General features: G+C 46.5%; 1 protein-coding gene and 1 long non-coding RNA gene across 2 annotated transcripts; both read left to right on the top strand.

Annotated features, from left to right (window-relative positions):
• The first annotated feature begins 1,747 nt into the window (after nt 1–1,747).
• Nucleotides 1,748–6,222, top strand: LOC117701315 (uncharacterized). The gene is made up of 3 exons (XR_013070149.1): nt 1,748–1,896; nt 3,994–4,164; nt 5,324–6,222. It is a non-coding gene; the product is annotated as an uncharacterized LOC117701315 (long non-coding RNA).
• Nucleotides 6,223–24,553: 18,331 nt separating this feature from the next.
• On the top strand, nt 24,554–27,689 carry LOC117701332 (testis-specific Y-encoded protein 1). The gene is made up of 6 exons (XM_034493108.2): nt 24,554–25,290; nt 26,203–26,280; nt 26,423–26,531; nt 26,615–26,760; nt 26,855–26,940; nt 27,604–27,689. The coding sequence occupies exons 1-5, from the start codon at nt 24,685–24,687 to the stop codon at nt 26,915–26,917; spliced, it is 1,002 nt and encodes a 333-aa protein (XP_034348999.1). The 5' UTR covers nt 24,554–24,684; the 3' UTR covers nt 26,918–26,940; nt 27,604–27,689.
• Nucleotides 27,690–70,036: the final 42,347 nt, after the last annotated feature.

Here is a 70,036-nt window from a genome sequence, read left to right on the forward strand (position 1 = left end):
ATCTGCTGCATACGTGCAGAGCCTAGGTGTAGCCTGTGCTTGCTCTTTGGTTGGTGGTTTGGTCTCTGGGTCTAGGTTAGTTGACATTGTTGGTCCTTCTATAGAGTCCCTCTGCCTTCTAGGTCCCTCAGTCCTTCCCCCAACTCTTCCACAAGACTTCCTCAACTCTGTCTAATGTTTGGTTGTGGGTATCTGCATCTATTTTGGCCAGCTGTTGGGTAGAACTTCTCATAAGACAGTAATGCTAGGCTCCTGTCTGCAATTATTACAGAATATCACTCATTCATAGGATCAGTGGTTGTTTCTTGCCTATGGGTTGGGTCTCAAGTTGGGCCAGTCGTTGGTTGCCTGTGCCCTCATTCTCTCTGCACCATCTTTGTTCCTGAACTTCTTATTGGCAGGACATATTCTGGGTTGATAGTTTTGATAGGTTGGTGTCCTTATCCCTCCACTGGGAGTCCTGCCTGGCTACAAGAGGTAGCTACTTCAGACTCCATATGCCCCACAGCTAGGAGTCTGACCTAGTCACTCTCATAGACTACCTGCCTACCCCCACCACACCCTCACCTGTGTGCACACTCATCCACCTGCTGCCCACTGCCATATTATTTTCCTTTATTGTATTATTACCAGCCTGGTGCCTGTTAAAGCAGAGAGAGGGGTAGGTTTTCTTTTCCACCAGAAGTACAGATGATTTGAGCTGCCATGCTGGTGCTGGGAACAGAACGAAGGTGCTCTACAGTGCTTTTAGTTGCTGATCCATCTCCCTAGCACCCCACAGTTATTTTATCTTTATTTTATTTCACTTTATTTTATTTTTGTGTGTATAGGTAATTTGCCCTGCATGTGTATCTTTGGCCACATGTGAACAGTGCCCTTAGTGGCCTGAAATGGCCATGGCCTCTCCTGATACTAGAGTTCCAAATGGTTGTACGCTTCCATGTGTGTACTGGGAATCGAACTTGGGTCCTTGGAAGAGCAGCCAGTTTTTTTTAACTGATCCATTTTTAAAGTCCCTGTTTCAGAGATCTAGTGGCATATTTATAATTTTTAATTTCTCTGACCCACTCATACTTGAGTAGCAGTTAGATCTCCATAAATTTTTGTAGGTACTGAAGCATTTTTATGTATAGATCAGATAGTCTACATGAAAGTATTCTTTTTCTTTTTCATTTTTAAAGTTTGTTTAGTGTTTCAGAATGAGCTCTGTTTTAGAGAAGAGGTTTCCATGGCCTGCTGAGAAGAATGTATATTCTTTGATTCTTGAGTAAAATGTTCTGTAGGTATCTGTTAAGTCCATTTATTGTAGCATGTCATTTAATTCTGAAGTTTCTCTATTTTTCTTTTTTTTGTAAATGGCCGAAAGATGCGGGTATTGTTTTGTAATCCTTTCAGCTAGCCTGATTAGCTATTACTATCTAAAGTCCGTATTGAAATGCGTGTTAATTGCCTGTACTTTATTTTTCAGATGCTGGTAGAGGGAGTGGGGCCACTAGGCACTAAGGACATATGTTGTAGCCTCAGGCCTTGGGGTTAGAGATGGCATAAAGCTCCCCAGACCTTGGACTCTGGATGTGAGACTAGGGATAAGATTGAGAATTTGAAAGAATGCAAGTTCGGTACCATTATGAAGACTTACACAGATGGGCCTGAGCCCAGGATGTTTGGCCAGGCTAGACCTGAGAGGTTGGATTATGGTGCAGGGGGCAGAGGAAGCTAGGTTCTTAATATTCAGTGTTTAATTTCTCTTTAAAATTCTCCCATTATAGATACTGTCTCCTCAAGATTCTAAAGCAGTGTCAGGCTTTGAGAGAAGCTCTTGTTGCCGCAGGGAAAGAGGTTTTGTGGCATGGGAGGATAAAGGATGAACCAGCTCCTTACTGTAGCATCTGTGAGGTAAGTATCCTTTCTTACTGGAGGTTGATCTGGATTCTGTAGAGTTGTAAGTTCATTGGTTTATCTGGATCTTGAAATATGATCTCATGTAGCCAACAGTAGTTTTGAACCCCAGAACTTCTTGTCTCCACCTTATATCTAATGGGATACTGGGTATATAATAGCATATCAGGGTCAGTTTCTCTTGTTTGTAAATGCCAAGTCTTATTTATTTACTTACATGCCAAACACTGTTCCCTTCCCATTTGTTCCCCCCATCCCCTGCCTTAGTAGAGTCCCTTCACCCATCCACCTCCCCTTCTCCTGAGAGAGGGTGGGTCTGTGGTTGTCCCCACCCCCTACAACCCCATCCCTCCACCCTGGAACATCAAGTCTCTTGTGGTTAGGTGCATCCTCTCTTACTGAAGCCAGACAAGGCAGCCCTTGTTGGGGAACATATTTCACGGTTAGGCCTCAGCTTCAGTTTATCTATATGTTTATGTTATGCTTTTTACAAAACTCACATATTATAATTACTTTAAATTCTTACCTGAAAATGAAATATTATACTGTATATTGGCCTAGAATCATCTGCTAGGCATACATGTAATAACTCCTTGCCAAATGACAATTATCTCAGACTTTGAAGATATCAAAAGCACAGATGGTGACAGACTAGATTTAGTGTAGTGCAAGTCCAGTCAGGTAATTACTAATTCTTTGTCTTAGGGTTTTACTGCTGTGAACAGACACCAGGACCAAGACAACTCTTAGAAGGACATTTAATTGTGGCTGGCTTACAGGTTGCAAGGTTCAGTCCATTGTCATGAAGGTGGGAGTATGACAGCATTCAGGCAGGCATGGTGCAGGAGGAGCTGAGAGTTCTTAATCTTCATCTGAAGACTGCTAGTGGAAGGTTGACTTTCAGGCAGCTAGGACTAGGGTATTAAAGTCCACACTCACAATGACACATCTACTCCAACAAGGCCACACCTCTAATAGTGCCACTCCGTGGGCCAAGCACATTCAAACCATCACAGCCCTTTACAGTATTTGTTATAGTAGATGAGCATTCTAGAATTTTTTAGTTCCAATAGGAAGAAAGATGAGTAAATCCACACCTGAACTCATATGAAAGGTTTTAGTCACAACAGCAGCACATGGGTAGAAATGTGGCATAAGTGACAGCATTTACGTACACAGCATGAGTAATTATTGGGATTTGATTTTTAGCTCTAGAGAGAAAAGAGCTTGCCTTTTTTGTTTGTTTGTTTAGCTTTCATTTTATTAGAAGACAAATTACAAACAACCAACTATGGCACTCATATGTATGATTGAATATGAAACTGGCAAAATAAACAAATTATTCAATACTTAGAAGTGCTGTTTCTGATTCACATAGATGGGCATACAGGCCTTGGAGCATTCAACTTTCTTTGAGGGTTGAGTTCAATTTCACCAGCCAAAGTGGATTATTATAGAATATTTTAGGCTTTGTGAACATTCAAAGGATGAGGAAAGGGGTACAGATAAGCAGTGAGTGAAAATAGTTTCTTGTCCAGGGTAGGGGAAGAATGTTTGTGATAGAATGGCTTATATATGGCAACTGGCATACTCGTGAGATATGTCTCTGGGTCAAGATAGACTTCAAATTCTTAAATATCAACATTAGCGGATATATCTAAAATGTACTCATGATACTGAAATAACTAAAGTGTTTGATGATCAGAGACAGTATAGACAGAAATGTCATTAATTTGCACGCTGTTGGAATTACCTTCAGACATACTTGCTATAGAAGGGACAACAAAATGGTTCATCAAGCAAAAAAAAGGACACTTTCCACATGTGGAAGTCTGATAATGAGAGACTCAACTTTCCAGAGTTGTCCTGTGACCAGCATGCATGTGTACATAAAGGCACATACACATTTTTTTAAAAATGAACTTTATGACAACTAAAGCCAACAAGGTACTCAACAATTTCCAGGTTTTTTTTTTATGTCTGTGTTAAATATACATTAAAATATCATTGGATTTAATGATTGTTTCTTTGTATTTTCCTCTAGCCAAATGTTTAAATTCAAAATATTTTGTTCTTTCTCTTGTGTAAAAATAGGTGGAAGTTTTTAATTTGCTTTTTGTCACTAACGAAAGCAATTCTCAAAAGACATATATAGTACATTGTCAGAACTGTGCACGAAAATCAAGTGGAAATTTGGAAAATTTTGTGGTGCTAGAACAGTACAAAATGGAGGACCTGATTCAAGTCTATGACCAATTTACATTAGTAAGTGATTTAAAATGACACTATATACTTAACTGGGTTGCAAAGGAGCAGTTTGACTTTTGAGTACCAATATGTTAAAATCCCCTTTGGTCCAGTAGATACATTGTACTTTATAAACTTGACATAGGGGTGTGTGTGTGTGTGTGTGTGTGTGTGTGTGTGCGTGCACACACACACATAGACACATACACACATATATATTCACTTTTTAAAAATGAGAATGTTGTCACAGCTAAATTTTAAAAATCTTTTCCTGCTTTTTACAATAATTTATATATATATATATATATATATATATATATATATATATATATATATATATCCTAGTTGATAGTTAATTTGTTTTTCTGTAGTAATTACCAGGATGGACATAGTATTTTTAATCTCATTATATTTATTTAAAATGTAATACTTCCTACTGCTATTACCTTCATAGAAATAGACTGTGGCTCACAGTAAATATGAAGTTCTTGTCCACATTCAGTGTTTGATAACTTGCACAGTTTTTTTGGTTTTTTTTTTTTTTTTTTTAAGATTTCTTTAGTTTTATATTATATTTGGGTGTTTTGCCTACATGTATGTCTATATACCATGTGCAAAATTGCTGTTTTTAATTTCAAAAAAATATTGTTTGAGATGGTATTTACTCCTACTCCAGAAGTTGTGTCTTTAGAAATACAGTTTGAGTTATAGATATTATTTTAGGAGTTTTATTTGTACATTAGAAATTTATTTTCAGATTTTTGTTGTTGATAGTCATGTTGCTTGAGGAAATTAAAGAACAACATGGAGTGTTTAAAATAAATAACAGAATAGAAACACAGATTATGTTTCTATATAATCATGCCACTAACTAGCTGATGGAATGTTTATTACATTTTTCATTGTACATTTAGAATTTTTAAAAATCAACTCAATAATACTTCAAATTTTTTTTGATTAAGTGGTAAACTACAGAAAAAACGATGGAGATTTTTGGTAGCAGAATCTTGGGAACTGGATTCGGTATGAATTCTCACTTAGCTGACTATTAAGATTTTGCTTCTTTCTAACCCAAGCATAAACAAGTCGTTAGTGTTCACTTATAGCTCTGAGCTACAGAATACTTACAGGCTTATGTAACAAAACAATAATTAATATACTTTTCTTTTATTTGTAGGCTCCTTCGTTATCTTCTGCATCTTAATATTGTTCCAGAAATACTGAGGCCGTTGTTCTTCATGAAATATACTACTTATTTTATTGTTATTTCTTAAGACTGCTATCTCAAAGCTAAGTCTATGCAACCTTTTAAGTGTAGGGAATCAGGAGACTAAACAGAGAGCATTACTTCTATTCTAAGATTTACAAGGTTGACCCAGATGTATTTCATAATTAAAAATTAAAAGTAGTAGTCACATGATTTGTATATGTCTGCCAGAAATACCATTCTACACAGACTAATGGCTTGAAAACAACCCTTTTTATGTGTATGCATTTCTGGGCTGACAGATTTCTTTATGCTCATAAGTTACCCCAAATTTTTTCTTCAGAATCAAATAACATCTTACTTGGCTACTTCTTTTTAAGACAACTAACAAATTGGAAAAAAAAATTTTTACCAATTTTTTTCAAAAGTCAAAATAATATGAAAAAGGCTTGTATTGCTCTGTCGCTGTTGTTTTGAAGTCTTGATTTCATGTGATTATGAAATAAAAATATTAACAGACAAGGTAAAAAGACTATAGGTTGCATATAAATAATTTCAAATTTCAAACTATTTATAAATATACATGTATATATGTGTATATTGCTTGAAAATACTTGTGATGAATGTTGTTATTTTTCTAGATTCACTTGCCATTAAATACTAAGGAGTTGTGTAATTTTAAATGCCAAAATTAAATTTTGTATGTGTAAATAAAGCTACTTAGCATTGTACATAAACTTTTATTAAAATTGTTTAGTGTTTAAAGATTAAAATTTAAAGTTTGAGTTGTGAAGACTATATAGTTCCATTCGATGTTCTTTTTCAAAGTTAATAAATATATATGTATTTTATGTGTCTATAAACACATATATGTAGAAATCTCAATATTTCCCTCTACAAGGAAATCACATTTTTCAATTTTTTATGTCCGATAGTTTTGAAGCTATTTGCTTACAAAATATGTATGCTTATTTTTAAAAACCATCAGTGTCTTTTAGTTTGATTAGGTGGCAGCTTATGCAATGACAACTCGTAAGTAGTAGTCACTGTCAGAAATATATTTTAAGGGCAGAAAACAAAGGTAAATTAAGATAGAGAGTTGACAAATGCTTATCATTTAGAGTTTTGCTTTAATGGAAAAGTTAATTGCAATGATGACCTTCTATTTTAGAATATGAATACACTTAGGAACATTTTTTAAAAGTTAGATAATTTTGAAATTCCATGTATTCATTCTTGTTCAACCTGGTGTGTGTTGGGAGACAAAGGCATTCGAATTTATTATTAGTAAATCTTAACAAGGTCTATGAAGACTTTATTTCATATTTTAAAAGCTTACTTTTTTACTTAAAAGCTTAGTTTTACGGTATAACAAAGACATCCCTATTTTCTTCTGTTTTTTTTTTTTTTTTTTTTTGGTACTTGCCTGCATTATCATTTTATTATTTGTTCTTTCCAAAGTGTTTTTCTAAGAGCTTTGGTGAAGAATTGATGAAGCATTCTAAATGAAGTCATACAAATTACAAAACAAAATTTTTATTTCTTGGTAGTAAACTAGCTTGATTGCATTATGAGTTTTTGTATGGTTTGAAATATGTCATCACAGAAACAATAAAGTCATAAATATATGTATTATTAGGCAATTTGGAAATATTTGTGGCTAGTGATTACCTATATAAGAACGAAATTGATACAATTTTTTTGTTAAAACCTACATAGTAAGAAAGTGGTGAGGTGGCTTAGTGCATAAAGCAGTTGCTTTGAAATCCTACCAACTTAATTAAGATTGGTCCCTGGATCCCATGTTCAAGTAGGAGAGAACTGACTCCAATGAGCTCTCCTCTTGAGTTCACACGTATGCCACACATACAAATATAAACAGTATAAAGTACTAAATATAAAGTATTCTTAAATTCTTCAAAGCTAAATCATTTCCAAGATCCACATAAATTTAACTTAGTGGATTTACGTAGAATTCAGAAATGAGTTAGTTCTTATTGATTACAGGTATATGATGCATAACAGATGAAAAGGGAGAGACTACAGCAGACACCAAGAAAATTCAGAAAATAATAAGGATATACTTGAAAATTTTTGTGCTCCACTAAACTGAAAAACTTTAAATTTGTATTGGAAATTTATTTTAAATATATACTTATAGGAGTATAGATTCCTAGATACCTAGATAAAAAACTAGGTGTGGTGTTGCATACTTTTAACATTTGTCCAAGAGAAACTAAGACTCATTTTTGAAGTCTAGATTAACCCACTAAGTTAACTTTATGTTGATCTTGGAAATGACTTAGCTTTGAAATTTTTAACACAACAATAAATTAAGTAACACAAATCAGAACAAATAACAAAAATTTTTGTATACAAAATACTAAAGTCATTATTTTCTGTCGGCCGATGTGCAGTTTGTTTGAAAATAAGGATTTTCTTACTAAAACGTTTGAACTGGATTTCTGGGATTTGCTTGATAGCTATTCTGGCCAGTTTGGCAAACAAGGTGATGTCTCCAGCAGAATACCAGGGTTGACCTCTGGCCTCTACAAGCAGTCATGTACAAGTGCACATTCATTATTAAAATTACACAAAGCATACATGTAAACACTCAAGCACAAAAGGAAATGCCTTGAGAAGATGAAAAGTATCACTGAATCTAACCCCAGAATGTACATACTTGTAAAGAATGCATTCTACTTAATTTGTATTCTTCATCAGACCATTAATCTCAGTTGAATAATACCTCAGAGACTGTCTTTAAGTTTAAATTGGATATTGTACCTCCCATTACAAAGAATATGTGGGCATAACTTAAAACTTTTTTAAAGATTTATTTATTCTTTATACAGTATTCTGCCTGCATGTATGCTTGTACACCAGAAGAAGGCACCAGATCTCATTATAGATGGTTGTGAACCACCATATTGTTGCTGGGAATTGAATTCAGGACCTTTGGAAGAGCAGTCAGTGCTCTTAACCTCTAAGCCACCTCTTTAGCATCTTTCCTCAACCCCCCACCCCCTACTCCCCTCCCCAAGACAGGGTTTCTCTGTAGTCCTGGCTGTCCTGGAACTCACTCTGTAGACCAGGCTGGCCTCAAACTCAGAAATCCACCTGCCTCTGCCTCCCAAGTGCTGGGATTACAGGCGTGCTCCATCACTGCCCGGCTCCTCTTTAGCATCTTAAAACATTTTTTAAACATATCACAGAACAATATGTTTGCTACAACTAAGATTAGATATGATTTAATAGATATTAGACTTTCAGACATTTTTTGCTATGAGAATTATTACTGTTGACTGTTTTTAAACAAGAACGTATGATGGAATATGTCAAAAATACATAGAATATATAGCATACTTTGTGCTGTATATGTTTTAGAAAAAAGATTTCTATATACAGAAATTCAAGACAGAAATGTGTCTGCACAAATTTGCATAGAATTTTAAGTAATAGCACAACTGTTCTTGTATTGAGTTTGTATTTTGTTAAGAATTGTACATCTATGTTCATAAGGAATAGTGGCTTCTGATTTGTGTGTGTGTGTGTGTGTGTGTGTGTGTGTCTGTCTTCTGTCTGTCTGTCTGTCTGTCTGTCTGTCTGTCTGTCTTCTGTCTGTCTTTGCATGGTAATATGGCTTCAGAAAACAAATTAGTCTATGTTTTCTGGGGTAATTTGAGGAGTGTTGGAATTAGTTTTTCTTTGAGGGTCTGGCTCTGAGCTTTTTTGGTTGGAAGGTTTTTACTTAGTGTTTGTATTTCATTAGGGATTATGAGTCTGTTTAAATTCTTGCCTTGATCTTGATTTAACTTTGTTAAGCTGTATATATCAACAAATTTACCCTTTTCTTTTAGTTCTTTAGTTCAGTGGAGTACAAAATTTTGAAGTATATCTTTATACTTTTCTGATTTTTTTTAATTTCATCTCTAATTTTAATAATTTGAATCCTCTGTCTCTTTGTTTTGGTTAGCTTGCTAAAAATTGTCACCCTTGGTGTTGTTTTTTGTTTTTTGCTTTTCAGGAGCAACTCTTTATCTCTTTATTTCATTAATTCTTTGTGGGGTTTTTGTTTGCCTGTATTTTAATTCTTTCAGTCCTAAGTTTATTTTCCCTGTGTACCCTTTGTATTCATTGTCATTATTCTGCCATTTATTCATAACCTCACTTAACTCCTCAATCAGCATTATTGCTGTTATTTTTCAAATCTTAAGTCACTTTTTTCAGTTGACATGTCTATGAGTATACTGATTTCTTGTGAGGTCTTGCTTTTGGTTATTTAGGTTTTTATGTATGTGTTGGGAGTTAGGCATCTTGTCCCTCTTTAAATAGGTCTCAGAAATTGTTTCCTCTTACTCTAACATGTCACATGGTTTTCTTGATGCACGCTGAAGACCATAATTACCTGTGGGTATGAAAACAAATGTTTCTAGCTATGCTGGTTTAGTAAATTAGTGGTTCTCTTTCAACAACCATGACTTCATTGCACTAGGTTTCTAGTACCAGGCATAATATTCCTTTTGTTGAGTGAATCTTAAGTCCAATTACAGATATTACCAAGATATGTATGCCACCTTGAACATATGTGGTTCATACATTTCATAGGTTGGTAAATATGTTGGTTGCTTCCCTCATTTGTAAACTTCTGTGGCACTGTGGTTCCATGAAAACTAGTCCTCAGTGAGGACACATTCAACTTAATTTCAGCATGGTATCTTCACCAAAAAGGACTTAGCTTCCACCTCTTGGGGTACACCAGGAGTAACTACAATAGGCTGTATGCTTGGGCCCTAGCTGTCACCTCAGAAGAGGGCTTCTCATGTCCTGTATCAAGAATGTTTATTAAGTGATCTTTTACACTTGGAGATAGCACTATCAGCATAGATCAGAAAATTTCATTAAAATATGTAAGTTTTTATACAGTGAATAAGGAATTACTTGGATTTTAGATTTTTGGGGTTTTTTTCTAAGTAACTAGTTAATGATGTGACTGACTCTTTGTGTATTTTTCAAACATCAATATTGTTTGGTTTTTTTTTTTAAACCCAGTTCTATTCCCTATATTTATTTATCTCTCCTTCTCTCTCACTCTCCCTCTCCCTCTCGCTCTCACTCTCTCTTTTTTTGAATGCCCCAATTCCTATTTCCCCTGTCATATCGTTTGTTTCCTACGTTTCTCTCCTTTCCCAACTGCTCTACCCTGTCAATTTTCCTAGTTTTACTTAGCTGGGTTTTTTTAATTTATGAAATCCTGTGCTCTCACCTCTGTAGATTTGGAGCTAGTAGACTCCAACAAAGAGAACATACTATATTTGTCTTTCAAGGTCATATATCAAAATACTATCTTTCCTAGGTCTGTCCATTTACTTGCAAAGTTTATGGTTTCCTTGTTATTGACAGCTGAATAGTATCCCATAGTGTCTGTGTCTTACATTTTCACTATTAATTGGCTGTGAGTCCTTAGGTTGTTTCTATTATTTATTATGAATCGAGTAGCAATGAACATAGCTGAGCAAGTGTCTGTGGAGTACAATATTGAGTCCTTTGACATGTACCAAGGAGATATGGTAGATTTATTTTTAGCTTTTTGAGAAATCTCCACACTGATTTTCAAGTGCACGTACTAATTTGGAGTTCCAGCTATGTTGAATGAGTGTCTCTGTTCCCTGCATTTGACCCTTTTTATAATTGTTTTGTTGTTGTCTTTATTAATCACTCCATTTGTTTACATGTCAAATGATATCCCACTTCCCAGTTACCCTTCCACAAGCCCCCCGTATCACAACCTCTCTTTTTTCCCTCCTCTTTACCTCTATGAGGGTGCTTCTCCACCCACTCATGCCTCACCTCTCCAGCATCCCCCTACGATGGGGCATCAAGCCTCCACAGGACCAAGGGCCTCCCCTCCAGTTGATGTCAGACGAGGCCATCCTCTGCTAAGTAAGTGTCTGGAGCCATAGATCACTCCCTGTACACTCCTTGGTTAGTGGTCTAGTCCCTGGGGGGGACTGGCTGGTCCAGCCAGCTGACATTCTTCCATTCTTCCGATGGGGTTGCAATCTCCCTCCATTCCTCCAGTCTTTCCATCCGCTCCCTTACCAGGGTCCCTGAGCTCAGTCCGATGGTTGGTTCCAAGCATCCAATGACATCTACATTTGTCAGTTGCTGGCTGAACCTCCCAAGGAGCAGCTACACCAGGTTCCTGTCAGCAGCAAGTGCCTCTTGGCAGCAGCAACAGTGTCAGGTTTGGTGGCAGACAGAATGGATCCCCAGGTGGGGCAGTCCCTGGACGTCCCTTTCTTCAGTCTCTGCTCCATTTTTGTCCCTGTTCTTCCTTTGGACAGGAACATTTCTGGATTAAAAGCTTTGAGATGGGTGTGTGGCCCCATCTCTCCACCAGGCTGTGCCTGTCTACTGGAGATGGTCTTTACAGGTTCTATCTTCTCTTCTCTGCTAAAGTCATCCCCATTGGGACCTAAGAGCCTCTCATTTCCCTGGTGTCCAGGGCTGTCCAGTGGCTATTCCCTTTTCCCCATCCCCAGCTGCTACATACTTTTATTGATTTCTTGACTTTCTGTATATCTCTCCTGTCCATTCCAGTACCTGATACTGCCCCCGTTATTTCCTCCCCCCTCCTCTGTCCCTCCAAGATCCCCCACTCCCTCCACCACCACCCCACACCCCCTCCCCCTTTCCCCCCCGCCCTCCCCCCCCCCCCCCCCGTGATCATTCTGTTCCCTCCTCAATACAGAACTATCCACATCCTGGTCTTAGCTTTCTCCTAAGCTCCATACGGTCTGTGTGTTGTACCTTGGGCATTTTGAGTTTTGGGGCTAATATCCACTTACCAGTGAGTACATACCATGTGAGTTTTTTGTGACTGGGTTACCTCACTCAGAATGATATTTTCTAGTTCCATCCACTTGCCTTCGAATTTCACGAAGTCATTGCTTTTAACAGCGAAGTAGTACTCCACTGTGTAAATGCACCATATTTTTTGTATCCATTCCTCTGTTGAGGGACATCTGGGTTGTTTCCAGCTTCTGGCTATTATAAATAAAGCTGCTATGAACATAGTGGAGCATGTGTGCTTGTTATATGTTGGAGCATCTTTTGGGTATATGCCCAGGAGTTACCGGTATGTATGCCAACATAAAACTATTTCCAGTTTTCTGAGGAACCACCAGACGGATTTCCAGAGTGGTTGTACCAGGTTGCAATCCCACCAACAATGGAGGAGTGTTCCTCTTTCTCCACATCCTTGCTGTCACCTGAGGTTTTGATCTTAGCCATTCTGTGACTGGTGTGAGGTGGAGAGTGGTTTTGATTTGCATTTCTGTGAACTAAAGATGTTGGACATTTCTTTAAGTGCTTTTCAGCCATACAAGATTCCTCAGTTGAGAATTCCATTTAGCTCAGTACCCCATTTTTTTTTTTAACAGTTATTTGGTTCTATGAAGTCTACCTTCTTGAGTTCTTTATATATTTTGGATATTAGCCCTCTATTGGATTTAGGATTGGTAAAGATCTTTTTCCAATCTGTGAGTTGCCGTTTTGTCCTATTGACAGTGTCCCTTGCCTTATAGAAGCTTTGTAATTTTATGAGATCTCATTTGTCAGTTGTTGATCTTAGAGCATAAGCCATCTGTGTTCTGTTCAGGAAAATTTCCCCTGTGCCCATATGTTCGAGGCTCTTCCCCACTTTGTCTCCTACTAGATTCATTGTATCTGGTTTTATGTGGCAGTCCCTGATGCATTTGGACTTGAGCTTTGTACAAGGAAATAAGAATGGATCCATTTGCATCCTTCTGCATGCAGACTACCAGACGAACCAGCACTGTTTTTGAAAATGCTGTCCTTTTTCCCCTGGATGGTTTTAGCTCCTTTGTCAAAGATCAAGTGACCACAGGTGTGTTGGTTCATTTCTGGATCTTCAATTCTATTCTAGTGATCTTCCTGCCTGTCTCTGTACCAATACCTTGCAGGTTGTTTTGGTGGTTTTTGTTTGTTTGATTGTTTTTTGTTGTTGTTTTTTGTTTTTTTGTTTTTTATCACAGTTGTTCTGTAATACAACTTGAGGTCAGGGATAGTGATTCCCCCAGAAGTTCTCTTATTGTTGAGAATAGTTTTTGCTATCCTGGGTTTTTTGTTACTCCAAATGAATTTGAGAATTGCTCTTTCTAAGGCTACGAAGAACTGATTTGGAAGTTTGATGGGGATTGCTTCGAATCCGTAGATTGCTTTTTGTAAGATGAACGTTCTCACTGTGTTAATCCTGCTGACCCATGAGCATGGGAAATCCTTCCATCTTCTGAGGTCTTTATTTTATTTCTTCAGATACTTCAAGTTCTTGACATAGAGATCTTTCACTTGGTTAGATTCACATCGACATATTTTATAGTATCTGTGACCCTTGTGAAGGGTGTCATTTCCCTAATTTCCTTCTCAGCCTGTTTTTCCTTTGAGTAGAGGAAGGCTGCTGATTTGTTAGAGTTAATTTTACATCCAGCCACTTTGCTGAAGGTGTTTATCAGCTGTAGGTGCTCTATGGTAGAGTTTTTGGGGTCGCTTACGTATACTATCATATCCTCTGCAAATAGTAATATCTTGACTTCTTTTCTCCCAATTTGTATCCCTTTGACTTCCTTTTGCTGTCTAATTGCTCTGGCTAGAACTTCAGTACTATATTGAATAGTTAGGGAGAGAATGGGCAGCCTTGTCTAGCCCCTGAGTTTAGAGGGATTGCTTCGAGTTTCTCTCCATTTAGTTTGATGTTGGCTACTGGCTTGCTGTATATTGCTTTTACTATGTTTAGATATGGGCCTTGTATTCCTGATCTTTCCAAGACTTTTAACATGAAGGGATGTTGAATTTTGTCATATGCTTTCTCAGCATCTAGTGAGATGATCATATGTTTTTTTTTTCTTTGAGTTTGTCTATATCTCTATATTGAAGGATTTCCGTATATTGAGCCAACCCTACATTCCTGGGATAAAGCCTACTTGATCGTAGTGGATTTTTGCATCGGCATTCATAAGGGAGATTGGTCTGAAGTTCTCTTTCTTCGTTGTGTCTTTGTGTGGTTTAGGTATGAGCATAATTCTGGCTCCATAGAACAAATTGGGTAGTGTTCCTTCTGTTTCTATTTTGTGGAATGTTTTATAGAGAACTGGTGTTAGGTCTTCTTTGAAGGTCTGATAGAATTCTGCACTAAAACCATCTGATCCTGGGGCTTTTTTGGTGGGTAGACTTTTAATGGCTGCTGCTATTTCTTTAGGGATTATGGGACTGTTTAGATGATTTTATCTGCTCCGGATTTAACTTTGGTACCTGGTATCTGTCTAGGAAATTGTCCATTTCATCCAGATTTTCCAGTTTTGTTGAGTATAGGCCTTTGTAGTAGGATCTGATGATTTTTTTTGAACTTCCTCAGCTTCTGTTGTTATGCCTCTCTTTTTCACTTCTGATTTTACTCATTTGGATACTGTCTCTGTGCCCTCTGTTTAGTCTGCGTAAGGGTTTGTCTATCTTGTTGATTTTCTCAAAGAACCAGCTCCTGGTTTTGTTGTTTCTTTGCAAAGTTCTTTTTGTTTGTACTTGATTGATTTCAGCCCTGAGTTTGATTATGTCCTGCTTAACTACTTCTCTTGGATGTATTTGCTTCTTTTTGTTCTAGAGCGTTCAGGTGTCAAGTTTCTAGTATATGTTCTCTCCAGATTCTCTTTGTAGGCACTTAGAACTGTGAGTTTTCCTCTTAGCACTGGTTTCATTGTATCCCACAAGTTTTGGTATGATGTGTCCCCATTTTCATTAAATTCTAAAAAGTCCTTAATTTCTTTCATTTCTTCCCTGACCAAGTTAACATTGAGCAGATAGTTGTTCAGGTTCCATGCATATGTGTGCTTTCTGTTGTTTTTTTGTTGTTATTGAAGACCAGATTCAGTTTGTGGTGGCCTGAGAGAATACATGGAATTAATTCAGTGTTTTTGTACTGGTTGAGGTTTGTTTGGTGTCTGATTATATTGTCAGTTTTTGAGAAGGTACTATGAGGTGCCGAGAAGAAGGTTATTCTTTTGTTTTAGGATGAAATGTTGTGTAGATATCTGTTAAATCCATTTGGTTCATAGTTTTGTAGTTTCACTGTGTGTCTGTTTACTTTCTGTTTCTGTTGCTGAGAGTGCAGTGTTGAAGTCTCCTACTATTACTGTGTGAGGTTCAGTGTGTGTTTTGAGCTTTAGTAATATTTCTTTTACAAATGTCAGTGTCCTTGCATTTGAGGCATAGATGTTCAGAATTGAGAGTTCATCATAGTGGATTTTTCTTTGATGAGTATGTGATATCCTTTTCCATCTTTTTTTTTTTTTTTTTTTTTTTGATAACTTTTGGGTAAAAGTCTATTTTGTTGGATATGAGAATGGCTACTCCAGCTTTTTTCTTGGGACCATTTGCTTGAAATTTTTTTTCCAGCCTTTTACTTTGAGGGAGTTTCTGTTTGTCACTGAGGTGTGTTTTCTATATTCAGCAAAATGCTGGGTCCTGTGTACATGTCCAGTCTGTTAGTCTGTCTTTTTACTGGGGGAACTGAGGCCATTGATGTTGAGAGATATTAGGGACCAATGATTGTTGCTTCCTGTTATTTTTGTTGTTAGAGGTGGAATTATGTTTGTGTGTTTCTCTTCTTTTGGGTTTGTTGTGAACAAATTAATTTCCTGTTTTTTCTTGGGTGTAGTTTCCCTTCTTGTGTTGGTCTTTTCCTTCTATTATCCTCTGTTGGGCTGCATTAGTGGAAAGATATTGTTCAAATTTGGTTTTGTTTTAGAATACCTTGGTTTTCTCATCTATGTTAATTGAGAGCTTTGCTGGGTATATTAGCCTTGAATGGCATTTTGTTGTCGTCGTCGTTGTTGTTGTTGTTGTTGTTGTTGTTGTTGTTGTTGTTGTTCTCTTAAGGTCTGTATGACATCTGCCCAAGATCTTCTGGCTTTTAGAGTCTCTGTTAAGAAGTCTGGTGTAATTCTGCCTTTATATGTTACTTGACCTCTCTCCCTTACTGCTTTCAATATCCTTTCTTTGTTCTGGGCATTTGGTGTTTTAAATATTGTTTGACAGGAGGAGTTTCTTTTCTGTTCCCATCTGTTTGGTGTTCTGTAGGCTTCTTGTATGTTTATGGGCATCTCTTTTTTTAGGTTAGGGAGGTTTCTTCTATAATTTTGTTGAAGATATTTACTGGCCCTTTAAGTTGGGAATCTTCACTTTCTTCTATACCTGTTATCCTTAGGTTTGGTCTTCTCATTGTGTCCTGGATTTCCTGGATGTTTTGGGTTAGGAGCTTTTTGCATTTTGTATTTTCTTTGACAGTTGTGTCCTTGTCTTCTATGGTATTTTTTATTCCTGAGATTCTCTCTTCTATCTCTTGTGTTCTGTTGGTGATGCTTGGGTCTATGACTCCTGGTCTTTTTCCTAGGTTTTTCCATCTCCTGGGCTGTCTCTTTTTGTGTTTTCTTTATTGTTTTGTTTTGTTTTGTTTTTCATTTTTATATCCTGGGCAATTTTGTTCAATTCCTTCACCCGTTTGTGTTTTCCTATATTTCTTTAAGGGATTTTCGTGTTTCCTCTTTAAGGGCTTCTTCCTGTTTACCTGTGTTGTGCGGGATTTCTTTAAGGGAGTTAATTATGTCCTTCTTAAAGTCCTCTATCATTTTCAGGTGATGAGAATTTAGATCTGAATCGTCCTTCATATGTGTGTTGGGGTATCCAGGGCTTTTTGTGGTGGGAGAACTGGGTTCTGATGTTGCCAAGTAGTATTGGTTTCTTGCGCTTGCCTCTTGCCATCTGGTTTCTTCTGGTGTTATCTGGTCTCCCTGTCTCTGGAGGCTGTCCTACATGGGAGTCTGTGATCTTGGATGTGTCAGAATCCCTGGGGTGTTGAGCTGCTACTGGGCTCTGGACTGAATGGGTGGGGATCCAGAGCAGAAGGTCTGCTGCAGGCACAGGTGCAAACTGGAAGGAGTGCATGTCTCTGCCTGGGTTGGGTATCTGTGTCCTGGGGTCCAGAGGGTTACCAGGTATTTGGGTACGGTTTGGAGTCTCACCTGTGAGCCTGGATGTGTCAGAATACCTAGTGTGTCAAGCTGCAACTGGGGTGTGGGCTGTTTGTTGGGATCCAGAGCAGAGTCTCTGCTTCTAGCACAAGTGTGAATCAGAAGCAACATGGGTCTCTGGCTCTTTCTCCACTTTTTAAAGACTTATGTATTTTTTGTATGTGAGTTCACTGTTTGTTTCTTCAGACACACCAGAAGAGAGCATCGGATCCCATTACAGATGGTTGTGAGCTACTATGTGTTTACTGGGTACTGAACTCAGAACCTCTGGAAGAGCAATCAGTGCTCTTAACTGCTGAGCCATCTTTCCAGCCGTGTTTCCTCCATTTTATCCAGAATTTGTTGTCTTTAACATTTTGACTGTGGTAATTCGAAATATCAAAGTTGCTTTGATTTGCATTTTATTTTCCTCATTGATAGGATAAATGTTTTGTGTTTGTTAGGTTTTTTTTACAACTTATTTTGTCTTGTGTGGAGTGTTCTGTCTGCAAGTATGCCTGAAGGCCAGCAGAGGGCACCAGATGTCATAGATGTTGTGAGCCACCATGTTAATGGGAATTGAATTTAGGACCTCTGGCAGAGCAGCCAGTGCTCTTAACCTCTGAGCCATCTCTCCAGCCCTTGAGATATTTCTTAACCATTTTTTTTTTCTTTCAAGAGTTCTCTAGTAAGGTCCTAAGCCCATTTTTCTAGTGGGTCACTCATCTTTTGAATTCCTTATATTTTTGGATGTTAAGCCTCTGTAGATTTCCTCTTTACCTTCTTAATTGTTTCTCTAGCTGTGCTGAAGCTTTGTAATTTTATGAAGACTCATTTTCAATTGTTTGCCTTAATTCCTGGACTAATGGAGTGCTATTTAGGAAGTCCTTTGCTATATCTCTATCATATGAATACTGCCTGTGTTCTGGCCATTACAGGATTTTAGATTTCGGTGTTTCAGATTTATGTCATGGATCCATTTGTAGTTAGTTTTTATACAAAGTGAGATTTATGGTTTACTTTAGTTTGAATATGCCACCATAGCTAGGTCTGGAGCATTGTGAAGGGTATCTAGAGTGGAAGATAAGGTAAAGTCATCCAGAAATATCCTGAGAAGGATATCACGTCTTTTCATTTTAATCACTTAATATTTTGAGCTAGGGGAAATAAATGAGGTCAGGCTGCAAGTGTGCTGAGTGAGACATCTTTGAAACTAGATTTTCACAGTGACCTCAAGGGTTCCCTTGTGTGAGGAAGAATCCTGATTTTTAGTCACTGAGAGAACTGGCCAAACACTGCCACTTTGAGGTATGCAGTTTATGAGACAGAGTGATGAAAACATAATCTGCAGTGGTACAGAGTCAACGCCACCTTGCTTTTGTTCCAGAGCTACAAAAAGAAAATACAAATATAAACAAATAAAACACTCTCTCTTATATGTTCAGTGTATGCTTGCTCAGCATTTCCACCTGGCTATTCATTTCACTCACTTTTTCATGATTCCCAACAAAGACTTGGACTCACAGATTTCAAGACCTGTGATTTGATGCTTAAGTTGACATAAGAGGAATGGTTCTAAAACTTCTAACTTGGTTGAATTTTCTTATCAGTGACTTAATTTGAATACTTGTCCCTGCTCATATGTTTGCTATAATATTCTTGTCAGCACTACCTGTCATCATCAAGGGACTTGACACTTTGGAGACAGCATTGTCAGAACATATTGGCAGAACTTCTGATGCCTAACATCCTTTATCTTTTTTTCACTCCTTTCATCCTCATTGGTAGAGCAGCATTAGTAACCATACATTCTTGTCACCATTGATGTCATCAGAATATGCTTATACAAAGTAGTTTTATACTATGCCCTGCACTCTGAAATCTGTGGGTCAAATGTACCTTTATATCTGTTGTTCTACCAACTGTGTATCTTAATGTACCTCCAAAATGGCCTGGACCTCTTCAAAATAACACTGTGAAGCTATACTAGCACGAGTCATATAAGAAAAATAAGAATAAATTGTTTCCACCAGGAAACGCCCAAACTAGATACACTTTTTATGACATTATAGTTACGACAATAATAAATATCTTGATTCACAAATGTGCACCTTTTCGAAAAATCACTGAGATGTTGAGTAATGAACACCCAAGGGTTGTATCCATGATGGGAGAGTTAAGTCCACAAACACACTGCCCTGAAAATACACATGAAAAATCAAATTAATTATTATCAATGTATTTGTTTCATTTATCAGAATGAATTTCAATTTCCAGTTGAGAAAACAAGCAAACCCTTTAATCTTTTAAATCATTAATATTTCTCCTGATTGGCAGGAACGGGGTATGGGTGGGAACGACATGTATCCTAATCATGGCTTTATGGGTTCAAGGTTTAGCAATTGAAAGAAGAGCAAGAGCAGCAATTATTGGACTTCTACACCTAACTCAGGCAACGATACTTCCCAGTTGACCTCAAGACATGCATTCACTAACTCCTTTACTTATTACAACTATAGTTTGTTTCCTTGATACATAAGCCTGCAATATTGGGCAGTTAAAGTGTCAGGCATTCAAGAATGTGTCTGTGGAAGCAAAACTGTTAATAAAAATAATCCTTTAGTGCCAGAATTAGCTCTCAGGTCTAGTTGATAAGAATTTCTGAAGCAAATAGGAGACAATGTGTGGGGCAGAAACTGGAGGAGAGACCATCCAGAGACAGCCCCACCTGGAAATCCCTCTCAGATGCATTCACCATATGCAAACACTGTTGTAGGTGTCTGGAAGTGCATTCTGACAGGAGCCTGACATAGCTGTCTCGTGAGAGTTCTGCCAGAGCCTGACATATACAGAGGAGGATGCTCACAGCTAACCATCAAACTGATTACAGGGTCCCCAGTGGAGGAGGTAGAAGACTGAAGGAGCTAAAGGGGTTTGTGGGCCTGTGGGGAGAGCAATAATACCAACCAACCAGAGCTTCCTGGGTCTAAATGACCACCCTGGGAGCACATATGGAGGGACCCATGTCTCTTGCTGTATTTGTAGAGGAGGATGGACTTGTTGGGCATCAATGCAGAGGAGAGGGCCTTGGTCCCTTGAATGCTGGATGCCCCAGGGGGATTTTGAGGGTGTGAATGTGGAAGAAGGTAGATGGGTAGGGGCACACCTTCATAGAAATAGTAGGAGGGAGGATGAATTAAAGGGGCTTCTGGAGGGGCGGGGGTGTGTGGAGAAATGGGATAACATCTGAAATGTAGATTAAAAAAAAAGTACATGATGATGATGATGATGATATGATGATGATGATGATGATGATGATGATGATGATGATGATGATGATAGAATAAACATAATGGAACTGGCTATGGCAATCAAACATTTGAGACTCTTTAGCATTACTCATATTATGGGGATTATTTATACTTGTCAAGGACAAGAGACACTGGAACAGGCCCATGGAACTTTAAAACAATATCTTCATAAAATAAAAAAGGGGGAGATATATCCCCATACACCACAAATTTGTTTAAATTATGTTCTTTTTATTTTAAAAATTTTAAGACAATTTTAATGCCAAGGGACTTTTTGCTGCGTGTCTATGGCAGTTTACAACTAGGCATACTTATGCACAGGTGAAAGGCACCAAGTACTGGCACAAGGCATGATCCCGATCAGGTATTAAATATGGGAAAGAGGGCATGTAGGTGTTTTTTTTCTGCAGGATGCTGAAGGAGCATGGTGGCTGCCAGAGTGATGAGCGAGACATGCTGATGCCAGGACAAAGAATGAGCTGACCTGTGAGCTTGCTGAGTGCCCTGACAATGGTGACTGGGAAGCTGTATTGGACATATGTTCCCAAACCACCATTGCTTACCTATATACCCCTCATGGGATAAGCTGCTTTGCCTCAAGGTTTCAGACCTTGTGGAACAGAGAATCAAAAAGATAAGTTATAATGACTCTTGTAGTGTTATTAAATGTGATCAGTTATTGAGACTCAATCATGGACTGGTCTAGAAATCAACCCAATACTGGAAATAACAGTCTTCATTTGGAAGTCTGGATCTGGACATTTTCAGAGTCACGTGTGGATATTAGCTGCAGTTCTCAGTGATGTTATGTTAGCAAGAGATAAAGTTGGGACAGGATCAGGATTTCAAACAGGTGTTAGCACATGTGTTAGGGCTCTTTTAATTGCCAAGTGAAAAATACTTTTGTTTCTTCTACAGTATTTAATGTAAGTTGAATTGATTGTACACCTCCTAATTGTGTTTGTGTTTTGAAATCCAGCATGTCAGCTATGGAGGTCTACCAGCCAGCTTTTGTTTTCGTGCCCTGAGTGTCACAGAACCTCGGTATTTTAAAAGTATCTTGCAAGTACTGGAAGAAGTGACTCAGGCTTTTAGCAGATACAGGAGGGTAGTGGGCTTGACTATTGCTGGTATAACAGCTTTAATTACATTAATTGCTAGCACCACTGCTTCTGCAATTGCTGTGACACAAGAAGCTAAGGCAGCTACTTTTGTTAATCATTTAGCAAAAAATGTTACTAATGTGTTGAATATGCAAGAGGATTTAGATAGGCATTTGGAAGAACGGATTGATGCTCTTTATCCTATTCAAATTATTGGAAGGAGGTTCAGAATTTAAGGGTAAGGAGCCATCTCGCATGTCATGCCAAATACCTTTGGATTCATGTTAGTTCTAAGATTGACAGTGGTAGTCATCATAATTAGGAAAAAGTTTAAAGACACTTGTAGTGTATTTGGCATAATTCTACCACCTCTCTGGATGGTTTAACAATACATAGGGAGTTTATGAATTCCAAGAATGCTGCTCTTCTGAGCAGTAGATACTGCAGATAAAATTACCCATGGCCTGAGGTCGGTATCTCTATTTTGGTCAAGCTTCAAGGATGGCCCATATAGCTTGATCATGCTAAGCCTTTTTGTCTGGGGAATACTTTTATTCCTGCCCATCATGTTAAAGCTTCTCTTCAACAACATCAACATGTTGGCAGCCAAGTACATAGCTTGAACCTGAAAATGGACCCCCAGACAGAGTTATTAAATTAACATGCTGGCAAGCTAAGGTTGGGTGAGATTCTGCACAGAGCCTTACCAACCAAAGACGGAAGTGCACTGCTTTGGATAATGCATATTCCATGATGTGTAAGGAAGGCATTCTTTTCAGAATGACCTAACAGACTAAGTCTTGTTAATGAAAAAAATAAAAGGGACTGGGGGGAGGGAGTGGGGGGGGAAGAGGCGGAGAGCCTTTGGGGGGCTATTTGGCAAGAATCTGACATGGGCCAAGGATAAGGAAATGGGCTGCTTGGCAGGAATATGAAATTGGCCAAGGACAAGGAAGTGGGTTTCAGGCAGGAATCTGACATTAGGCTAGAACAAAGAAGTAATTTCAGGCAGGACTATAAATCTTAGGCTACAACAAGGAAGTAATTTCAGGCAGGAATCTAAATCCTAGGCTAGAACAAGGAAGACATGAAAATGACTTTGGGCTAGGACAGGAAAGTAGACTCAGATACTTTGGTCATCCCGATAAGCCCTTAGAAACAGTGAACACAGGAGTGTTTGTGGAACTGACTATTTGTGTTTATTGTCTTGTTCGTTCCTTGACTATTTGCATCTGTTGTATTGCTAGTTCCTCAGCCTAGAACGGGCCTTAATACATGCATGTAATTAAAATGGCATAAAAGCATAAAGGAGGAGGGGGGGATGGGATTGGGGTTCTAGGGAAGGCAAATGGGGAAAGGGGATGATATCTGAAATGTAGGTAAATAAAACATTCAATAAAAAATTTTTAAAAAGAGAAGAAAGGGGTTATGGAATCTCCCTCTGTGATGAAGGAAAGCCTAGCTAGGTGTGTGTGTTTCAATGGAGGCTCAGAGAGGCCACTGTGTGAAGCTGTGAAGGTAAAACCTTGATTGCCTTGGAGACCTCAAGATGTTAGAGATGCCAGAGCCCTGGGATACCTGCTGAGAAAACCTGCTCCAAAGGAGTAGAACCATTACAAGTGAAAGAAGTGTGTTGCGGTCAACAAAGCTGCAAGGAATTGGACATCAGACATGGAGATGGAGAGTTCAGGCGGAGAGTACCCAGTTTTCAGTCTTGCTTTGGTCCACTATTTTCTCATTATGATACCTTCCTCCATTTTGGAATGGTAACATGTATTCTATGTCATTGTATGTTGAAAGTATGTGATCTGCTTTTTCATTTTGATTTAATAGGGGGTTTGAAGTTAAAAGACTGCCTTGAGCCTTAGAAGAGACTTTGAACTTTGGACTTTTAAACCGTGTTGAGACTGTACAGACTATGAGGGTTGTTGACATTGGACTAAATATACTTTTGCGTTATGAACAAAAAGTATTCCTGATTTTTCTGTAGCTATGAAAGGAGACCACCTTGCTCCTATTTTGTTAAATAATACACCATGCACCAGCACTCCACTTCATTATAATCCTCAAAGCCTTGACCTCTAAGGGAACCACTTTGCTTATAGTTCTGTGCAGGACTTGAGGGATGATTCATTCTCAACTCTGTCAGCTGAGCAACACCTTGCTTAGTATGTATGAATCCTGCTTAGGGACAGGATTTCATCCCTCTTTGCTAAATAGAAAGGTATGCAAGAAGTGGACCTAATGCCCAAATGACGTCACCAACAGCTCAAGGTTTGGCAAGGACAGTCATTCAGTAGAGGAGCACATACCTACCTGTTCATCTGACCAATGAGTGAAAGTGCATCAACAGTAGTAAAGTACAACAGCACCCCAACAAACACGCCAAGTACTTGCCAACTTGTATGTTTCAGGGAGAAATGACACCGTGGCATAGGTTATGCGGGTGTTTGGATAGCCCATTCTACCCACTGTCTAAAACAAGTTGTGACCTCTTCGGGGTCACAGGCACAAGCTTAAGGCCACCTTGAGAAGTGGCAAGGTGTGAGCACAGGACTAGAACCCGGGGACTGGGTGAGGGCTGTGCTTGTGCACCAGGCTGGTTGGAGGCGGGCAAGATTACCTGTGTACTTCTTAATGCAAGACAATTTGAGTCCCGTCTCCTGCTGACGTCACAGTAGCCCACCCAGTCCCGATAGCAACTGAGTCTGCTATGAGGGGCTGCCGGGAAAAACTCAGAGGCTGGTTGGCGACTCGGAAGACCATCAGGGTGTAGCATTGAAGGGTCCTGCTGGCTTGAGGCGCAAGAGTCCTTGTACAAGGTTGAGCATCCTATGGAGAGTCCCGAGGAGGGGAGTGTGAGCATGGCTCCCCAGGAATTCCGGGAGCTGGAACTCCTGGAAAGCAGACTTCTGGAAGGAGAGGCCCAAGTTCAGGCACCAGAGCAGAGCCCAGGTGCTCCTGCTGGGGACAATCAGATGGTGAAGCCTCTGGTAATAGGTGGTCCTGTGGAGGACGGGGTATCCCTTGCAGAGGTGGTACATCACCCTGACACGTGTGAGGAGGGGGACGAGGCTGCTATCGGGGAGTTGAAAGTCACAGAGGTGGTGGATGTCAAGAATGAGGGTGAAGAGGTAAAGGAGCACAAGCAGGAAGGTGAACAAGATCAGCAGCCTGAGCTGGAAAAGGACCCAGAGCAGGCATGTGATTCTAAAGACCAGCATGCGATACAAAGGTTGCCACAGTCAAGTGGTGGGCCTACAGAAGGCAGATCTAAAATAGAGGAGCTGGAACTTCTTCAGCTGGAGCTCAGCTTTGTGAATGCCCGCTGTAGTGGAGCTTTAGCCCGGATTAAAGCAAGGGTGGCCAAAGCGCGTGGACCTTACTTTCAGCGCAGAAAGACCATAATCCAGGGCATCCCAGGCTTCTGGGCTAAAGCTGTATCCTTAAGTGTTCTCTCTGGGCATCGGCAGCAAAGAGGGTGAATTGGTTAAGGAGAACTGTGGGGGGTTGGGGTAAGAGCTCCAAAGTTTAGACGATGGAGACCAATCTCATGGTGTTCCGCCCAAAAAGTAAGTGGGGCCCTTGTGCAGCAGGGAATGTGTGATTAGGAACACCAATCACACATTGGCCAGGGACACCAATCACTACTTAAGAGTATCCTACCCTTTGTATGGGAAACAAAGTCGTCCCCTTTAGCACCAGCCCCTGTTGATCTCACTGTGCATTTTGATGCATATTTACTGAAGAAATATTTTGTGACTTTTGAGGCAATACATTACCAACAGTCTCCCAGGCACTGTCAATCCCTTTCCTCCACTATCCCCTTCCTATTAACATAGAAGCTGCCTGCATGTGAAAAGCATGCCAGTCTAATGCACAGGCATGCATACACACCCCTTGTACAAGGTCAGGAAAGGCAGATACAGCCCAGGTTCTTGTCATCCTTTGTGTATACATTGGCCTCTAGGAGCCGAGGAATATTAGATCAACAGCCACTTTATCAGGCAGCTAGCTTGTTTTCTTTAACTATGCATACAAGTTTCCTCATGCCAACTGGACTTCTCATATCGATTTTCTCTGACTGCCCATCATCCCCCAGGGTGTCAGCAGATTCCCATGTCCAAAAGAGTGTAGTTTCTTCCACCTACAGAGGTTCAGATTTTCACAGAACAGGAGACTTAGAACATCTTAGTCATCATGTTCTAAGGGACATGGGGCAATGAAGGAAAGACCTCATGCCCACAGGTCTATGTGGAGGCCTGCTCCAAGGACTGCTCTCATTACACAGTGGCTCACCTGCTTGTAGCTCCTCTTTCCATCGTATAGCAAGGTTCCTTGACCAGAAGCAGATAATGAACCATCCCCAGATGTCGTCCATCATCAGCAGCCAGGATGAAGACTTACTGGGCTACATGTTGAGCTTGGAGGTCAGTTGGAATTGTGTCTGGGCAGAGCATAAGGGGAGTTTCAGGAAAAGCAAATGTGGACAAGCATTACGTTTCACTATCATGTGTGTGCTCTCAGAAGACACCTAGAGATTTCCCTTTTATTTCCTCCACATCTTGACAGGTGGAGTACAATCCTGGGCTGAGGATGTACAGAATGATGTTTTCCTTTAGTGAAAACCCATACTTCCGGAATGACATTGTTACTAAGGATTATGAGCTCAGCATCATTGGTATGTATGGTCGCAGGTTATGGGGTGTTGCCTGGACCAGGTATATGGCAAACCCTGTGCTATTCCATATTCCTTTTCTGCAGGATACAAAGAGTCAGATTCTAGTACAATAGAGTGGATAGGTCAGGCTGAACATGGTTATGCCAACTGCATGCAAGACACTACCAGGCTCACTTTCTTCAACTGGTTTTGTGCACACAAATTCCCTGGCTCCAACAGGATTGCTGAGGTTAGCTTTCTCTGACCATCCATTATTCTCTAGGGCTTGGGTGGGTTACTCCTGGGAGTGGGATTTCCATCTTCTGTCCTCCTTCCAATCACAGATAATCATGGATGACCTGTGGCCGAATCCTCTTTACTATTACCCTAAGGAAGACCACTCATGAAGAGAGAACTAGGACACTGCCAGGTGAGCAGACAGTTATATCCTGAAAGGGTGTTTATATGGGGCCTCAGTGGAGAATGAGACAATGGACAGGAATATTTAAGTGTGAGAGAAAGTTGTAAGTATGGGCAAACTTAACATACCTCTGGAGGTGATAATTCCACCGCTACTCTGTGACTCTGTGATGGATTAAAGAGAACTTCCTTGGACTTTTCATTCCTGTTAAGAATCCTGGATCAGAGTGGCTTACCCAGTTTTTGCCTTCAACTAAACAGTTTTCCAACTCAAACCAACATGGTTCTCCTCTGTGTGCTCCTCTGTGGTGACCTCCCAAGTGTCCTCTAGGAGTGAGTTTCTACTAATCCAGGCCTAGGAAACCTGACTGTTTAAATAAACACCTTGGGATATACAGGGAGAGAATATTAGGTAGTCAGGAAAAAAGAAGGCACCACAGAAAGAAAAGATCTGAGGCCTTTCAAAAGTTCTGGGGCCACTCCCACATGTCCCAGTGTGTGTTCATGTGTACATGCATGTCTCTCATCTGTGCATATCGATGTCTGAACCCAGGTGCTGTAGTATTATGAGAATCACCAGTGTTGGGGCGACATCCGTCAAGAACTGGGAAGTATTTAGGAAGCAAGGATGGTGAATATCCACATTGATTATTTTTCTCATATTTTTCTACAGGATAAAGAGCACAGAATTTCTGACTCTAGACCGTTAATGAATGTGCACCACATGTAAAATGGACTTCACTGAGATAAATACTGGCAAAGATCTTCTAGCTTTCTATTAATTATTTGTGGAGTGTGAACAATCACAGAAAGTAATATTCAAGCCCCTGGAGCTAAATTCTCTTCAGTCAGAGTCTCTGACCAGACTAAGGACTTAGAGGATAAGGGTTAAATAAGGAGGTGGATACTTTGCACTGGCGACATCCCTCACAAACACGGGGCCAGTTTCCACTGGGATGGTAGTAAACATGTCTTGCAGGAACAGAGTGATCCCTAAGGCCAGAGTAGATACTGTTGAACAGTAGTCCATTCCCTGTCCCCGGTGAGTTCCTTGGTCTTCCTGTTGTCATAGCTTTACCTGCATCCAGTTGAACAGAAAGTTGTTGGGAAAATAGGAACATGAGTAAAATGTATTTTACAAGTGTACCCCCTTCACATTGGTCATCTCCCCAGAGCTATAAGAATTGCATTAAATGATTTCCTTAATTCCCAGATAAAGATAGTTTAGGGCTTGCATCTCAGCCAGTACAGGGTGACAGTGCCCTAACCACAGAAGTATATAACTATTAATACAAATCTATTTTTGTCTGAAGGAATTGTCATGTAATGTCACCCCTGGCAAGATGGGTACCCTCGTAAAATTACTTGAATGCAGATCCCTTCCTGTGCTAATTCCATCTGAGATCGTCATGCTACAGATGTGTGGAGAGACTCATCAAGGCCCAAAGCCTAACTTTGCCTTGAGGAAGTACTGAAGGAGAGACCTTTCTAGAAAGTGCAGAAGCTCTTTCTAGAAGCACCTTCCACCAGTGAGTGGGTTTGTTTTCCCCAAGCTTCAGCTTCAGTGGGTAGATACCACATTGAGTGTCCCACATATCCCTCTATGTTTTGTGTGAGATGCCCATTCATTGAATATTGGAGATGCTGTCTCCAATATTTACAGTAACTTCCAGCAACCCTCCACCTCAGACCTCAGCTGGAATTCGAGTGGGACTTGGTATCAGCAGTGACACTGCAGTTTTTATACTAAGGGCGGTTACAGTGGAAAGGTAATTCCTTTTCCCAGTACCTAAGGAGCATGAGTTGTCAGGAAGTGTTTGAAACAACTGGCCTGGAAAAGACATGGCCTTTATGTAGAAAGGATGGGGATAGTATCCTTTCTTAAAAACTGTCTTCACATCTTCCCACACAGGAGGGAAAGATGTTTAATCCCAGCTCTTTGCTTCTCCAGAGCAGGATGATGGTCTCTGCACTCCTACCCAGGCAACTCAGTTACCATAGAGCTCCCTTGCAAATCTGAAATGTAGCAGAAACATGAACAGAGAATGCTGGTAGTCTGAGTCTCCCTGTCCTCTCTGACAAACCTAAAAAGAAGCAACAAGACAAAATTTGTGTACAAAATATGGAGCCTGTTTTGTGTTTTCCTTCTTCTCCCGGAGGGCATTGAGTCTGCCCTGGAGTGTTGTTGATAGGCCAGTGATAGTGCACTGCAGAAAACTGGTTTTTCCTTTCCAGAAGATATCAACTGCAAAAACCTTTTGGTTAGAGATGGGGTTGCATCTACTTTCCCTTTACAATGTTGGAATTTGAAGTGGTTTGTGGGTGCTATCATGAACTCTATGCTTATATGTATATCACTCCCATTGTGACTGGAAGATGCTCTTGTATTGGAGTCATGCACCACATTGGGCTCTTAAAAATCATCCTATTCATCCTCCATATAAAATTCTGAACTTGGAGGGATGTCACACTCTTTACATTGTCTACATCTGAATGCTGCTCATGCATCTTATGCACTTCACCCCATAACATACCAAAGTACAAGTACGATGAAAGTCCAACTTGACGTACCAATAATTTTATTGGAATTGATTCAGGACTATGTGTGAACCATAACCTTCAGGAGCAGAAATCTGTGTCACATAAGCTCACCCCAGCATTGTGACAGCTCACAACCTTAGACTTGTAGCAGACTGTGAAGCTTGCAGGTAACTCAACAGGTTGGAGATTATCCTTTTCATATGACTCTTTCAGGGTCTCTCTCTCTCTCTCTCTCTCTCTCTCTCTCTCTATGTGTGTGTGTGTGTGCTCTCTCTCTCTCTCTCTCTCTCTCTCTGTGTGTGTGTGTGTGTGCGCTCTCTCTCTCTCTCTCTCTCTCTCTCTCTCTCTCTCTCTCTCTCTGTGTGTGTGTGTGTGTGTGTGTGTGTGTGTGTGTGTGCAGGCACATGAGAAAGAGAGAGACAGAGAGAGAGAGAGACAGAGAGAGACAGAGAGAGAGAATGTGTTTCGTGGCTTGTCTGAGAATCTTCTGAGAATCTTTGTAGCTTGTTGTGTCTAAGTTTGACTCTCTCAGCAGCCTTTATTACTTATTCTTGGAGAGAAGGGGCCTAGTGAATCTGGTCAGTTTCCGGAAATTTCTAAAGCTGTTTTGAGTTGTGTTGAATTGTTGTCTTAAGGAGCTTCACTGGAAGATGGAATGTTTTAGCCTCAGAGGAACCTGCTATGCAATATTGTACTGCTTCCTCTCTCTTATCATTCATTCTACCACCTCTTCTTCAATGATCCCAGAGACTCGGAGGACTGACTATAGATATTCACCTATGGGCGATTAATTGGGCCATCATGCTACCACAACAATCATTTGTTCTCAAGAGTTTTATCTGTGATTAGTTGTCGAGGATGACAACATTTACCTAAAGGTGGAAGGATACGTATTTAGAAAAAAGTTTGACAGGTATTTCATCGCCATCTAGTTTTTAAAAAATAGAAATTGTTTCCACATTGGGATTAAAATTTTTCACAGATTCTTGTCCTGATACTAGATGTGAACTCCCTCTTTTGGAGCAGGCCTTAAATTTAATTGAAAGGCAAGCCATTATTGCACACACATGCATGTCTTTGCCTAGAATGTCTGCCTTTTAGCATGGAGGTTCTTTCCCTGAGCAGGAATGTTAGTAACAGTTCGTCACCAGCACCATGAATGGGTTATATTTAGTTGTGTTATTGGCAAAAGTGTACCATGAGAACCCCCCCCCCCAAAAAAAAAAAAAAACTTGGGATACTTCCAAGGCTACTGGTTGCTTTCCACAAACTGATGGTAGGGCACTATTGCTGGAGACAGCACCTACACAATTTATTGAACACAGAAAGTTGAGCTGGTACTACCTAGTTCCTTAATCCATACTGCCTTATATTTATGATATTGGAAGATAGCCTGTTTGCTACCATCGAAGTACACTGAACACCAACCCACCTTCAAGTCCCAAAATTACCTACCTGTATGATATGCTGGTTAAGTAGTAGCACAAAAGGTTTGGGAGTTATGAATATAAAACTTGGCTGACACTGCTCTGGTGGCCGATAACCTGAGACTAGATTGCTCTGAGATAGGTCAGAAGCCTAGAGAAAACCAAATAATTATTTGTTAAAAGAACAGTAATAAAATGATGCCTAACAAAATGGAGCATGCACAGTGCCTGTACAGGTTCAAGCTATATGGAGTCTTAGCACTGAGAAGGGAAATGGGCGTGGGCCCCACTCCTGAACCACAAAATATCGCTAATGAACATCCACTTGTCAGTGAAACTTTGTTTTCTAATGGAATGTCATTATACCCACCCGTGAGTAGGCTTCATGAACAGCAGTAAAACATAACCAAAACAGACTCAATTGTTTTAATTTTGTGTGTTTATGAGTTTTGTCTGTGCTTCTCTATATGTGTATGTGTTTCTTCTTTTTTTTTTTTTTTTTTCTTTTTGTCTGTTTGCTTTCTTCTATCCTGGTTTGTTTTTATTGGCTTTTCTGTTTTCTAAGTCAAAAAGAAAAGAGCCATGAAGTTGAATGGGCTGGGTGATGGTAATGATCTGGAGGGAGATTAGGGAGGGAAAATCATAACCAGAATAGACTTTATAAAATTATTTTTATTAAAAAAAACTGTTATTATCAGTACAGTGCTGGCATGGGCTTATCATTTGTTTAGTTCTTGTTCTGCAAAGTAGTATAAGAAACTGTTGGTTTGTTGGCCACTATCTTCAGAGGAGCAACCTGGTTTTTACAAGGTGATTGTGTTATTCCAAAGAGCAACCTCATGGGCAACTGTCTCTAAAATACAGTCTGTTTGAAAATGTTTTACTTGGACTTTAAGGCAACTCAAGGGGAAAGTTAAGGACACTAACATCACTCTATCTTAAATAAAATTATGCCACTTGGGCTTGTTGCAGGGTGTTTCATCTCCATGTGGACCCCAAGGTTCCTAGAAACACCTGTTTCTAGTTGTGGTTTGGGTCTTTACTAGGACACACCTTTAATCCCTCTGGCTGGAATAATGGTACACCGTTAGTACACACCTTTAATTCCAAACAATAAAGGTAAAATTAGTTTGTAGAAGAAAGTATTGGTGTCTAATTGAGTGGCAGACAAAGTAAGAAATCAGAGAAAGATTTGACAGAATAGAATATGCCCAACTCTCATGGTAAGAGGAAAAAGAGGCTACTGGAAGAGAGCAGAGCAGAGAGAAAAAGAGGAGAGAAGGAGGCAGTTTTACCAGGACTGTTGTACAGCAACAGGTTGTAGACAAAGAACACAATAGACAGGTCAAGACCGAATAAGCCAGAAAATGAGAAGTAATCAGAAGATTAGACCGGATTGCTAGAGTTAGGTTCAACCCAAGCAGAATAATTCAGGAGAAGCCAGATTGAACTAGTCAGCTTGGAGAGGAGTTTGAGCCAGAACAGCTGAGTTGAACCAGACAACCAGAGGTCAGAAAGAGTTAGAAAGACTAAATTTATTCAGCAGTAACTCTCAGAAGCTGGAAACTTTCTAGGGCTAGAAAACATTGTGTGGAGCCTAGAAGTTTCTAGGACTAGGCCTACATTAGCAGATTGAGGCTGCAAGCCTCAGAGATGACAATTATATATGGCAGATAAAAGATACTGTTACCTGTGCTTATAACATTCTTTATAAGAGAATAAAAACTCCAGTACAAGGCATGAGAAACTCTTCTCAGTTGTCAGGATAGTCCAAGTGAACACCCAAACAATATAGGCTTTTGTCTTTTGTCATCTTTCAGATTTTGAAAGTATGTACTTATTGCTGAACACACCACACATTTAAGAAACAGGACTCCAGAAGATTCACACTAGATCACACCTTTTCCTTTCTTGATGCCTCATTTTCATAGTACCAGAAGGCACTATAGAAGCTGCCAATAGAGGAAAATAATCAATAGGTCTATTTAGCCATGATACCTATAAGTCACAGAAATGATGAACGTGACAAGATATCACTAAAAGGGTGTAATAGTAACACATATTTTTTATTTACTTTTGTCAGTTTTTTAACTAATCATTTTATTTGTTTACATTTCAAATGGCATCCCCCTTCCTGGTTAACTGCTCTACAAGCACCTAACCAATTCAGATTCAGATACTTAGAACCAATCATCAACTGCACCTGGGAACCCCAATGGAAGAGTTAGGGGAAGGACTGAAGGAGCTGAAGGTGATTGCAACCCCATAGGAAGAACAACAGTATCAACCAACCAGACCCCCCCCCCCAGAGCTCCCAGGGACTAAACCACTAACCAAATAGTACAGATGGAGGGACTCATGGCTCCAGTCATATATATTGTAATACGTATTTTTGAATAACCAATGAAGTTCTCTAAACATGAGGGAGGTCAATACAATTACTGGAAAAGCAGTTCAGAAAAACTCTTAAAGTTGGACTGTTTAGTAAACTAGAACTGATCAAAGTGTGGTGCAGACTGAATGAGCTCAGTCCCAACAGAATTACTTATACCTAAGGTTTAAGACACTTTGGAAGAAGAGGGTAGAAATATTATAAGATCTAGAAATTCATAAAGTTTTCTATAAGATTGTGTCTTCTAAAAATGACAAGGAAGTTACATTCATGATACATCAAGAATAGAGGCCTAGTCAAGGTCTGGGCCAGGGCACTGAGCAGATCTTAATTGACATGTTAACCTAGGAAGGAGAATCATACAGAATCTCTAACACTGGACACCAATATATAATGACCGCTGCAAGGGGAACAACTACTCTTTTCTAGGAATGAGCTCCCTAATTGGTTATTCTATACAAAGTTGCCATCAATGAAATCATATACAAACACTTATAGACACCACACACACACACACACACACACATGTCTGTAAATCCTTATCTGAGGCCTGGAAGCCATCAATTTGTTGAGAAAATGAGTTATGTGAGAGAGGGTTTAGAAAGAGAATAATGGAAGAACTGTGGTATAATTATATTTAAGTATTCTAGAATGAAATAAGAACAAATGATAATAGTGAAGATAACAAAAAACATCCTCTTTTCCATTCTCTTTCTTAAACTATAAGTAGTTTTGGAAAAGCAGTTCAGAAAAAGTCTTAAAGTTGAACTGTTTATTAAGGAATATTGGAAGCTCATTCTCTATGAAGAAAGACAACTTACATTTCAGAACTCAAAATGTGAAAGCCAAAAAGAAATACATAATATAGAAGGCAATCTTCAAGATGTATTATTTATCAAATCATATTCTACTGTAATGGTTAGAAATTAGCTCCATTTCAAAGTTAGTTTCAAACGCAGTTACTGTTGCAGGTAATATTTAAAACAGTGGCTCCCAATCTTGCTTGTTCCGACTAGGCTAGGACTGAGGTCATGAGCAGCAGTGTGTTTTTGCTGCTGCCTCGGCTCAGGCCACTGGCTCAGAAACACTGGCCTGATACCCACAAGATGCAGCGTGGAGATGGCTCTGCTAATCTTCCACACTGTCTCCAGAAGGTGGGCTGAGCCCAGACCATCCCACCATCCACACAGTACCTGGTAGAAATGAGACTCTCATGGTTAAAGATTGTCCAATAGCTTTATATATTGCCATAGCCATCCCTGGTGTGGGTGAGAGGAGAAGCAGCTTCTTCTTTCTTCTCCTCCTCTGGTTCTTCTTGAGGCAGCCCCAGGGGAGGGAGAGGTTGAAAGTGAGAGAGTCGGCGGGGGCCCCGGGTGGGGGTAAGACTTGGTCTTACGAGATTCTGGGTAAAGCCTTGGGCCTTACAAGATTTTTAGGTTGCTGTAATAAAAGTTGTACTTATGTATGCTAGAAAAGTTCACTTACTACTCTACTGTAGCTGACCTGCCATCCCGATCCTGTGGCCAGAAACTGCATTTCCAGCACTTTCTCTCAGCCCTAAAAACAACAAAGGGTTAAGTAAATAGCCTTGTACTATCCTAAAAACCTCTCCTGAGGGCAAAAAGACCTCAGGCTTAGATGATTAACACCTGTAGCCTAACAGCAGAGGAGTAGGCAATGTGGCCTTTGTTCTATCTCAGCAGGAACTGCTGGGCTCTAACTGCTAGTCTAAGGCTACAAGAAGAAAAGACACTTAGAAAAGTTATTATATAGAGTTTATTACTAAGTGTAAAAAGTTTCCTATGAAAGCCATCTAGGGGAAAAGCTGAAAGGTCCTAAGTGGGGAAAAAGGAAAACTTCTTTTCTATTTGGGAAAAGGGAAAAGCTATTCTATCTCTATTCTATCTTCTATTCTAACTCTATTCTCTATCTAACTATTCTTTTTTTTTTCCAAAACGCTTTATTTATCAATATTTGTATAAACATATATACTTATACACGTATACATATATAACCAATAATTAAACAATAAGATGTATTCAAAAAGTATGGGGGTTGGGAAAAGTGGGAGGAAGGACAGAAATGGGAAATTATGTAAATACAGTGCTCATATATGAAATTCTCAAAAAGGAATCCAGTTTTTTTAAATGTTCAACAGATTAACTAACTTTTACAATATGAAAATAAATATGACCTATAATTATGTTAAAGAACATTTTAACTCACTACAAACTTTGATGTTTAAAATGAGATCAATAAAGATTATTTTACCCAGCATACTAACAAAAACCACAATAACGTTTTATAATTCAAAGTGTTTCTGAGAACAAGAAAATAGATTGTCAGGACCTAAGTCAGCAGAACAGCAGAACCAGGGGAACACTGTGTGTGTGTGTGTGTGTGTGTGTGTGTGTGTGTGTGTGTGTGTGTGTGTGTGTGTTATCAAATCATAATTTTTACTTTTTAACACAGGGGTTATAAACACAAAAAACAAGATGTGGGGAAGGGGATGACACAGGAGCATAGATGTTCAGGGGGATACAGATATCTTTCAGAACAGGGTATCAGCTGGGTGAAGGTTCAGGGTCAGGTCACTATGACTCTGCCTATGATTCACTTGTCCTTATCTAAGTTGGTACTATCTGCCAAGGCTGCCTATTTACAAGGTCTATGACTACTCAGGCTGGTAAATTTCTACAACAGCTGTCTGTTTACAATAGCTTATAGACATCTGTTTCAGTGTTTTTTCCATAGAGACCCAACACTTTGGTTAGCAGGCATGTGTGTCAGGTCTATTGCTGATTTTAGGCTTATGGCTGATTTTAGGCCTTCATTATATAAGCAGGGCTGCCCCTGACATCTCCCTTCTCAAGTATAGAAGGGCTGTGGCAATTCTAATCTTGCCAAGGCAGGATAGAGGCCTGACCTCCAGTAATTAAAGGGGACCTTGTAATGGCTCCGGTCCTCCTGTTGTTGTTCAGTGAGGCATGAGGGCCATACCCATCCCGATGTCTTTTTCCTGGAGAGGGATACTTTTGACATCAACTCCTATGCAGTCAGGCTTGTCCCTCAGGAACCCAGAAACATATTTTTAACTTTATTTTTTAATATTCCCTTGCAGTGCTTAGCCTCACAGCCTAAGCAAGAATTCAGATCGCCAAACAGAGGGGGTTCTGGGTGGCCCCTCTCTGCTTGGTCTAGGGGTGGAAGTCCCCTCTTTTTAGGTTGGGTGGAAATGGGATTTGGGAACACCCTGGATAGAGTAACAACCTCATCTTGAATCTCATGTCTCCCATAGCTAACTTAATGTATCTGAATAGATTTTGCTATCAGATTATCTATCTTTTGTTTCACAAAGTTAGTCAGCCTATTTAAGGCCCAGGGACCAAAAGAAATACGCAAAAATAACCCAATTAATGGTCCCAAGATGGAAGGGAGTAGGGTTGACAATCACGGAGAGTTTGAAAACTAATTCTTGTACCAGCTCTCATCTTTCTCTTTCTCTCTCTGTCTTTTCTCAAGACCTTCTCTGGCCCTTTTCACGCTCTCTTTAACCATCCCCCTGTCTTGTCTATGTAAAAGCAACATTCTTCTTTGAGGGCTGTACACAGTCTAGAGCTGTACACAGTCTTTTCAATTGTAAAAGAGTAAATCAAGTCCAATAAAGTCCTTCACAATTCTTGGAGATCACTTCAGACAACGAAACGAGGGATTTCTTCAGATTAGTAATGGCAATCTCTACCTATTTGACGTCCTTGTCATTGGCCCATCGAAGGTCTGAGTAGCATAAGTCCAGAGGGCAGCATCAGGATTAGATCTTCCAACAGCAGACACGGTGGGTGATTCATTTTTACCTGGAAAGGAAAAAGAAGGAATTCTCAGGGAAATTTCTCTTCCCTGGATGTCAATTGTTATTCATCTTATTTATAATTGGGCTTGGTTTGTGGAGGTATCTATTTAATTCATTTATCTTTTTGGCGGCCATTTAGTTGTGCCTTCTGTGGTATCAAACAGTCATATCAATCCTTGGCCCCATATATCCTAGCCATTCCATTTAAGGGTGTGAGGGTCCTTCCACATGGTTGTGGCATAGTTTTTATTGGTCTCAGAAAAGCCTGAGGCAATCAACAGCAGATTTGCCGTGAGCTTTCAGTTTTAGAAAGTTAAGAGTAAACAAGGCATGCTCCTTCCACCCTCAGAGAGTCATAAAGACACTATTTAAAGAAATATAGCTCTTTTTAAATGATCTCTTTTATCAAAGGACTATTATAAAACAGCCAATAATTAATCAATCTATATAATTTATCAATTAGTGATAGATTCTTCTACTTTTTGTAAAATTACTCCTCTTTTTTCAATTAATTGTTGAAGGAAATTAAGATTTGCATCTCTCTTAAGAATATTAAACAGAGACTTAAATTCTTTTGTGAAGAGCTTAAAATAAGATCTTAGCCAATAAGCATCTCCTGGAAGCTTTTGAAAATCGTTTGAAGTAAGTCAACTATTTTTTTTTTTTTTTTCCAGACCCATTATCTGTTATTTTTTTTTTATCGATATTTTACTTATTTACCTTTCCCTGTTATCTCCTGTTCCTTTCTCTCCCTAAAACCCTTTATCTTATATTCCCTCTTCCAATTTTTATGAGGGTGTCCATCCCATCATTCTCCCAATCCCGTCTCCTTGCTCTCACATTCCCCAACACCAGGGATCCAAACTTTCGGGACCATGGCCCTCCACTTCCACTGCTGCCCAATGAGGCCACCCTCAGTTACCTATACAAGTGGAGCCATGAGTCCCTCCCTTTCTGTTCTCAGGCTGGAGTTTTAGCTCCTGGGAGCTCTGGTTGAGTATTTTGCTACTCCTTCTATAATAAAACCAAAGCACCCACATGTGTCTATGCATTGTGTCTTAGGTATTGTGAGCTTTTGGGCTAATATCCACTTATCAGTGAGTGCATGCCATGTATGTTCTTTTGTGATTGGGTTACTTCACTCAGGATGACATTCTCAAGCTTCATCCATTTGCCTAAGAATTTCATGAACTCATTGTTTTTAATAGCTGAGTAGTACTCCATTGTGTAAATATACCACATTTTTCTGTATCCATTCCTCTGTTGAAGGGCATCTGGGTTCTTCCAACTTCTGGCTATTATAAATAAGGCTGCTACGAACATAGTGGAGCATGTGTCCCTGTTGTATGTTGAAACATCTTTTGGGTATATGCCCAGGAGTGGTATAGCTGGGTCCTCAGGTAACACTATGTTCAATTTTCTGAGGTACCGCCAGACTGATTTCCATAGTGGTTGTACCAGCTTACAATCCCACCAACAATGGAGGAGTGTTCCTCTTTCTCCACATCCTCCCCAGCATCTGCTGTCACCTGTGTTTTCAATCTTAGCCATTCTGACTGGTGTGAGGTGGAATCTCAGTGTCGTTTTTCATTTGCATTTCCCTGATGACTAGGATGTTGAACACTTCTTTAGGTACTTCTCAACCATTCGAGATTCCTCAGTTGAGAATTCTTTGTTCAGCTCTGTACCCCATTTTTAATAGGGTTATTTGATATTCTAGATAATTTCTTCTTCAGTTCTTTGTATAGCTTGGATATTAGCCCTCTATCAGTTGTAGAATTGGTAAAGATATTTTCCCACTCAGTGGGTTGCTGCTTTGTCCTATTGACAGTGTCCTTTGCTTTGCAGAAGCTTTGCAGTTTTATTAGGTCCCATTTGTTAATTCATGATCTTAGAGCACAAGCCATTGGTGTTCTGTTCAGTAACTTGTCGCCTATGCCCATGTGTTTGAGGCTTTTCCCCATTTTCTCTTCTATTAGTTTCACTGTTGCTGTTTTATGTGGAGGTCCTTGATCCACTTGGAGTTGAGCTTTGAACAAGAAATAAGTATGGATCAATTTGCATTCTTCTACATGTTGACCTCCAGTTGGACCAGCACCATTTGTTGAAAATGCTGTCTTTTTTTCACTGGGTGGTTTTAGCTCCTTTGTCAAAGATCAAGTGACCAAAGTGTGTGGGTTCATTTCTGGGTCTTCAATTCTATTCCATTGATCTTCCTACCTGTCTCTGTACCAATACCATGCAGGTTTTAACACTATTTCTGCCTCTGCCTCGCTTCATTCTATTCCATTGATCTTCCTACCTGTCTCTGTACCAATACCATGCAGGTTTTAACACTATTTGCCTCTGCCTCTGCCTCTCTGCCTCTCTGCCTCTCTGCCTCTCTGCCTCTCTGCCTCTCTCTGCCTCTCTGCCTCTCTGCCTCTCTGCCTCTCTGCCTCTCTGCCTCTCTGCCTCTCTGCCTCTCTGCCTCTCTGCCTCTCTGCCTCTCTGCCTCTCTGCCTCTCTGCCTCTCTGCCTCTCTGCCTCTCTGCCTCTCTGCCTCTCTGCCTCTCTGCCTCTCTGCCTCTCTGCCTCTCTGCCTCTCTGCCTCTCTGCCTCTCTGCCTCTCTGCCTCTCTGCCTCTCTGCCTCTCTGCCTCTCTGCCTCTCTGCCTCTCTGCCTCTCAGCCTCTCTGCCTCTCTGCTTCTGTGCCTCTCTGCCTATCTGCCTCTCTGCCTCTCTGCCTCTCTGCCTCTCTGCCTCTCTGCCTCTCTGCCTCTCTGCCTCTCTGCCTCTCTGCCTCCCTGCCTCCCTGCCTCCCTGCCTCCCTGCCTCCCTGCCTCCCTGCCTCCCTGCCTCCCTGCCTCCCTGCCTCCCTGCCTCCCTGCCTCCCTGCCTCCCTGCCTCCCTGCCTCCCTGCCTCCCTGCCTCCCTGCCTCCCTGCCTCCCTGCCTCCCTGCCTCCCTGCCTCCCTGCCTCCCTGCCTCCCTGGCTCTGCCTCTCTCTCTGCCTCTCTGCCTCTCTGCCTCTCTGCCTCTCTGCCTCTCTGCCTCTCTGCCTCTCTGCCTCTCTGCCTCTCTGCCTCTCTGCCTCTCTGCCTCTCTGCCTCTCTGCCTCTCTGCCTCTCTGCCTCTCTGCCTCTCTGCCTCTCTGCCTCTCTGCCTCTCTGCCTCTCTGCCTCTCTGCCTCTCTGCCTCTCTGCCTCTCTGCCTCTCTGCCTCTCTGCCTCTCTGCCTCTCTGCCTCTCTGCCTCTCTGCCTCTGCCTCTCTGCCTGTCTACATCTCTGCCTCTTCCTCTGCTTCCGTTTCTCTGCCTCTCTACATCTCTGCCTCTCTGCCTCAGCCTTTCTGCATCTGCCTCTCTGCCTCAACCTCTCTTCCTCTGCCTCTCTGCCTCTGCCCCTGCCCATGCCCCTGCCCCTGCCTCAGCCTCTGCCTCTCAGCCACTCTGCCTCTGCCTCTGCCTCTCTGCCTCTCAGCCTTTGTCTCTCTCCATCTTTTTCTCAGCCTCTGCCTCTGTCTCTCTGCCTCTCTGCTTCTGTCTCTCTGCCTCTTCCCCTGCCTCTGGCTATGCTTCTCTGCCCTTTGCCTCTCTGCCTCTCTGTCTCTATACCTCTCTGCCTTTTTCTCTGCCTCTCTGCCTCTCTGCCTCTCTGCCGCTCTGCCTCTCTGCCTCTCTGCCTCTCTGCCTCTCTGCCTCTCTGCCTCTCTGCCTCTCTGCCTCTCTGCCTCTCTGCCTCTCTGCCTCTCTGCCTCTCTGCCTCTCTGCCTCTCTGCCTCTCTGCCTGTGTGCCTGTGTGCCTGTGTGCCTGTGTGCCTGTCGGCCTGTCTGCCTGTCTCCCTGTCTGCCTGTCTGCCTGTCTGCCTGTCTACCTAGCTGCCTGTCTGCCTGTCAGCCGGCCTGCCTCCCTGCCTCCCTGCCTCCCTGCCTCCCTGCCTCCCTGCCTCCCTGCCTCCCTGCCTCCCTGCCTCCCTGCCTCCCTGCCTCCCTGCCTCCCTGCCTCCCTGCCTCCCTGCCTCCCTGCCTCCCTGCCTCCCTGCCTCCCTGCCTCCCTGCCTCCCTGCCTCCCTGCCTCCCTGCCTCTCTGCCTCTCTGCCTCTCTGCCTCTCTGCCTCTCTGCCTCTCTGCCTCTCTGCCTCTCTGCCTCTCTGCCTCTCTGCCTCTCTGCCTCTCTGCCTCTCTGCCTCTCTGCCTCTCTGCCTCTCTGCCTCTCTGCCTCTCTGCCTCTCTGCCTCTCTGCCTCTCTGCCTCTCTGCCTCTCTGCCTCTCTGCCTCTCTGCCTCTCTGCCTCTCTGCCTCTCTGCCTCTCTGCCTCTCTGCCTCTCTGCCTCTCTGCCTCTGCCTCTCTGCCTCTCTACATCTCTGCCTCTTCCTCTGCTTCTGTTTCTCTGCCTCTCTACATCTCTGCCTCTCTGCCTCAGCCTTTCTGCATCTGCCTCTCTGCCTCTGCCTCTCTTCCTCTGCCTCTCTGCCTCTGCCCCTGCCCCTGCCCCTGCCCCTGCCTCAGCCTCTGCCTCTCAGCCACTCTGCCTCTGCCTCTGCCTCTCTGCCTCTCAGCCTTTGTCTCTCTCCATCTTTTTCTCAACCTCTGCCTCTGTCTCTCTGCCTCTCTGCCTCTGTCTCTCTGCCTCTTCCCCTGCCTCTGGCTATGCTTCTCTGCCTCTGCCTCTCTGCCTCTCTGTCTCTATACCTCTCTGCCTTTTTCTCTGCCTGTCTGCCTGTCTGCCTGTCTGCCTGTCTGCCTGTCTGCCTGTCTGCCTGTCTGCCTGTCTGCCTGTCTGCCTGTCTGCCTGTCGGCCTGTCGGCCTGTCTGCCTGTCTGCCTGTCTGCCTGTCTGCCTGTCTGCCTGTCTGCCTGTCTCCCTGTCTGCCTAGCTGCCTGTCTGCCTGTCTGCCTGTCAGCCGGCCTGCCTCCCTGCCTCCCTGCCTCCCTGCCTCCCTGCCTCCCTGCCTCCCTGCCTCCCTGCCTCCCTGCCTCCCTGCCTCCCTGCCTCCCTGCCTCCCTGCCTCCCTGCCTCCCTGCCTCCCTGCCTCCCTGCCTCCCTGCCTCCCTGCCTGCCTGCCTCCCTGCCTCCCTGCCTCCCTGCCTCCCTGCCTCCCTGCCTCCCTGCCTCCCTGCCTCCCTGCCTCCCTGCCTCCCTGCCTCCCTGCCTCCCTGCCTCCCTGCCTCCCTGCCTCTCTGCCTCTCTGCCTCTCTGCCTCTCTGCCTCTCTGCCTCTCTGCCTCTCTGCCTCTCTGCCTCTCCTCTCTGCCTCTCTGCCTCTCTGCCTCTCTGCCTCTCTGCCTCTCTGCCTCTCTGCCTCTCTGCCTCTCTGCCTCTCTGCCTCTCTGCCTCTCTGCCTCTCTGCCTCTCTGCCTCTCTGCCTCTCTGCCTCTCTGCCTCTCTGCCACTGCCTCTCTTCCTCTGCCTCTCTGCCTCTCTGCCTCTCTGCCTCTCTGCCTCTGCCTCTCTGCCTCTCTACATCTCTGCCTCTTCCTCTGCTTCCGTTTCTCTGCCTCTCTACATCTCTGCCTCTCTGCCTCAGCCTTTCTACATCTGCCTCTCTGCCTCAACCTCTCTTCCTCTGCCTCTCTGCCTCTGCCCCTGCCCGTGCCCCTGCCCCTGCCTGAGCCTCTGCCTCTCAGCCACTCTGCCTCTGCCTCTGCCTCTCTGCCTCTCAGCCTTTGTCTCTCTCCATCTTTTTTTCAGCCTCTGCCTCTGTCTCTCTGCCTCTCTGCTTCTGTCTCTCTGCCTCTTCCCCTGCCTCTGGCTATGCTTCTCTGCCTCTGCCTCTCTGACTCTCTGTCTCTATACCTCTCTGCCTTTTTCTCTGCCTCTCTGCCTCTCTGCCTCTCTGCCGCTCTGCCTCTCTGCCTCTCTGCCTCTCTGCCTCTCTGCCTCTCTGCCTCTCTGCCTCTCTGCCTCTCTGCCTCTCTGCCTCTCTGCCTCTCTGCCTGTGTGCCTGTGTGCCTGTTTGCCTGTCGGCCTGTCTGCCTGTCTCCCTGTCTGCCTGTCTGCCTGTCTGCCTGTCTACCTAGCTGCCTGTCTGCCTGTCAGCTGGCCTGCCTCCCTGCCTCCCTGCCTCCCTGCCTCCCTGCCTCCCTGCCTCCCTGCCTCCCTGCCTCCCTGCCTCCCTGCCTCCCTGCCTCCCTGCCTCCCTGCCTCCCTGCCTCCCTGCCTCCCTGCCTCCCTGCCTCCCTGCCACCCTGCCTCCCTGCCTCCCTGGCTCTGCCTCTCTGCCTCTCTGCCTCTCTGCCTCTCTGCCTCTCTGCCTCTCTGCCTCTCTGCCTCTCTGCCTCTCTGCCTCTCTGCCTCTCTGCCTCTCTGCCTCTCTGCCTCTCTGCCTCTCTGCCTCTCTGCCTCTCTGCCTCTCTGCCTCTCTGCCTCTCTGCCTCTCTGCCTCTCTGCCTCTCTGCCTCTCTGCCTCTCTGCCTCTCTGCCTCTCTGCCTCTCTGCCTCTCTGCCTCTCTGCCTCTCTGCCTCTCTGCCTCTCTGCCTCTCTGCCTCTCTGCCTCTCTGCCTCTCGGCCCCTCTGCCTCTCTGCCCGTCTGCCTCTCAGCTTCTCTGCCTCTCTGCCTCTCTGCCTCTCAGCCTCTCTGCCTCTCTGCTTCTGTGCCTCTCTGCCTATCTGCCTCTCTGCCTCTGTGCCTCTCTGCCTATCTGCCTCTCTGCCTCTCTGCCTCTCTGCCTCTCTGCCTCTCTGCCTCTCTGCCTCTCTGCCTCTCTGCCTCTCTGCCTCTCTGCCTCTCTGCCTGTACCTCTACCTCTCTGCCTCTCCACCTCTCCACCTCTCTGCCTCTCCTCCTCTCTGCCTCTCCGCCTCTCCGCCTCTCTCCCTCTCCGCCTCTCTGCCTCTCTTCTTCTGCCTCTGACTCTCTGCCTCTGGCTCTACATCTCTCCCTCTGCCTCTCTAACTCTGGCTCTACCTCTCTGCCTCTGCATATGCTTCTGTGCATCTGCTTCTGTGCCTCTGCAGCTCTGACTGTGACCCTCTGACTGTGACTCTATTTCTCTTCCTCTCTGCCTCTGCATTTGGCTCTGCCTCTGCAAATCTGCATCTCTGCCTCAGCTTCTGGCACTGCTTCTCTGCATCTGCCTCTCTGCCTATTCCTCTGCCTCTATTCCTCTGCCTCTATTCCTGTGCCTCTCTGCATCTGCCTCTTTGCCTCTGCCTCTGCCTCTGCTTCTCTGCCTCTCCTCCTCTCTGCCTCTCCGCCTCTCCGCCTCTCTCCCTCTCCGCCTCTCTGCCTCTCTTCTTCTGCCTCTGACTCTCTGCCTCTGGCTCTACATTTCTCCCTCTGCCTCTCTAACTCTGGCTCTACCTCTCTGCCTCTGCATATGCTTCTGTGCATCTGCTTCTGTGCCTCTGCAGCTCTGACTGTGACCCTCTGACTGTGACTCTATTTCCCTTCCTCTCTGCCTCTGCATTTGGCTCTGCCTCTGCAAATCTGCATCTCTGCCTCAGCTTCTGGCACTGCTTCTCTGCATCTGCCTCTCTGCCTATTCCTCTGCCTCTATTCCTCTGCCTCTATTCCTGTGCCTCTCTGCATCTGCCTCTTTGCCTCTGCCTCTGCCTCTGCTTCTCTGCCTCTCTGCCTCTCTGCCTCTCTGCCTCTCTGCCTCTCTGCCTCTCTGCCTCTCTGCCTCTCTGCCTCTCTGCCTCTCTGCCTCTCTGCCTCTCTGCCTCTCTGCCTCTCTGCCTCTCTGCCTCTCTGCCTCTCTGCCTCTCTGCCTCTCTGCCTCTCTGCCTCTCTGCCTCTCTGCCTCTCAGCTTCTCTGCCTCTCTGCCTCTCTGCCTCTCAGCCTCTCTGCCTCTCTGCTTCTGTGCCTCTCTGCCTATCTGCCTCTCTGCCTCTCTGCCTCTCTGCCTCTCTGCCTCTCTGCCTCTCTGCCTCTCTGCCTTTCTGCCTCCCTGCCTCCCTGCCTCCCTGCCTCCCTGCCTCCCTGCCTCCCTGCCTCCCTGCCTCCCTGCCTCCCTGCCTCCCTGCCTCCCTGCCTCCCTGCCTCCCTGCCTCCCTGCCTCCCTGCCTCCCTGCCTCCCTGCCTCTCTGCCTCTCTGCCTCTCTGCCTCTCTGCCTCTCTGCCTCTCTGCCTCTCTGCCTCTCTGCCTCTCTGCCTCTCTGCCTCTCTGCCTCTCTGCCTCTCTGCCTCTCTGCCTCTCTGCCTCTCTGCCTCTCTGCCTCTCTGCCTCTCTGCCTCTCTGCCTCTCTGCCTCTCTGCCCTGCCTCTCTGCCTCTGCCTCTCTGCCTCTCTGCCTCTCTGCCTCTCTGCCTCTCTGCCTCTGCCTCTCTGCCTCTCTACATCTCTGCCTCTGCCTCTTCCTCTGCTTCCGTTTCTCTGCCTCTCTACATCTCTGCCTCTCTGCCTCAGCCTTTCTGCATCTGCCTCTCTGCCTCAACCTCTCTTCCTCTGCCTCTCTGCCTCTGCCAATGCCCATGCCCCTGCCCCTGCCTCAGCCTCTGCCTCTCAGCCACTCTGCCTCTGCCTCTGCCTCTCTGCCTCTCAGCCTTTGTCTCTCTCCATCTTTTTCTCAGCCTCTGCCTCTGTCTCTCTGCCTCTCTGCTTCTGTCTCTCTGCCTCTTCCCCTGCCTCTGGCTATGCTTCTCTGCCCTTTGCCTCTCTGCCTCTCTGTCTCTATACCTCTCTGCCTTTTTCTCTGCCTCTCTGCCTCTCTGCCTCTCTGCCGCTCTGCCTCTCTGCCTCTCTGCCTCTCTGCCTCTCTGCCTCTCTGCCTCTCTGCCTCTCTGCCTCTCTGCCTCTCTGCCTCTCTGCCTCTCTGCCTCTCTGCCTCTCTGCCTCTCTGCCTCTCTGCCTCTCTGCCTGTGTGCCTGTGTGCCTGTGTGCCTGTGTGCCTGTGTTCCTGTCGGCCTGTCTGCCTGTCTCCCTGTCTGCCTGTCTGCCTGTCTGCCTGTCTACCTAGCTGCCTGTCTGCCTGTCAGCCGGCCTGCCTCCCTGCCTCCCTGCCTCCCTGCCTCCCTGCCTCCCTGCCTCCCTGCCTCCCTGCCTCCCTGCCTCCCTGCCTCCCTGCCTCCCTGCCTCCCTGCCTCTCTGCCTCTCTGCCTCTCTGCCTCCCTGCCTCCTGCCTCCCTGCCTCCCTGCCTCCCTGCCTCCTGCCTCCCTGCCTCTCTGCCTCTCTGCCTCTCTGCCTCTCTGCCTCTCTGCCTCTCTGCCTCTCTGCCTCTCTGCCTCTCTGCCTCTCTGCCTCTCTGCCTCTCTGCCTCTCTGCCTCTCTGCCTCTCTGCCTCTCTGCCTCTCTGCCTCTCTGCCTCTCTGCCTCTCTGCCTCTCTGCCTCTCTGCCTCTCTGCCTCTCTGCCTCTCTGCCTCTCTGCCTCTCTGCCTCTCTGCCTCTCTGCCTCTCTGCCTCTGCCTCTCTGCCTCTCTACATCTCTGCCTCTTCCTCTGCTTCTGTTTCTCTGCCTCTCTACATCTCTGCCTCTCTGCCTCAGCCTTTCTGCATCTGCCTCTCTGCCTCTGCCTCTCTTCCTCTGCCTCTCTGCCTCTGCCCCTGCCCCTGCCCCTGCCCCTGCCTCAGCCTCTGCCTCTCAGCCACTCTGCCTCTGCCTCTGCCTCTCTGCCTCTCAGCCTTTGTCTCTCTCCATCTTTTTCTCAACCTCTGCCTCTGTCTCTCTGCCTCTCTGCCTCTGTCTCTCTGCCTCTTCCCCTGCCTCTGGCTATGCTTCTCTGCCTCTGCCTCTCTGCCTCTCTGTCTCTATACCTCTCTGCCTTTTTCTCTGCCTGTCTGCCTGTCTGCCTGTCTGCCTGTCTGCCTGTCTGCCTGTCTGCCTGTCTGCCTGTCTGCCTGTCTGCCTGTCTGCCTGTCGGCCTGTCTGCCTGTCTGCCTGTCTGCCTGTCTGCCTGTCTGCCTGTCTGCCTGTCTGCCTGTCTGCCTGTCTGCCTGTCTGCCTGTCTCCCTGTCTGCCTAGCTGCCTGTCTGCCTGTCTGCCTGTCGGCCTGTCGGCCTGTCTGCCTGTCTGCTGTCTGCCTGTCTGCCTGTCTGCCTGTCTGCCTTTCTGCCTGTCTGCCTTTCTGCCTGTCTGCCTGTCTCCCTGTCTGCCTAGCTGCCTGTCTGCCTGTCAGCCGGCCTGCCTCCCTGCCTCCCTCCCTCCCTGCCTCCCTGCCTCCCTGCCTCCCTGCCTCCCTGCCTCCCTGCCTCCCTGCCTCCCTGCCTCCCTGCCTCCCTGCCTCCCTGCCTCCCTGCCTCCCTGCCTCCCTGCCTCCCTGCCTCCCTGCCTCCCTGCCTCCCTGCCTCCCTGCCTCCCTGCCTCCCTGCCTCCCTGCCTCCCTGCCTCCTGCCTCTCTGCCTCTCTCTCTGCCTCTCTGCCTCTCTGCCTCTCTGCCTCTCTGCCTCTCTGCCTCTCTGCCTCTCTGCCTCTCTGCCTCTCTGCCTCTCTGCCTCTCTGCCTCTCTGCCTCTCTGCCTCTCTGCCTCTCTGCCTCTCTGCCTCTCTGCCTCTCTGCCTCTCTGCCTCTCTGCCTCTCTGCCTCTCTGCCTCTCTGCCACAGCCTCTCTGCCTCTGCCTCTCTGCCTCTCTGCCTCTCTGCCTCTCTGCCTCTGCCTCTCTGCCTCTCTACATCTCTGCCTCTTCCTCTGCTTCCGTTTCTCTGCCTCTCTACATCTCTGCCTCTCTGCCTCAGCCTTTCTGCATCTGCCTCTCTGCCTCAACCTCTCTTCCTCTGCCTCTCTGCCTCTGCCCCTGCCCATGCCCCTGCCCCTGCCTCAGCCTCTGCCTCTCAGCCACTCTGCCTCTGCCTCTGCCTCTCTGCCTCTCAGCCTTTGTCTCTCTCCATCTTTTTCTCAGCCTCTGCCTCTGTCTCTCTGCCTCTCTGCTTCTGTCTCTCTGCCTCTTCCCCTGCCTCTGGCTATGCTTCTCTGCCCTTTGCCTCTCTGCCTCTCTGTGTCTATACCTCTCTGCCTTTTTCTCTGCCTCTCTGCCTCTCTGCCTCTCTGCCTCTCTGCCTCTCTGCCTCTCTGCCTCTCTGCCTCTCTGCCTCTCTGCCTCTCTGCCTCTCTGCCTGTGTGCCTGTGTGCCTGTGTGCCTGTGTGCCTGTCGGCCTGTCTGCCTGTCTCCCTGTCTGCCTGTCTGCCTGTCTGCCTGTCAGCTGGCCTGCCTGCCTCCCTGCCTCCCTGCCTCCCTGCCTCCCTGCCTCCCTGCCTCCCTGCCTCCCTGCCTCCCTGCCTCCCTGCCTCCCTGCCTCCCTGCCTCCCTGCCTCCCTGCCTCCCTGCCTCCCTGCCTCCCTGCCTCCCTGCCTCCCTGCCTCCCTGCCTCCCTGCCTCCCTGGCTCTGCCTCTCTGCCTCTCTCTCTGCCTCTCTCTCTGCCTCTCTGCCTCTCTGCCTCTCTGCCTCTCTTCCTCTCTGCCTCTCTGCCTCTCTGCCTCTCTCTCTGCCTCTCTGCCTCTCTGCCTCTCTGCCTCTCTGCCTCTCTGCCTCTCTGCCTCTCTGCCTCTCTGCCTCTCTGCCTCTCTGCCTCTCTGCCTCTCTGCCTCTCTGCCTCTCTGCCTCTCTGCCTCTCTGCCTCTGCCTCTCTGCCTCTCTACATCTCTGCCTCTTCCTCTGCTTCTGTTTCTCTGCCTCTCTACATCTCTGCCTCTCTGCCTCAGCCTTTCTGCATCTGCCTCTCTGCCTCTGCCTCTCTTCCTCTGCCTCTCTGCCTCTGCCCCTGCCCCTGCCCCTGCCCCTGCCTCAGCCTCTGCCTCTCAGCCACTCTGCCTCTGCCTCTGCCTCTCTGCCTCTCAGCCTTTGTCTCTCTCCATCTTTTTCTCAACCTCTGCCTCTGTCTCTCTGCCTCTCTGCCTCTGTCTCTCTGCCTCTTCCCCTGCCCCTGGCTATGCTTCTCTGCCTCTGCCTCTCTGCCTCTCTGTCTCTATACCTCTCTGCCTTTTTCTCTGCCTGTCTGCCTGTCTGCCTGTCTGCCTGTCTGCCTGTCTGCCTGTCTGCCTGTCTGCCTGTCTGCCTGTCTGCCTGTCGGCCTGTCGGCCTGGCGGCCTGTCGGCCTGTCGGCCTGTCGGCCTGTCGGCCTGTCTGCCTGTCTGCCTGTCTGCCTGTCTGCCTGTCTGCCTGTCTCCCTGTCTGCCTAGCTGCCTGTCTGCCTGTCTGCCTGTCAGCCGGCCTGCCTCCCTGCCTCCCTGCCTCCCTGCCTCCCTGCCTCCCTGCCTCCCTACCTCCCAGCCTCCCTCCCTCCCTGCCTCCCTGCCTCCCTGCCTCCCTGCCTCCCTGCCTCCCTGCCTCCCTGCCTCCCTGCCTCCCTGCCTCCCTGCCTCCCTGCCTCCCTGCCTCCCTGCCTCCCTGCCTCCCTGCCTCCCTGCCTCCCTGCCTCCCTGCCTCCCTGCCTCCCTGCCTCCCTGCCTCCCTGCCTCCCTGGCTCTGCCTCTCTGCCTCTCTGCCTCTCTGCCTCTCTGCCTCTCTGCCTCTCTGCCTCTCTGCCTCTCTGCCTCTCTGCCTCTCTGCCTCTCTGCCTCTCTGCCTCTCTGCCTCTCTGCCTCTCTGCCTCTCTGCCTCTCTGCCTCTCTGCCTCTCTGCCTCTCTGCCTCTCTGCCTCTCTGCCTCTCTGCCTCTCTGCCTCTCTGCCTCTCTGCCTCTCTGCCTCTCTGCCTCTCGGCCTCTGCCTCTCTGCCTCTCTACATCTCTGCCTCTTCCTCTGCTTCTGTTTCTCTGCCTCTCTACATCTCTGCCTCTCTGCCTCTCTGCCTCAGCCTTTCTGCATCTGCCTCTCTGCCTCTGCCTCTCTTCCTCTGCCTCTCTGCCTCTGCCCCTGCCCCTGCCCCTGCCCCTGCCTCAGCCTCTGCCTCTCAGCCACTCTGCCTCTGCCTCTGCCTCTCAGCCTCTCAGCCTTTGTCTCTCTCCATCTTTTTCTCAACCTCTGCCTCTGTCTCTCTGCCTCTCTGCCTCTGTCTCTCTGCCTCTTCCCCTGCCTCTGGCTATGCTTCTCTGCCTCTGCCTCTCTGCCTCTCTGTCTCTATACCTCTCTGCCTTTTTCTCTGCCTGTCTGCCTGTCTGCCTGTCTGCCTGTCTGCCTGTCTGCCTGTCTGCCTGTCTGCCTGTCTGCCTGTCTGCCTGTCTGCCTGTCTGCCTGTCGGCCTGTCTGCCTGTCGGCCTGTCTGCCTGTCTGCCTGTCTGCCTGTCTGCCTGTCTGCCTGTCTGCCTGCCTCCCTGCCTCCCTGCCTCCCTGCCTCCCTGCCTCCCTGCCTCCCTGCATCCCTGCCTCCCTGCCTCCTGGCCTCCCTGCCTCCCTGCCTCCCTGCCTCCCTGCCTCCCTGCCTCCCTGGCTCTGCCTCTCTGCCTCTCTGCCTCTCTGCCTCTCTGCCTCTCTGCCTCTCTGCCTCTCTGCCTCTCTGCCTCTCTGCCTCTCTGCCTCTCTGCCTCTCTGCCTCTCTGCCTCTCTGCCTCTCTGCCTCTCTGCCTCTCTGCCTCTCTGCCTCTCTGCCTCTCTGCCTCTCTGCCTCTCTGCCTCTCTGCCTCTCTGCCTCTCTGCCTCTCTGCCTCTCTGCCTCTCTGCCTCTCTGCCTCTGCCTCTCTGCCTCTCTGCCTCTCTGCCTCTCTGCCTCTCTGCCTCTCTGCCTCTCTCTCTGCCTCTCTGCCTCTCTCTCTGCCTCTCTGCCTCTCCTCTGCCTCTCTGCTTCTGCAGGTGTGCCTCTCTGCCTCTGTGCCTCTCTGCCTCTGTGCCTCTCTGCCTCTCTGCCTCTCTGCCTCTCTGCCTCTCTCTCTGCCTCTCTGCCTCTCTGCCTCTCTGCCTCTCTCTCTGCCTCTCTGCCTCTCTGCCTCTCTGCCTCTCTCTCTGCCTCTCTGCCTCTCTGCCTCTCTCTCTGCCTCTCTGCCTCTCTGCCTCTCTCTCTGCCTCTCTGCCTCTCTCTCTGCCTCTCTGCCTCTCTCTCTGCCTCTCTGCCTCTCTGCCTCTCTGCCTCTCTGCCTCTCTGCCTCTCTGCCTCTCTGCCTCTCTGCCTCTCTGCCTCTCTGCCTCTCTGCCTCTCTGCCTCTCTGCCTCTCTGCCTCTCTGCCTCTCTGCCTCTCTGCCTCTCTGCCACTGCCTCTCTTCCTCTGCCTCTCTGCCTCTCTGCCTCTCTGCCTCTCTGCCTCTGCCTCTCTGCCTCTCTACATCTCTGCCTCTTCCTCTGCTTCCGTTTCTCTGCCTCTCTACATCTCTGCCTCTCTGCCTCAGCCTTTCTACATCTGCCTCTCTGCCTCAACCTCTCTTCCTCTGCCTCTCTGCCTCTGCCCCTGCCCGTGCCCCTGCCCCTGCCTGAGCCTCTGCCTCTCAGCCACTCTGCCTCTGCCTCTGCCTCTCTGCCTCTCAGCCTTTGTCTCTCTCCATCTTTTTTTCAGCCTCTGCCTCTGTCTCTCTGCCTCTCTGCTTCTGTCTCTCTGCCTCTTCCCCTGCCTCTGGCTATGCTTCTCTGCCTCTGCCTCTCTGCCTCTCTGTCTCTATACCTCTCTGCCTTTTTCTCTGCCTGTCTGCCTGTCTGCCTGTCTGCCTGTCTGCCTGTCTGCCTGTCTGCCTGTCTGCCTGTCTGCCTGTCTGCCTGTCTGCCTGTCTGCCTGTCTGCCTGTCTGCCTGTCTGCCTGTCTGCCTGTCTGCCTGTCTGCCTGTCTGCCTGTCTGCCTGTCTCCCTGTCTGCCTAGCTGCCTGTCTGCCTGTCTGCCTGTCAGCCGGCCTGCCTCCCTGCCTCACTGCCTCCCTGCCTCCCTACGTCCCTGCCTCCCTCCCTCCCTGCCTCCCTGCCTCCCTGCCTCCCTGCCTCCCTGCCTCCCTGCCTCCCTGCCTCCCTGCCTCCCTGCCTCCCTGCCTCCCTGCCTCCCTGCCTCCCTGCCTCCCTGCCTCCCTGCCTCCCTGCCTCCCTGCCTCCCTGCCTCCCTGCCTCCCTGCCTCACTGCCTCCCTGCCTCCCTGCCTCCCTGCCTCCCTGCCTCCCTGGCTCTGCCTCTCTCTCTGCCTCTCTGCCTCTCTGCCTCTCTGCCTCTCTGCCTCTCTGCCTCTCTGCCTCTCTGCCTCTCTGCCTCTCTGCCTCTCTGCCTCTCTGCCTCTCTGCCTCTCTGCCTCTCTGCCTCTCTGCCTCTCTGCCTCTCTGCCTCTCTGCCTCTCTGCCTCTCTGCCTCTCTGCCTCTCTGCCACTGCCTCTCTGCCTTTGCCTCTCTGCCTCTCTGCCTCTCTGCCTCTCTGCCTCTGCCTCTCTGCCTGTCTACATCTCTGCCTTTTCCTCTGCTTCCGTTTCTCTGCCTCTCTACATCTCTGCCTCTCTGCCTCAGCCTTTCTGCATCTGCCTCTCTGCCTCAACCTCTCTTCCTCTGCCTCTCTGCCTCTGCCCCTGCCCATGCCCCTGCCCCTGCCTCAGCCTCTGCCTCTCAGCCACTCTGCCTCTGCCTCTGCCTCTCTGCCTCTCAGCCTTTGTCTCTCTCCATCTTTTTCTCAGCCTCTGCCTCTGTCTCTCTGCCTCTCTGCTTCTGTCTCTCTGCCTCTTCCCCTGCCTCTGGCTATGCTTCTCTGCCCTTTGCCTCTCTGCCTCTCTGTCTCTATACCTCTCTGCCTTTTTCTCTGCCTCTCTGCCTCTCTGCCTGTCTGCCGCTCTGCCTCTCTGCCTCTCTGCCTCTCTGCCTCTCTGCCTCTCTGCCTCTCTGCCTCTCTGCCTCTCTGCCTCTCTGCCTCTCTGCCTCTCTGCCTCTCTGCCTCTCTGCCTCTCTGCCTATCTGCCTGTGTGCCTGTGTGCCTGTGTGCCTGTGTGCCTGTGTGCCTGTGTGCCTGTCGGCCTGTCTGCCTGTCTCCCTGTCTGCCTGTCTGCCTGTCTGCCTGTCTACCTAGCTGCCTGTCTGCCTGTCAGCCGGCCTGCCTCCCTGCCTCCCTGCCTCCCTGCCTCCCTGCCTCCCTGCCTCCCTGCCTCCCTGCCTCCCTGGCTCTGCCTCTCTGCCTCTCTGCCTCTCTGCCTCTCTGCCTCTCTGCCTCTCTGCCTCTCTGCCTCTCTACATCTCTGCCTCTTCCTCTGCTTCTGTTTCTCTGCCTCTCTACATCTCTGCCTCTCTGCCTCAGCCTTTCTGCATCTGCCTCTCTGCCTCTGCCTCTCTTCCTCTGCCTCTCTGCCTCTGCCCCTGCCCCTGCCCCTGCCCCTGCCTCAGCCTCTGCCTCTCAGCCACTCTGCCTCTGCCTCTGCCTCTCTGCCTCTCAGCCTTTGTCTCTCTCCATCTTTTTCTCAACCTCTGCCTCTGTCTCTCTGCCTCTCTGCCTCTGTCTCTCTGCCTCTTCCCCTGCCTCTGGCTATGCTTCTCTGCCTCTGCCTCTCTGCCTCTCTGTCTCTATACCTCTCTGCCTTTTTCTCTGCCTGTCTGCCTGTCTGCCTGTCTGCCTGTCTGCCTGTCTGCCTGTCTGCCTGTCTGCCTGTCTGCCTGTCTGCCTGTCTGCCTGTCGGCCTGTCGGCCTGTCGGCCTGTCGGCCTGTCTGCCTGTCTGCCTGTCTGCCTGTCTGCTTGTCTGCCTGTCTGCCTGTCTGCCTGTTGGCCTGTCTGCCTGTCTCCCTGTCTGCCTGTCTGCCTGTCTGCCTGTCAGCCGGCCTGCCTCCCTGCCTCCCTGCCTCCCTGCCTCCCTGCCTCCCTGCCTCCCTGCCTCCCTGCCTCCCTGCCTCCCTGCCTCCCTGCCTCCCTGCCTCCCTGCCTCCCTGCCTCCCTGCCTCCCTGCCTCCCTGCCTCCCTGCCTCCCTGCCTCCCTGCCTCCCGGCCTCCCTGCCTCCCTGCCTCCCTGCCTCCCTGCCTCCCTGCCTCCCTGCCTCCCTGCCTCCCTGCCTCCCTGCCTCCCTGCCTCCCTGCCTCCCTGCCTCCCTGCCTCCCTGCCTCCCTGCCTCCCTGCCTCCCTGGCTCTGCCTCTCTGCCTCTCTGCCTCTCTGCCTCTCTGCCTCTCTGCCTCTCTGCCTCTCTGCCTCTCTGCCTCTCTGCCTCTCTGCCTCTCTGCCTCTCTGCCTCTCTGCCTCTCTGCCTCTCTGCCTCTCTGCCTCTCTGCCTCTCGGCCTCTCGGCCCCTCTGCCTCTCTGCCTCTCTGCCCGTCTGCCTCTCAGCTTCTCTGCCTCTCTGCCTCTCTGCCTCTCAGCCTGTCTGCCTCTCTGCTTCTGTGCCTCTCTGCCTCTCTGCCTCTCTGCCTCTGTGCCTCTCTGCCTATCTGCCTCTCTGCCTCTCTGCCTCTCTGCCTCTCTGCCTCTCTGCCTCTCTGCCTCTCTGCCTCTCTGCCTGTACCTCTACCTCTCTGCCTCTCCGCCTCTCTGCCTCTCTGCCTCTCCTCCTCTCTGCCTCTCCGCCTCTCCGCCTCTCTCCCTCTCCGCCTCTCTGCCTCTCTTCTTCTGCCTCTGACTCTCTGCCTCTGGCTCTACATCTCTCCCTCTGCCTCTCTAACTCTGGCTCTACCTCTCTGACTCTGCATATGCTTCTGTGCATCTGCTTCTGTGCCTCTGCAGCTCTGACTGTGACCCTCTGACTGTGACTCTATTTCTCTTCCTCTCTGCCTCTGCATTTGGCTCTGCCTCTGCAAATCTGCATCTCTGCCTCAGCTTCTGGAACTGCTTCTCTGCATCTGCCTCTCTGCCTATTCCTCTGCCTCTATTCCTCTGCCTCTATTCCTGTGCCTCTCTGCATCTGCCTCTTTGCCTCTGCCTCTGCCTCTGCTTCTCTGCCTCTCTGCCTCTCTGCCTCTCTGCCTCTCTGCCTCTCTGCCTCTCTGCCTCTCTGCCTCTCTGCCTCTCTGCCTCTCTTCCTCTCTGCCTCTCTGCCTGTCTGCCGCTCTGCCTCTCTGCCTCTCTGCCTCTCTGCCTCTCTGCCTCTCTGCCTCTCTGCCTCTCTGCCTCTCTGCCTCTCTGCCTCTCTGCCTCTCTGCCTCTCTGCCTCTCTGCCTATCTGCCTGTGTGCCTGTGTGCCTGTGTGCCTGTGTGCCTGTGTGCCTGTCGGCCTGTCTGCCTGTCTCCCTGTCTGCCTGTCTGCCTGTCTGCCTGTCTACCTAGCTGCCTGTCTGCCTGTCAGCCGGCCTGCCTCCCTGCCTCCCTGCCTCCCTGCCTCCCTGCCTCCCTGCCTCCCTGCCTCCCTGCCTCCCTGGCTCTGCCTCTCTGCCTCTCTGCCTCTCTGCCTCTCTGCCTCTCTGCCTCTCTGCCTCTCTGCCTCTCTACATCTCTGCCTCTGCCTCTGCCTCTGCTTCTCTGCCTCTCTGCCTCTCTGCCTTTCTGCCTCTCTGCCACTGCCTCTCTGCCTCTCTGCCTCTTTGCCTCTCTGCCTCTCTGCCTCTCTGCCTCTCTGCCTCTCTGCCTCTCTGCCTCTCTGCCTCTCTGCCTCTCTGCCTCTCTGCCTCTCTCTCTGCCACTCTGCCTCTCTGCCTCTCTGCCTCTCTGCCTCTCTGCCTCTCTGCCTCTCTGCCTCTCTGCCTCTCTGCCTCTCTGCCTCTCTGCCTCTCTGCCTCTCTGCCTCTCTGCCTCTCTGCCTCTCTGCCTCTCTGCCTCTCTGCCTCTCTCTCTGCCTCTCTGCCTCTCTGCCTCTCTGCCTCTCTGCCTCTCTGCCTCTCTCTCTGCCTCTCTGCCTCTCTGCCTCTCTGCCTCTCTGCCTCTCTGCCTCTCTGCCTCTCTGCCTCTCTGCCTCTCTGCCTCTCTGCCTCTCTGCCTCTCTGCCTCTCTGCCTCTCTGCCTCTCTGCCTCTCTGCCTCTCTGCCTCTCTGCCTCTCTGCCTCTCTGCCTCTCTGCCTCTCTGCCTCTCTGCCTCTCTGCCTCTCTGCCTCTCTGCCTCTCTGCCTCTCTGCCTCTCTGCCTCTCTGCCTCTCTGCCTCTCTGCCTCTCTGCCTCTCTTCCTCTCTGCCTCTCTGCCTCTCTGCCTCTCTGCCTGTGTGCCTGTGTGCCTGTGTGCCTGTGTGCCTGTCTGCCTGTCTCCCTGTCTGCCTGTCTGCCTGTCTGCCTGTCTGCCTGTCTACCTAGCTGCCTGTCTGCCTGTCAGCCGGCCTGCCTCCCTGCCTCCCTGCCTCCCTGCCTCCCTGCCTCCCTGCCTCCCTGCCTCCCTGCCTCCCTGCCTCCCTGCCTCCCTGCCTCCCTGCCTCCCTGCCTCCCTGCCTCCCTGCCTCCCTGCCTCCCTGCCTCCCTGCCTCCCTGCCTCCCTGCCTCCCTGCCTCCCTGGCTCTGCCTCTCTGCCTCTCTCTCTGCCTCTCTGCCTCTCTGCCTCTCTGCCTCTCTGCCTCTCTGCCTCTCTGCCTCTCTGCCTCTCTGCCTCTCTGCCTCTCTGCCTCTCTGCCTCTCTGCCTCTCTGCCTCTCTGCCTCTCTGCCTCTCTGCCTCTCTGCCTCTCTGCCTCTCTGCCTCTCTGCCTCTCTGCCTCTCTGCCTCTCTGCCTCTCTGCCTCTCTGCCTCTCTGCCTCTGCCTCTCTGCCTCTCTACATCTCTGCCTCTTCCTCTGCTTCTGTTTCTCTGCCTCTCTACATCTCTGCCTCTCTGCCTCAGCCTTTCTGCATCTGCCTCTCTGCCTCTGCCTCTCTTCCTCTGCCTCTCTGCCTCTGCCCCTGCCCCTGCCCCTGCCCCTGCCTCAGCCTCTGCCTCTCAGCCACTCTGCCTCTGCCTCTGCCTCTCTGCCTCTCAGCCTTTGTCTCTCTCCATCTTTTTCTCAGCCTCTGCTTCTCTCTCTCTGCCTCTCTTCTTCTGTCTCTCTGCCTCTTCCCCTGCCTCTGGCTATGCTTCTCTGCCCTTTGCCTCTCTGCCTCTCTGTCTCTATACCTCTCTGCCTTTTTCTCTGCCTCTCTGCCTCTCTGCCTCTCTGCCTCTCTGCCTCTCTGCCTCTCTGCCTCTCTGCCTCTCTGCCTCTCTGCCTCTCTGCCTCTCTGCCTCTCTGCCTCTCTGCCTCTCTGCCTCTCTGCCTCTCTGCCTCTCTGCCTGTGTGCCTGTGTGCCTGTGTGCCTGTGTGCCTGTGTGCCTGTCGGCCTGTCTGCCTGTCTCCCTGTCTGCCTGTCTGCCTGTCTGCCTGTCTACCTAGCTGCCTGTCTGCCTGTCAGCCGGCCTGCCTCCCTGCCTCCCTGCCTCCCTGCCTCCCTGCCTCCCTGCCTCCCTGCCTCCCTGCCTCCCTGCCTCCCTGCCTCCCTGCCTCCCTGCCTCCCTGCCTCCCTGCCTCCCTGCCTCCCTGCCTCCCTGCCTCCCTGCCTCCCTGCCTCCCTGCCTCCCTGCCTCCCTGCCTCCCTGCCTCCCTGCCTCCCTGCCTCCCTGCCTCCCTGCCTCCCTGCCTTTCTGGCTCTGCCTCTCTGCCTCTCTCTCTGCCTCTCTGCCTCTCTGCCTCTCTGCCTCTCTGCCTCTCTGCCTCTCTGCCTCTCTCTCTGCCTCTCTGCCTCTCTGCCTCTCTGCCTCTCTGCCTCTCTGCCTCTCTGCCTCTCTGCCTCTCTGCCTCTCTGCCTCTCTGCCTCTCTGCCTCTCTGCCTCTCTGCCTCTCTGCCTCTCTGCCTCTCTGCCTCTCTGCCTCTCTGCCTCTCTGCCTCTCTGCCTCTCTGCCTCTCTGCCTCTCTGCCTCTCTGCCTCTCTGCCTCTCTGCCTCTCTGCCTCTCTGCCTCTCTGCCTCTCTGCCTCTCTGCCTCTCTGCCTCTGCCTCTCTGCCTCTCTACATCTCTGCCTCTTCCTCTACTTCTGTTTCTCTGCCTCTCTACATCTCTGCCTCTCTGCCTCAGCCTTTCTGCATCTGCCTCTCTGCCTCTGCCTCTCTTCCTCTGCCTCTCTGCCTCTGCCCCTGCCCCTGCCCCTGCCCCTGCCTCAGCCTCTGCCTCTCAGCCACTCTGCCTCTGCCTCTGCCTCTCTGCCTCTCAGCCTTTGTCTCTCTCCATCTTTTTCTCAACCTCTGCCTCTGTCTCTCTGCCTCTCTGCCTCTGTCTCTCTGCCTCTTCCCCTGCCTCTGGCTATGCTTCTCTGCCTCTGCCTCTCTGCCTCTCTGTCTCTATACCTCTCTGCCTTTTTCTCTGCCTGTCTGCCTGTCTGCCTGTCTGCCTGTCGGCCTGTCTGCCTGTCTGCCTGTCTGCCTGTCTGCCTGTCTGCCTGTCTGCCTGTCTGCCTGTCTGCCTGTCGGCCTGTCGGCCTGTCGGCCTGTCGGCCTGTCTGCCTGTCTGCCTGTCTGCCTGTCTGCCTGTCTGCCTGTCTCCCTGTCTGCCTAGCTGCCTGTCTGCCTGTCTGCCTGTCAGCCGGCCTGCCTCCCTGCCTCCCTGCCTCCCTGCCTCCCTGCCTCCCTGCCTCCCTGCCTCCCTGCCTCCCTGCCTCCCTGCCTCCCTGCCTCCCTGCCTCCCTGCCTCCCTGCCTCCCTGCCTCCCTGCCTCCCTGCCTCCCTGCCTCCCTGCCTCCCTGCCTCCCTGCCTCCCTGCCTCCCTGCCTCCCTGCCTCCCTGCCTCCCTGCCTCCCTGCCTCCCTGCCTCCCTGCCTCCCTGCCTCCCTGGCTCTGCCTCTCTGCCTCTCTGCCTCTCTGCCTCTCTGCCTCTCTGCCTCTCTGCCTCTCTGCCTCTCTGCCTCTCTGCCTCTCTGCCTCTCTGCCTCTCTGCCTCTCTGCCTCTCTGCCTCTCTGCCTCTCTGCCTCTCTGCCTCTCTGCCTCTCTGCCTCTCTGCCTCTCTGCCTCTCTGCCTCTCTGCCTCTCTGCCTCTCTGCCTCTCTGCCTCTCTGCCTCTCTGCCTCTCTGCCTCTCTGCCTCTCTGCCTCTCTGCCTCTCTGCCTCTCTGCCTCTCTGCCTCTCTGCCTCTCTCTCTGCCTCTCTGCCTCTCTGCCTCTCTGCCTCTCTGCCTCTCTCTCTGCCTCTCTGCCTCTCTCTCTGCCTCTCTCTCTGCCTCTCTGCCTCTCCTCTGCCTCTCTGCCTCTCTGCCTCTCTGCCTCTCTGCCTCTCTCCCTCTCTGCCTCTCTGCCTCTCTCTCTGCCTCTTTGCCTCTCTGCCTCTCTCTCTGCCTCTCTGCCTCTCTGCCTCTCTCTCTGCCTCTCTGCCTCTCTGCCTCTCTCTCTGCCTCTCTGCCTCTCTGCCTCTCTCTCTGCCTCCCTGCCTCCCTGCCTCCCTGGCTCTGCCTCTCTGCCTCTCTCTCTGCCTCTCTGCCTCTCTGCCTCTCTGCCTCTCTGCCTCTCTGCCTCTCTGCCTCTCTGCCTCTCTGCCTCTCTGCCTCTCTGCCTCTCTGCCTCTCTGCCTCTCTGCCTCTCTGCCTCTCTGCCTCTCTGCCTCTCTGCCTCTCTGCCTCTCTGCCTCTCTCTGCCTCTCTCTCTGCCTCTCTCTCTGCCTCTCTCTCTGCCTCTCTCTCTGCCTCTCTCTCTGCCTCTCTCTCTGCCTCTCTCTCGGCCTCTCTCTCTGCCTCTCTCTCTGCCTCTCTCTCTGCCTCTCTCTCTGCCTCTCTGCCTCTCTGCCTCTCTGCCTCTCTGCCTCTCTGCCTCTCTGCCTCTCTGCCTCTCTGCCTCTCTGCCTCTCTGCCTCTCTGCCTCTCTGCCTCTCTGCCTCTCTGCCTCTCTGTCTCTCTGCCTCTCTGCCTCTCTGCCTATACCTCTACCTCTCTGCCTCTCCGCCTCTCCACCTCTCCCCCTCTCCGCCTCTCCGCCTCTCCGTCTCTCTGCCTCTCCGCCTCTCTCCCTCTCCGACTCTCTGCCTCTCTTCTTCTGCCTCTGCCTCTCTGCCTGTGGCACTACATCTCTCCCTCTGCCTCTCTACCTCTGGCTCTACCTCTCTGCCTCTGCATATGCCTCTGTGCATCTGCTTCTGTACCTCTGCAGCTCTGACTGTGACCCTCTGACTGTGACTCTATTTCTCTTCCTTTCTGCCTCTGCATTTGGCTCTGCCTCTGCAAATCTGCATCTCTGCCTCAGCTTCTGGCACTGCCTCTCTGCATCTGCCTCTCTGCCTATTCCTCTGCCTCTATTACTCTGCATCTATTCCTGTGCCTCTCTGCATCTGCCTCTTTGCCTCTGCCTCTGCCTCTCTGCCTCTCTCTCTGCCTCTCTGCCTCTCTGCCTCTCTGCCTCTCTGCCTCTCTGCCTCTCTGCCTCTCTGCCTCTCTGCCTCTCTGCCTCTCTGCCTCTCTGCCTCTCTGCCTCTCTGCCTCTCTGCCTCTCTGCCTCTCTGCCTCTCTGCCTCTCTGCCTCTCTGCCTCTCTGCCTCTCTGCCTCTCTGCCTCTCTGCCTCTCTGCCTCTCTGCCTCTCTGCCTCTCTGCCTCTCTGCCTCTCTGCCTCTCTGCCTCTCTGCCTCTCTGCCTCTCTGCCTCTCTGCCTCTCTGCCTCTCTGCCTCTCTCTCTGCCTCTCTCTCTGCCTCTCTCTCTGCCTCTCTCTCTGCCTCTCTCTCTGCCTCTCTCTCTGCCTCTCTCTCTGCCTCTCTCTCTGCCTCTCTCTCTGCCTCTCTCTCTGCCTCTCTCTCTGCCTCTCTCTCTGCCTCTCTCCCTCTCTGCCTCTCTGCCTCTCTGCCTCTCTGCCTCTCTGCCTCTCTGCCTCTCTGCCTCTCTGCCTCTCTGCCTCTCTGCCTCTCTGCCTCTCTGCCTCTCTGCCTCTCTGCCTCTCTGCCTCTCTGCCTCTCTGCCTCTCTGCCTTTGTCTCTCTACATCTTTTTCTAAGCCTCTGCCTCTGCCTCTCTGCCTCTCTTCTACATGTTGACCTCTAGTTGGACCAGCACCATTTGTTGAAAATGCTGTCTTTTTTTCACTGGGTGGTTTTAGCTCCTTTGTCAAAGATCAAGTGACCAAAGGTGTGTGGGTTCATTTCTGGGTCTTCAATTCTATTCCATTGATCTTCCTACCTGTCTCTGTACCAATACCATGCAGTTTTTAACACTATTACTTTGTAGTATAGCTTGAAATCAGGGATGGTGATTCCCCCAGAAGTTCTTAAATTGTTGAGAGTAGTTTTTGCTATCCTGGGTTTTTTGTTATTCCAAATAAATTTTAGAATTGCTCTTTCTATCTCTGTGAAGAATTGAGTAGGAATTTTGATGGGCATTGCATTAAATCTGTAGATTGCTTTCCGCAAGATGGCCATTTTTACTATATTAATCCTGCCAATCCAGGAGCATGGGAGATCTTTCCATCTTCTGAGATCTGTTTCAATTTCTTTCCTCAGGGGGCTTGAAGTTTTTGTCGTACAGATCTTTCACTTGCTTGGTTAGTGTCACACCAAGGTATTTTATATTATTTGAGACTAAAGTGAAGGGCGTCACTTCCATAATTTCTTTCTCAGCCTGTTTATCCTTTAAATAGAGGAAGGCTACTGATTTGTTTGAGTTGATTTTATATCCAGCCACTTTGCTGAAGTTGTTTATCAGGTTTAGGAGTTCTCTGGTGGAAGTTTTAGGTTCACTTAAGTATACTATCATATCATCTGCAAATAGTGAAATTTTGACTTCTTCCTTTCCTATTTGTATCTCTTTAACTTCCTTTTGTTGCCTAATTGCTCTGGCTAGGACTTCCAGTACTATATTGAATAGGTAGGGTGAGAGTGGGCAGCCTTGTCTAGTCCCTGAATTTAGTGGAATTGCTTCAAGTTTCTCTCCATTTAGTTTGATGTTGGCTACTGGCTTGCTGTATATTGCTTTCACGATGTTTAGATATGGACCTTGAATTCCTAATCTTTCCAAGACTTTTATCATGAAGGGGTGCTGAATTTTGTCAAATGCTTTTTCAGCATCTAGTGAGATGATCATGTGGTTATTTTCTTTGAGTTGATTAATATAGTGGATTACATTGATGGACTTCCGTATATTGACTTCTTCCTTTCCTATTTGTATCCCTTTGACTTCCTTTTGTTGCCTAATTGCTCTGGCTAGGACTTCCAGTACTATATTGAATAGGTAGGGGGAGTCATCCCTGCATTTCTGGAATAAAGCCTACTTGATCATGATGGATAATTGTTTTAGTGTGTTCTTGAATTCTGTTCGCAAGAATTTTATTGAGTATTTTTGCATCGATATTCATTAGGGAAATTGGTCTGAAGTTCTCTTTCGTTGTTGGGTCTTTGTGTGGTTTAGGTATGAGCGTGATTGTAGCCTCATAGAATGAATTGGGTAGTGTTCCTTCTGTTTCTACTTTGTGGAATAGTTTGAAAAGTATTGGTATTAGGTCTTCCTTGAAGGTCTGATAGAATTCTGCACTGAAACCATCTGGTCCCGGACTTTTTTTTGGTGGGTAGACTTTTAATGACTGCTTCTATTTCTTTCAGGGTTATGGGACTGTTTAGATGGTTTATCTACTCCTGATTTAACATTGGTAACTGGTACTTGTCTAGAAAATTGTCCATTTCACCCAGATTATCCAATTGTGTTGAGTATAGGTCTTTGTAGTAAGATCTGATGATTTTTTTAGATTTCCTCGGGTTCTGTTGTTATGTCCCCCCTTTTCAGTTCTGATTCTATTAATTTGAATATTGTCTCTCTGCCCTCTGATTAGTCTGGCTAAGGGTTTATCTATCTTGTTGATTTTCTCAAAGAACCAGCTCCTGGTTTTATTGATTCTTTGTATAGTCCTTTTTGTTTCTATTTGGTTGATTTCAGCCCTGAGTTTAATTATTTCCTCCCATCTACTCCTCTTGGGTGTATTTGCTTCTTTTTGTTCTAGAGCTTTCAGGTGTGTTGTCAAACTGCTAGTGTATGCCCTCTCCAGTTTCTTTTTGTAAGCACTTAGAGCTATGAGTTTTCCTCTTAGCACTGCTTTCATTGTGTCCCATAGGTTTTGATATGATGTGTCCTCATTTTCATTAAATTCTAAAAAGTCTTTAATTTCTTTCCTTATTTCTTCCCTGACCACATTATCATTGAGTAGAGTATTGTTCAATTTCCATGTGAGTGTGGGCTTTCCCTCGTCTTTGTCATTATTGAAAACCAGCCTTAGACCATGGTGATCTGATAAGATGCAGGGGATTATTTCGATTTTTTAATATCTGTTGAGGCCTGTTTTGTGAACAATTATATGGTCTATTTTGGAGAAGGTACCATGAGGTGGTGAGAAAAACGTATATTCTTTTGTTTTAGGATGAAATGTTCTATAGATGTCTGTTAAGTCCATTTGGTTCATAACTTCTGTTAGTTTCACTGTATCTCTGTTTAATTTCTCTTTCCTTGATCTATCCATTGCTGAGAGTGGGGTGTTGAAATCTCCCACTATTATTGTGTGAGGTGCAATGTGTGCTTTGAGCTTTAGTAAGGTTTCTTTTATGAAAGTGGGTGCTCTTTTATTTGACACATAGATGTTCAGTATTGAGAGTGCATGTTGGCTGACTTTTCCTTTAATGAGTATGAAATGTCTTTCCTTATCCTTTTTGATAGCTTTAAGTTGAAAGTTGATTTTATTAGGTATTAGAATGGCTACTCCAGCTTGTTTCTTAGGACCGTTTGCTTGAAAAAATTGTTTTCCAGCCTTTTAGTCTAAGGTAGTGTCTGTCTTTGTTACTGAGGTGGGTTTCCTGTATGCAGCAAAATTCTGGGTCCTGTTTGCGTATCCAGCCCATTAGCCTATGTCTTTTTATTGGGGAATTGAGTCCATTGATGTTAAGAGATACTAAGGAGAGGAGATTGTTGCTTCCTGTTATTTTTGTTAACAGTGGAGGTGTTGTTTGTGAGGTTATTTTCTTTTGGGTTTGTTGAAAGAGGCTTACTATCTTGCTCATTCTGGGGTATAATTGCCTTCCTTGTAATTAGTGCTTTCCTGATATTATTCTTTGTAGTGCTGGGTTTGTGGAACGATATTGTGTAAATTTGGTTTTGTCGTGGAATATCTTGATTTCTCCATCTATGGTAACTGAGAGTTTTGCGGGTATAGTAGCATGGGCTGGCATTAGGGTTCTCTTAGGGTCTGTATGACATCTGTCCAGGATCTTCTAGCTTTTATAGTCTCTGGTGAGAAGTCTGATGTAATTCTGATAGGTCTGCCTTTATATGTTATTTGGCCTTTTTCCCTTGCTGCTTTTAAAATTCTTTGTTTTGTGCATTTTGTGTTTTGATTATTATGTGACAGGAGGTATTTCTTTTCTGGTCTAGTCTATTTGGCGTTCTGTGGGCTTCTTGGATGATTATGGGCATCTCATTCTTTAGGTTAGGGAAGTTTTCTTCTATAATTTTGTTGAAGATATTTATTGGCCCTTTAAGATGGGAATCCTCACTTTCTTCTATACCTATTATCCTTAAGTTCTGTCCTCTCATTGTGCCCTGAATTTCCTGGATGTTTTGTGTTAAGAACTTTTTACATTTTGTGTTTTCTTTGACAGTTGTGTTAATATTTTCTATGGTATCTTCTGCACCTGAGATTCTCTCTTCTATCTCGTGTATTCTATTGGTGATGCCTGTATCTATGACTCCTGATTTCTTTCCCAGGTTTTCTATATCCCTGGTAGTCTCCCTTTGTAATTTCTTGATTGTCTCTACTTACATTTTTATATCCTGGATGGTTTTGTTCAATTCCTTCACCTGTTTGGTTGTGTTCTCTTGTAATTCTTTAAGGGTTTTTTGTGTTTCCTCTTTAAGGGCTTTCGCCTGTTTATCTGTGTTCTCCTCAATTTCTTTGAGGGTGTTACTTATGTCCTTCTTAAAGTTTTCTATCATCGTCATTAGAAGTGATTTTAGATCTGACTCTTGCTTTCCTGGTGATATGGGTAATTCAGGACTTTCTAATGTGGGAGAACTAGGTTCTGATGAAACCAAGTACCCTGGGTTGCTCATGCTTGTGTTCTTGCGCTTGCCTTTAGCCATCTGGATCTCCTTGGTGCTACCTGAGCTGCCTCTGGCTGGAGCCTTGTTTTTCCTACTATCTTGGTTGTGTCAGAATTGTTTGGGATGGGTGTTGCTGCTAGTGTTAGAGCTGAGGTCCAAGATCTGCTCCATGCTCAGGCAGAAACAAGAAGGAACCAGTGCTCTGGGCCAGGAGTGAATTCCTGGGTTCCTGAGGGTCCTGATTACTCCCTATTTGGGTAGAGTATTGATGTCTCCTGACCTGAGATATTGTCCAGGTTAGAACTCCTGGGTGCCCTGCCACCTCTGGATTTTGGAGGTTGGGTACAGAGCTATCTCCTGGGATCTGCTCTGTGCTCAGGGGCCCAAACAGGAACTCCTGCCCAGGAGTGAATTCCTGGTTCCCAGTGAGTACCAGTTACTTTCTATTTGGTGTGAGTGTTGCTGCCTCCTTACCCAAGACACTGCCCGGGTTAGAGCTCCTGAGAACCCTGTTTCCTCTGGGTTCTGTGAGATTGGGTGCAGAGCTATCTCCCGGGATCTGCTGAGCACTCAGGTCCAGACCGGAAAGTACCAGTGCTCCGGGCCAGGAGTGAATTCCTGGGTCCCTGTGTGTCCCGGTTACTCCCTGTTTGGGGAGAGTGTTGCTGAATCCTTACCTTAGATACTGCCCAGGTTAGAGCTCCTGATAGCCCCGCTTCATCTAGGTTTTGTGAGGTTGGGTGCAGAGCTGCCGCTGGTAATACCACTCAGTGCTCGGGCCCAGACCTATCTAACTATTCTAACTCTCTCTCATCTCTTTGTCCTCAGAACTTATACATCTTTCAGAGTACATGATCACATGTTACAAAGTTCATCACAAGTTCACACAAAAATTCAAATCATATAATTTGAAATAGAAGTTTACAACAGAGAAGGTTTACATGAATAGCCACTAGGAGTAATTATCTAGCTAGACATTCTGTCTCAGCTCCACAGGTTTGTGGAAAGTTTGAAACTATAACTTAAGAAATTAGTGAAGTTTTGAATAGATAAACCCAGGCAATATTTTCTCTTCTGTCCTAGTACCTATAATAAATCTTGAGTTCCCTTTTAGTGACCTTAAGTTAATTGTTTTACAACCTCTTGGAATGCGCTCTGAGCAGGAGAATTTCTGGTTATTATCTACGGGTAATAAACTGTTAACACTTGGGAGACTGACAGAGTTCTCATTGCAGTTTTGACTATTGGAGAGGGACCTAATAGCAGTCCCGTTATAAAAGAGCTTAATAATCATTGATATAATTTTACGAATTCTTATAGGGTCATCATTAAGACTTAAGAAGTCATCTATTTGTCTATATAGCATCACTACAAGACAGTACATCTGTGTGGATCTGCAGAGATCTGCTACAAAGGGGTATGCTACTGCTTAGTGATTGTTGCATATGTATAATAATAATAATAATAATAATAATAATAATAATAATAATAATAGGAAAAGCATATTAATAGCAGAAAATTTTCTTAAAATACATCCGCCACAGCCTTGCTGAATGGGGCACACTTGTCACAGATTACATAATAATCTGAGGCAAGCCTTTCAGGATGATCACCTGCTAATTATTAGCTTTTCCCATTATGGCTTCTGGCAATATATTTGGTAATGCTCAAATACCAAGATGCCCACAAAATTAGGGGTGTTTCCCAATTAGCTAACCTAAATATAAGTTGTTAACCAGGACTGTGCATGGCCATCCATGGCGCTGCATCTCTCTTCTTTAGCTTCTCCTCTTCCTCTCCTTACTCCTCCCACCTTTGCTCCTCCCAACTTTTGGGGTGGGGGTGGGAGAAATATGCTGCTACATATCACCATTCCTGTTAAAATAAAAAAAATCTTTCTCTCAAAATACAATTAGAGCACAACTATACCAATTTGTATCAGTAAGGTACAAGATAGACCTAATACCCAGTCCATCATTTTGTTAACTAAGTAGAACCTCTGACATCTCTCCTAACTAGAAGACTTAGTTCTGAACCTAGCTTATGTCCTGGGTTTAGAATGAGTGTCAGCTAAAAACCATCCTCTAAAATCTTTTCTCTCAAAGTAAATAGCCTGGGTTGGCTATGAGACTATAAGTCTTCAACCCCATCAGAAATCCAGAATGACTGAATTAATTGAAATTATGGGAAGCACAAACCATGGCTTCTAAAACTTAGCCAATTTATAGAGACCACTTATTACCTGGACAGTCCCTTATTTCAAAATGTTGGAGCAACTGATCTTCAGACTTCTGGCCCAGGATCATCTGACAGACCTTAGTGATGCAGAATTATTAAGGGCTGATTACTCTGTCTTGGCAGATATAATCAGTCGACTATTCTGCAAGTATGTCGTTTTCTGGACAGTAATTTGTCTGTAGATGGAAAGAGGCAATTCTTGCCTAGTGGCTGTCTCACCACAACTGGAGCAACTCCAAAGATGCTCAATTTCTTCTTAGAATGCAATACAGGGAAGCTTTCAGGTCTCTAATTAAAATGAACACTAATACAGAAATGTTTGTAATGTCAATTCTGTGGACTTCTGACGTTTTGAAAACCAACTATCTGTATAAGGCAATCTAAACTGTTGTCCATTAACTCCTCTCAGCTACTTGTAATCTAGAAAACACCCTAACAATAAACTCAGAGCCATGAATTTGCTATAGGATTAAAATCTAGAAAACACCCTAACAATAAACTCAGAGCCATAAATTTGCTATAGGACCTTAACTCACAGGCTAACCATCTCAGATAAGGTAAAAAAATAAATAAATAAATAAAGAAGGACCGGGTGTAAGCCTTGTACCCACCTATTTTGACTTAATAGAAGAAAATATACCAATGAAACCTTTGAATTTGAAATCAAAATAAATTTTGTACCATTTAAGAAATTATAACTTCAGCTTAATAACAATTATACAGATTTCTACCAAACAGGTCATGGCTATGTGATCAATCCTAGATCTTCCTCCCTGTTTCAATAAAACCATTACTTTCCCCTAGAAAGACAGCTTCATATTAAGCACCTCAGTCCCCAAGCCTAGGGAATAGGGGCACCGACTCTTCATTAACTTCTTCAAGCTGAATTTGGGCGATGAGATATTAGAAGACGGGCAGGGGGAAGAGTAAATTGATAAGCCTCTGACAATGTGTCTTCACTGAATCCAGCTGGAATTCCAGGACATCAGAGGTTTGAGCAGGTCTGCTCAGCTTGCTTGATGAGTAGATACTGTGTATTCTGCAATATACAATTCTTAAAACAAATTTTAACATCAAAATAATTTTTTGTTTGAATTCTGCAATCTAGTCTTCTGGCAGCCTGCCTCTGTCATCCATATAATTCTGGGAGGTAGAAATATCTTAATCGTCTCTTCTGAAAACACACAGACAAAACCTTTTTTCCCAAAACAGATTATCCTTGAGCCAGTAACCAGAAAAACCTTTATCTTGACCTCTCCCCCAGAGGAAAAGTAAAACCACAAAACTGAAAATCATACCCATCGTGAAAATAAAATCAATTTAATTACTAAAATACTGTATGTGCCTACTCTTAGGCTTTCCCTATTTTGCCAAGCAGGAAATGAACCCAGAATTCCCGTGGGCCCCGTGCTAGACAGAACCCGCGTCTCCTGTGAGGCAATATAACTTCATAGCATCTGAATACACCTGATTTACACTATCCTTCTGTTCGGCCCTCTGCCAGAACTGTTTTTTATTTCTACCATCTGTCTGTTTGGCTCTGTACTCCAGAGCAGCTTCCACTTATACACTGTACTCCGTAGTCTAGAGTCAGTGACAACTTTCCCTAAGTTCCAAACCTCGGGCAATAATCCCCACATGACTCAGACAAATCTGTTTATAAATCTTTCCTAAAAGTAAATAATCCCTATATTGTAACTTTATACTTAAATCAGTAACTGCTCCACAACGGAGGCTTATTTACTTAGCTCTCTTGACTCAGAGAAGCTAATAAAGCATACCTGTCTAGGCACAGAGCCACAGACAAATTTTCTCTACCTATCTTTATTCTGAACCTCAGGTGAGATTCCCCACATGAACTGGACAAAACTGTTTCTAAGTCTATCTTAAAAAAACAAATAATCTCAATTTAAATCACAGTTCAAATCTCTCTGTTCTAAATGTAAGCTACTTTCCTCTTTTCTTAACAAAAAGCAACCTGCTTTTCCTCACAGCAGGGGAGTTCAGCTGCAGGTTTTTTGTTGTTGTTGTTGTTGTTGTTCAGTGTTCCTGTGCAATTAGTCACATGATTTATCTCAGCACTTACTCACTTTTTTTTTTTTTTTTGAAAAAAATTACTCTCGGGTAAAAGAGACTTAAATTTCTAGTGAATTCATGTCAGACATTGGTCGCCACTTTGTTGTGGGACCCAATCTGTATTGTGGTACGGGCCATGATCTTCCGGACTAGGCAAGGCCTTGGCTACAAGCATTGGCCAGAGACACCAGCCCTGCCACCCACAAGACACCAGCATGGGAGAAGGCTCTGCCAATGTTTCACGCTGTTTCCACAAGGTTGGGCTGAGCCCAGACCATCCCACCATCCAAGCGGTACCCAGTAGAAATGAGACTCTAATGGTTAAAGATTATTCAATAGCTTTATATATTTGGTAATGCTCAAATATCAAGATGTCCACACAATTGGGAGTGTTAACTAATTAACTAACCTAGATATAAGTTGTTACCCAGGACTGCTCTCTGTACATGCATGGTCATCCATGGAGCTGCATCTCTGCCTCCTCAGCTCCTCCTCTTCCTTCTTGTCTTCCTCTTTTTACTCCTCCTTTTCCTCTCCTTACTCCTCCCACCTTAGCTCCTCTCAACTTGGGGGGAAAATATGCTGCTACAAGTTACTATGTGAAAAAGGAAAACCTAGGAGTCTGTAAGACCTGATTCTTATCCTGAAGATTGTTAACCACAGGATGTCTGGACCATGAACCTAAGGGCAGGTCCATAAGGAGTTGAGTCTTCACAGCAATCTAAAGAAGAGATTGATCCTTTAGAGACACTTACTGTGTGTTATCCTAACGTATTAACCAGATTTTTATTCTGAATCTGTTATTTTGACTGTGTCTTGCTCAGAAACTAAAAACAAAACAAAACAACACCCCCAAACATAATGCCTTACACAGCCAAAAAAATAAAAAAATAAAAAAAAATCCCTGATTTGAGACAATTGTCCTTTTTGCTTTTAAAAACTCCAATCCCAGCACCTCTTGCAAAAAAAAAAAAAAAAAAAAGGACTGTCAGAACAATGTTTAAAAGAAATAAACTTTTT

This window comes from Arvicanthis niloticus (assembly GCF_011762505.2).
Source record: "Arvicanthis niloticus isolate mArvNil1 chromosome Y unlocalized genomic scaffold, mArvNil1.pat.X SUPER_Y_unloc_4, whole genome shotgun sequence".
Taxonomy (NCBI): Eukaryota; Metazoa; Chordata; class Mammalia; order Rodentia; family Muridae; genus Arvicanthis; species Arvicanthis niloticus.

Excerpts from the sequence above, each read along its gene's own strand:
- LOC117701332 (XM_034493108.2), top strand. The coding sequence starts at position 24,685 with ATGGAGAGTCCCGAGGAGGGGAGTGTGAGCATGGCTCCCCAGGAATTC. Across the intron at positions 26,281-26,422 it reads GCTACATGTTGAGCTTGGAG|GTGGAGTACAATCCTGGGCT; the intron begins GTCAGTTGGAAT and ends ACATCTTGACAG. Across the intron at positions 26,532-26,614 it reads TTATGAGCTCAGCATCATTG|GATACAAAGAGTCAGATTCT; the intron begins GTATGTATGGTC and ends CCTTTTCTGCAG.